General features: G+C 45.1%; 1 protein-coding gene across 2 annotated transcripts; it reads right to left on the reverse strand.

Moving 5' to 3' along the window:
• Positions 1 to 26,150: 26,150 nt before the first annotated feature.
• LOC125527022 lies at positions 26,151 to 56,464 on the reverse strand. 2 transcript variants are annotated; one of them, XM_048691603.1, is made up of 8 exons: positions 55,982 to 56,460; positions 55,808 to 55,870; positions 54,584 to 55,195; positions 53,702 to 53,836; positions 43,491 to 43,574; positions 42,846 to 42,902; positions 38,809 to 38,895; positions 26,151 to 26,537 (listed from the first exon to the last, which is right to left on the reverse strand). In XM_048691603.1, the coding sequence occupies exons 1-8, from the start codon at positions 56,375 to 56,377 to the stop codon at positions 26,472 to 26,474; spliced, it is 1,500 nt and encodes a 499-aa protein (XP_048547560.1). In that variant the 5' UTR covers positions 56,378 to 56,460; the 3' UTR covers positions 26,151 to 26,471. The 2 variants fall into 2 exon arrangements, with proteins under 2 accessions (XP_048547560.1, XP_048547561.1); XM_048691604.1 differs by lacking the exon at positions 42,846 to 42,902 and having other exon boundaries at positions 55,982 to 56,464.
• Between the last annotated feature and the right edge of the window lie 10,565 nt (positions 56,465 to 67,029).

The following is a 67,029-nucleotide window of genomic DNA, read 5'->3' on the forward strand; positions in this document are numbered from 1 at the left end:
TTTCACACAATCAATCACACAATAATCAAACAAGCAATCACAATTATTTATTTAATATAACATTACAAAATTTAGAATTTTGGGATGTTACAAACTACCACCCTTAAAATGAATCTCGTCCTCGAGATTCGGAGAGGCTAGAAAGAAGGTTAGGTTTGGGGGGTCTCCTTGAAAATCCATTCATCAACACATGGTATGGGGTGCTACCACCCTTCGAATCATGGTTACGGTTCCGACAAAACTCATGTACTCCGTCCTTTGCGTTGACGGTGCCGGTCTTCTCATATTCTCCAAGATAACTCCTTCACTTTTGCTCTTCCGATAAGGGCATGGCCTTTTCCTCAAAATTAGGAGTCCTTGCATCAAAATAGGATCCTTCTGAGACTTGACAGGTCTGGCGCCAATGCTAAACAACTATCGAAAACCTCATGGTGGTCGACAATTTTTGGTTTCTCCTGCAGGAAATGGGTCTGGGTTGAACCTCACCGCGTAACCTACGATTGGCAATAGGGCCTATACAGGGTTTCCATCGTCCTGCCATTCTATGGCCTTTGGTTTGTCGTGTCGACACTCTTCTAGGGTTTTAAGGCTCTCTGATTTTCTATCAACATATGATAGCCCATGATAGAAGTCTCCGGTATGGGGGCCAATCCATCCCGTACTTGAATCATTACCACATACGTAGATAGTGAATCACGTATTCTAACACTTGGGCATCCTCACAAGCATTGTAGAACTTCTCTTCTCCACGAACTGGGTTCGGGTAAATCCATTTGTTCTGCAAGCCAAACAAAATCTCTATCGCTTCTTCACAACTCTCGGGTTTACGTAACCTCCTATGGAACGTCTGCTGATGAAATCACAGCTTCCTTCAGAATTCTTTTCTTCAACAAGATTGTGCTTGTTTCCTTATCAAATCCTGGGTCCTGTGGGTTATGGCCCACTTCAACACTTGTATATCTTTAACTCATCCTTGGAGTTACTATTGTTCCATATTCCAACATTATATCTCCTTTAAATCTACTTCATTACTTCATACTCTTGGGGTAACCATCATAACTAAAACCAAACTCCAACTCATTTGTCCAAACTCCACTCTATGGAATACATTTCCTTTTCCATTGTTCAAGTGTTCACACAGACAAGTATCGCCAAAAATGCACTGGTTCATCCATAATTCATATTCTCTTCATATCAAATCCTTTTACATCCTTAACCACTACTCAAAACTCAAATTTCACAAGTACTCTATTACAAAAGCTGCCATCCACATAGTTTGGTATGGTCAAGCATTACTTCCATCTTTATTCATTTGCCCTCCTTGAAGATACTTCAGTCCCACTAGAATTGTGCGATGTGATCCTTCAAATCATCGATGTTTTGCTTCATCGTGGTGGCCATGAGCTTCATCTCCATCATCTGTGCATGCACCTCCCTCAGGAATTCTTGAGTGTGACGGAGTCTTGCTTCTAGTATTTCCCCAATCTGACGTATGGCTTCCATAGCAGCTTCACGAACAGAGTCGAAGAATGTTGCTCGTGGTACTTGAGAGATGAAAAAGTATTGACCCATAGTCTTTGGGCAAACTCCCTTCACACGGTGGAGGTGTACCTCCACGTACCAAAGTTCAACTCCATTCTCCATGAAAGGATAACCCTTGTAGACTGCATCTCCTTCAAGATGAATATGCTTCATCATGTCCTTCAGGATTTTTGGGTAATCCTGATCACTAGTCAGGGTCATGATCGTTTCTGGGCCCTTGAGAAAAGACTCGTAAAGGGTTGTCATCTACAGGCATAAGATAGAAGGGGTACTCAGGATACTATATGTATTTCCTTTGGTGAAATGTGGTTATTTTTCTGGGAAAGGTTTGGGGTCAGCTTGTCCATGGGTTCAAGGTTTTAGTCTGGGTGAGATGGCGAGAGAGGTACTCACAATCAACAAACAACTCATAACATTTCATATGAGATTCCAAACACTTCAACTTTTATTGCTTTACGAACTATTACAATTTCCATTTCATAACTCAACTCAACATCCCCAACGAAAATACAAGTGTGTTCCAACTTTATTACATGCTTTATTCCCATATCAAGATCTCAACTACTCTGCTCAAGCTCTCCTCGGGTCTGAACATTCTCCGGCAAAATGTCCTACTCCTTTGCAGCATAAACGAATGACTTCAGACAAATCCAGGGGCTTCCTGGTGGTTATCTTGGCTCCTTGGGTTCTTGGCTTACTTGTTGGGCATTTGCTAGCGTAATGACCTAAATCCTTGCACCTATAACAAGTGATTTGGCTCAGGTCCTTTTCTGCAGAAATTGGGTTATTCTGGGGATACATGCTCTTTCTTTTCCTCGACTTCTTCGTTCCGATCAATTCCTCTATCTCTTGTCGATCAAACTCCACTTCTTCAGTCGGGAATTTTCCCAGATACTCTTGGCTTTCCTTCGTGCAATACTGTGAAAAATGTCCTTCTTCTCCACATGAATAGCAAGCATTGGAGTAAAATCTGTTTAGGCTTTCTCCATTAGGGTCGTTAACATCTTCCTTCATCACAGGTTCTTTTAAACTTTCCCCGAGGGCTTCTTTCACTGCTTCCTTCTGCTGCTTGGTAATTTCTTGTACCTTGGGATAAATATGACATTGGGCAGGGTAGTGCGTAGTTCCTTCACACAAGAAACAAGTAACCTTCCTAGTTGGACATTCTTCACCTTGGTGATTTCCTTCACAATGAGGGCATCCATCCTTGTGTTCTTCATGGGTATGTCCTATCTCACCACAAATCTTGCATGCACAAGGTTTCTTCATTTTATTGCCATAGGGCTTTTGAATAAGACGAGACCTCAATAGAGTCATCTTGAATTCCTCCCAAGTTTTTGCTCAGTTACATCCTTGTATGGCCTGATGCATTTTCCACCAGGTTGCAGCACTTTTTGTAAAGTACTGAAGAGCGTATTAACCTCATACTTCCTCGCAACCAAATTGCTCCTGAAGTGATTCTCCATGCTTTGAATCCATAGCTCTGCCTCCAACTGAGTGATCGGTTCAGAGAATGCAAGTCCATCTTCATTCATCATCTATTGGGTCCAAGGGTTTCGGGAAGAGATACGAGAGATAGAGAGATACACACAATACACACAATATAGTTTTGAAAATAAGTTTCATTTGTGGCTGTCAGGAAAAACATCAAACAATGACAGCTCACAAACATCGCATCTAACGTAAGTATACAACAGGGGTTTGGTCCTCTAAAGTTCATATAAATCTTGGAATTCTTCAATTCTTCAGAGGCTTCGACTATTGTAGCTTCAACTCTTCTAGTGTATGGTGAAGTCTGATATCTTGTCATTCTCAGAGTGGCTTCAGTTCACCCTTCGTGTGGTCCAAAGGGAACGGGGTTTGTCTAACTAAAAAGGGAATATTTGATAAAGCTCAGAAAAGAAGAGAGATAAAGGACCTTTTTCAAAATAAAGTTTAAGAGAAATCCTTTCCTAAGGGCTTTCCAGTTTCTATGGTCACATCCTACAGTCAACATGTGCTCTGATACCATCTCTGTAGCGACCCGACCTCAAACGGTCAAGCCTCTGTGTATCCGTGCCATCCCTGGATCGGTATGCTGGCACACACAGTACATCAATGTATATATCAAAGTGCAATCACATGTATAAATAACGTAAAACTGATATATATACCTCATAAGTCTCAGCGGAAACAAACACAAGGGTGTGGAGTCCATCAACGTCAATGGCAAGTTGAGTGTAGACCGTAACCCTACAACGTAACTCTTACTCGTCGTAGAAAAGTCCCTGCAACATAAGACGTTGCAGCCCTGTAGGTCAGTACATTGAATATACTGGCAAGTCACATCATAAGAATAATGAACCTATTTGTACATGCAATCTGGTTGGTGGAAAGCTCTAAGTTTAGTTTTTGCATAAAGCTAGTTTCCCCCTAGAATAAAAGATATTATTCTACCACTACTGTATAGCATAGGATGAGTTGGTAACCCCAACTAAATCCATTCCCAAAGTTTCATTTAAAACCCAAATGTTTAATTAAGAGTGATGAGATCTCCCAGCATTTCCACTACTAGATGCTCAAGTTGTCCGTAACCGGGGACACGACTAATCGATTAGGTTTTAACACTTCCAGAGGTTTGCGCACTTTTCCCCACAAGACTCGATCGCCTCCCTTGAAATTCTTCACTGCCTGGTGTTTGAGAACAGGATGACCGAGACATAGTCTTTCGAAAGTATCTCCCCTGATAGAGGCAAAGGTGTCCCGATGTTTCGATGAGATGGTGGCTATCGTTTTCTGTGGGAGTCGACCTTGACGATCCGACTACGAACGTGCGAGACGTCGCGCCTTAGCAATCGCTAAACCAACTTCCGAGGGGTTATTGACCACGCCGGAGCACGATCAACCTGACCACGAGGACCTGTTTCCTGCGAGCAAATGAAGAACAAGCAAGAAACTGAGATTGCAATCTGGATATTGCGAATATAATAGAAAGCTTTATTGATCAAGGTGGGGTTCTGTGACGTCTTGGTCTGGTCGTTGGACACAAACGAAGTACGCGAAGTTGCAGCTATGGCGAACTTTTAATCTAAACAAAACCCAAGTCTAAACGACGCCCTAAGGGCTGTATATATGGAGGAAGAGAGGGGAATTTCGTGGCCCTTGAGGGTGGGGTCCGAAACCAACCCTAACTCTTGTTTCCCCACACATACGGACTCTAAAAATAGCCTATACTTAAGTATTTCGAAATTACATGGGCCTGGCCCATTAATAAGGTGACGCAGCACCTAGAATAGCCTATGGACGAATATTATGAAGTGGCATCTTGTATATTTCGTCCATGGCTTCATGCACTCCTTATGGCGGCTTCAAAGTCCTGAAATCATCACTTGTAACTCCGTTCTTGATCCCCTTGCGCATGCCATCAACTTCATGCGTGTTCTTGCTCCAATGTTCATCCTTCTCCAAGCTAGGCCCTTCATTTGAAAGCAAAACAAATGTATCCAATTTAGGCAGCATCATAATCTCATGAACATTAGAATCATTACCAAGAAACGAAAGTACCTGGTAATTTAATTGGCGTGCGCGAGCTCTAGTAATTGGTCCAGTATATGTAACAGTAGGGGCTGTGGGTGTAACAATGGTATTGATGTCCTCATCATCCTCCCCTTCTTGAAATGAAGTCGTCCTCGACGGAAGCTCATCTTCCTCACCCAAATAAGGCTTCAAATCTGCAATATTAAAAGTGGGACTAACCCCAAAATCTGCAGGTAGCTCAAGTTTATATGCATTATCATTTATTTTCTCTAAAACCTTAAAAGGACCATCAGCACGTGGCATTAGCTTTGATTTGCGCAGATTAGGAAATCTATCTTTACGCAAATGTAACCAAACAAGATCTCCAGGTGCAAACACAACATGTTTTCTACCCTTATCTCCAGCAAGTTTATATTTAGCATTCATACGCTCAATGTTTTCCTTAGTTAACTCATGCATTTTTAAAATCAATTCAGAACGTTCTTTAGCATCAAAATTAACCTTCTCCGAAGATGGAAGAGGCAACAAATCAATAGGTGCACGAGGTAGGAAACCATACACAATTTCAAAAGGGCACATCTTAGTAGTAGAATGCAATGAACGATTATAAGCAAATTCAATATGAGGCAAGCATTCTTCCCACATTTTCTTGTTATTCTTCAAAACAGCCCTAAGCATAGTAGACAATGTTCTATTGACTACTTCAGTTTGTCCATCAGTTTGGGGGTGACAAGTAGTACTAAAAAGCAGCTTAGTCCCCAACTTAGCCCATAAACATCTCCAAAAGTGGCTAAGAAATTTAGTATCACGATCTGAAACAATAGTATTTGGCACACCATGTAAGCGAATAATTTCACGAAAGAACAAATCAGCAACATTAACAGCATCATCGCTTTTATGACATGGTATAAAGTGTGCCATTTTCGAGAACCTATCCACGACAACAAATATGCTATCCCTCCCCTTCTTTGTTCTAGGTAAACCTAAAACAAAGTCCATAGATATATCCTCCCAAGGAACACTAGGTACAGGCAAAGGCATATATAAACCATGAGGATTGAGTCGTGACTTAGCTCTTTGACATGTAGTGCAGCGAGCAACAAAACGCTCAACATCCCGTCTCATCTTTGGCCAAAAGAAATGTGTAGCAAGTATATCCTCCGTCTTCTTGACGCCAAAGTGTCCCATTAATCCTCCTCCATGCGCCTCCTGCAACAACAAAAGACGAACGGAGCTAGCTGGAATGCATAGCTTGTTAGCACGAAACACAAATCCATCGTTAAGAACGAACTTGTTCCAAGTTCTCCCTTCCTTACAATTCTGCAATACATCTTTAAATTCAGCATCATTAACATATTGATCCTTGATGGTCTCCAAACCAAATATTTTAAAGTCAAGTTGTGAAAGCATAGTATAACGACGAGACAAGGCATCAGCAATAACATTTTCTTTACCCTTCTTGTGTTTAATCACATAAGGGAAAGTCTCAATGAATTCAACCCATTTAGCATGTCGACGGTTCAGTTTTGCTTGACTTTTAATGTGTTTCAAAGATTCATGATCAGAATGTATAACAAATTCCTTGGGCCATAAATAATGTTGCCATGTTTCTAAGGTCCGAACAAGAGCATATAATTCTTTATCATAAGTAGAATAGTTCAGACTAGGCCCACTCAATTTTTCAGAAAAGTATGCAACAGGTTTTCCATCTTGTAATAACACATTTTTTTAAGGCAGTTATTGGTGCCCTTAAACGCCTGGTTGCTACGCCTGAATAAGTGATAATAAGCGGATGAATGGCAGAAATTCGATGATAAGCTGTCAAACATGAGAATTGGTCGACGGCCCGGGCGGCCGCAAGGGGTTCGCGTTGGCCGATTCATTAATGCAGCTGGCACGACAGGTTTCCCGACTGGAAAGCGGGCAGTGAGCGCAACGCAATTAATGTGAGTTAGCTCACTCATTAGGCACCCCAGGCTTTACACTTTATGCTTCCGGCTCGTATGTTGTGTGGAATTGTGAGCGGATAACAATTTCACACAGGAAACAGCTATGACCATGATTACGCCAAGCTATTTAGGTGAGACTATAGAATACTCAAGCTTGCATGCCTGCAGGTCGACTCTAGAGGATCATCTTGAGGATAACATAATATAGTATCACCATGACCTCTTTCGATTCCATCATCTAACTTAGGTGTCTCATCTTCAGATTCTGAAATATATTCCGCATTAACAAGTAGAACCCTTCGTTGATTGGAACATTCATGCTTCATGTGTCCACGTCCTCCACACTTGTGGCAAATAATATTACGGTGATGCGATGATGTCGCACTAGATGAAACCTGAGAAACCTCCTTTGGCGCAGCCGCCACTTTGCTCTGTTCAATACATCCCGACTTATAAGAAGGGGTCGGTTTAGCACTAAACCCACCATCAATAGGAGAAGAACCACGTCACCCACTGTTGTAAGTTGGACGAGTCTCTGAAGCTTGCTTCTCCAATACCCAACGTTCAGCACGCTCCGCTTGATGAAGCAACTCATGAATATCATTATATTGCATTAAATCAACACGGTCACGAATCTTTTCTTCTAACCCCTCAAAGAAACGTACCATGGTCGCCTCCGCAGACTCACGCACAGCTGTACGGATCATCAAAACTTGCATCTCCTTATAGTACTCATCAACTGATTTCGTACCTTGCACTAGACGACGCCGTCTACTATGAAGCTGGCGAGTGTAGTAAGCAGGCACAAAACGTTCCCTCATGATTCGCTTCATGTCAGCCCATGTCACTGGTCGCTCGTGAGTATGGTTCTTATTATCCCACCATACAAGAGCATACTCTGTAAATTCCATAGATGCAACACGAACCTTCTTCTCTTCGGAGTAGTTGTGATTATTAAAAATCTGATTTACACGCACCTCCCACTCTAAATATTTCTCCGGGTCAGCACAATGTCCAGAGAATTCAGGTATGGTTATCTTGATTCAACCCAAACCATCATTCTCGTGGGCGCCATTGCCACCATAGTCATGGCGCCGCCCAGCATGGCGGTGAGCCCCAGCATCATGCCGTGGTCGGTGGGGTAATCATCCACGGGCATCAGAATCCTCAAAAAAATCACCATCAACGTCGTTGTTGTGGTCACGACGTCGTCGTGGTGAGCGGGACTATCGGGGTGCCACATCTCTCGCCTGAAGGCGCTGAATTGCTGCGGTGAGCCGATTAAGACTCTCAGTCACCACCTGTAGACTATCAGTGCGCTGTCGGTCGCTGGCAGTCAAACGCTCGTTCAACATGTCCTCACGCCTACAATATTTGCAGACAACTCCTCCACCCTTGTCCCAAGCTTCTTGTTGGCTCCAATGATCGCCATCAGATGAATACGCAAATCATCACTTATCTCCAAACCCTCCAGAAGCTCATCGACCTCCTCATGATCAGATTTGTCATGCTGCGAGTTCACCATCTTTCAAACAGTTGAATCAAATAGCAGGAAAAAATTTGTACCGTGATCAACATTGCTCTGAATACCACTTGATGTGGAGCGAACCTCGAGACGAGGGTCGATCCGTTGTTGGCCCAATCTTTCACGGCACAAAACTCCATCGTAGCAAGAACTAGATGCGGGTTTGCAAAGATGTTCACAAACCTCGCAAAAACAACACGCCAACCCCTCGATGTGAAGGAATAACGTGGACGAACTGTATAGGTTCAGCTTGTAATCTCCTACGCGTCGCGTCGCAGGAACTCACATGCCAGTAGAGACTTTTGACAAGATTTCTCAAAACTCGATAATGGCCAGCGGCCGGAACACACGTGGTGTCTAATTCATATCAAAAAAATAACCTCCCTATTACATGGCCTTACCATGGCTATTTATATTACTAGCACAACCGACTCAAACTTGGCTAATAAGTTAGCCTAACAATACCTCTCGTTATCTCTAACTCTCGACCAAATAACTAAGCAAGGAAATCCTGATCCTGTGCTTTATTTTAGCAGATAATCATTACAAAATAAATGCCAAAAATAATTAAACGTAATTTCTTTGGTGGCCCCCAGCCGATATCTCTCAAGGAAAGTAACCTCCACCATCGAAATCTTTTGACGTGTACATCCAGCTCTGGTGGTCTTGAACGTGAGTAGCAGACTAGGATTCCATCATTAGTCTCAACAAAATATATCTCCTCTGCTTGTGGGACCTGGCCTTGTTCTGTACGAGGCAACCAAGAAAAACACACAAATTGTTGTACACCTTGATGAAACGTGTTTGGGTTGGAACTCTTTTCCTTTTCATCTACATGCTCCACGTGACTTTGCTTCTTCTCATTAGCTAGTCTAACAGCTTGTAGTTTTTCTGCCTTCTCTTGGCGCTCAAAAACATCGACTTGATTCTGAGAATTGTTGGTACAAATAAAATTAGAGCTGGTCGTATCAACCTCCTAATCCAATTCCACTAGCATCACATTCAAGCTCAAAAGTCTTATTAAATCCAGGAAGTTGGAGTAAAGGAGCATGTGTCAACTTATCTTTCAATACCGTGAAGGCTTCTTCCTGTGCGGTACCCCAAACAAAAGGCACATCCTTCTTTGTAAGCTCGTTGAGAGGTGCAGCAATGGTGCTGAAATCTCTCACAAAACGCCTATAGAAACCAGTGAGGCCAAGGAAACTCCTCACTTATGTGACCGTTCTAGGCCGCGGCCAACTCTCAATAGCTTCAATCTTGGCTTTATCAACTTCAATTCCCTATGGAGTAACAACATAGCCAAGAAAAGATACTCGATCGGTGCAAAAGGTGCACTTTCCAAGGTTACCAAACAAACGTGCATCACGTAGAGCAATAAAAACAGCACGTAAATGTTCCAAATGTTCCTCCAAAGATTTACTATAAATCAGTATATCATCAAAATGTACTACCACAAATCGTCCAATGAAAGCACGTAAAACTTCGTTCATTAACCTCATGAAAGTACTAGGTGCATTAGTTAACCCAAAAGGCATGACTAACCACGCATATAAACCAAACATAGTTTAAATGCAGTTTTCCATTCATCTCCCAATTTCATACGAATTTGATGGTATCCACTATGCAAATCAACTTTGGAGAATATTGTAGAGCCACTCAATTCATCAAGTATATCATCTAGCCTAGGAATAGGATGACGATAACGAATAGTAATATTATTAATGCCTCTACAATCAACACACATACGTGATGTACCATCCTTTTTCGGTACTAGAATGATAGGAACAACACAAGGACTAAGGGATTCACAAATATAACCTTTGTCGAGCAGCTCCTGGACTTGACGCATAAACTCCTTCGTCTCCTCTAGATTGGTACGGTATGGTGCATGGTTGGGCAGCGAAGCACCGGGAATTAAGTCAATATGATGCTCAGTCCCTCGAATAGGTGGTAATCCCGGTGGCACGTCTTGTGGAAAGACGTCAGCGAACTCCTGCAAAATTTTAGTAACAGCGAGAGGCAAAGAGGAAGGCACGTCCTCGAATGGAAATAATGCGTCTTTGCACACAAAAGCATAGGAAACATATTTGCTGAAATCTAGCTCATCAATATCAAATTTTGTGGCAAGTAAACATGCACTTTTCAATTTAATTTGAGAAGCAACACTAGATGGTTTATTATTAGGTTCCATTTGTTGCTCAAATTCTTTTGCCACAATCTGATTTTCGCTCTTATTTTTCTCCGGTTTTGCTTTATTAGCTCTATTAACATCATCTTTCAAAATGGAATCAGGAGTCATAGGAAGCAAAGTAATATTTTTGTCCTTATGAACAAGAGTATACTGATTGTTTCTACCATGGTGTATAGAATTTTTATCAAATTGCCATGGCTTATCAAGTAATAAGGAACATGCTTGCATAGGTACCACATCACAATCAACATAATCAACATATGTAGAGATACTAAAATGCACACGAACAGTACGTGTTACCTTAACCTTGCCGCCGTTGTTGAACCATTGGATGTCGTAAGGATGTGGATGCGGTCTTGTGGTGAGGGAAAGCTTCTCCACCATCTCCATGCTAGCCAAGTTGTTGCAGCTCCCTCCATCTATGATGACGCGAATAGAATGTTCCTTCACAACTCCCTTTGTATGGAACAAATTATGCCTCTGATTTTGCTCAGCTTGTGTAACCTGCACACTCAAAACACGTTGAGCAACTAAACATTCATACCTGTCAGCATCTTTAGCAGCCATGTATTGCGTCTCATGATCAGAATCATCTCCACCGTGTTCTTCATGTGTAATAAGAGCCAAAGTCTCCTCATCATAGTCACTAGCGGACTCATACCCACCATCCTCAGTAGCAATCATCACATGCTGAGATTTGCATTCTCTCGCAAAATGTCCTCCTCCCTTCCAACGATGACAAATAATATCACTTGTGTGCCCAGTTGATGCCATGGAAGAAGAAGAGCTCTGTGCAGGCCCGGCAGGTGTGCTTTTGGCAGATAGTGGTGGTTGTGCCTGCTTTCTTGTATCACGGCTGGAGGTGGCACCTGATGGAGGTGCTGGTGTAGTGGAAGTAGAGGATACATAAAAGTTAGTTCGCGCCAATGCCTGTCGATCCTGCACTTCACGTTCAGCTTTACAAGCAAGATGGAATAAACAAGTGATATTATTATACTCCTTATACTCTAGAATGGTCTAAATCTCTCTATTTAATCCACCCATAAAACGTGCAAGCATAGCTTCATTCTCCTCAACAATACCACATCTAATCATGCCAGTTTGTAATTCCTGATAATATTCTTCTACAGAATTTTTTCCTTGTCTTAAATGCTGCAATTTTTGAAGTAATTCACGTTGATAATATGGTGGAACCCAACGAGTACGTATAGCAGTTTTCAAAGCAGCTGGAATAAGGTATAATCTACAATGTTCAGACCACCAAACACATGCAAAGCTAGTGAAAGCACAAATAGAAGCAGGAACACGGCTCTCCTTAGGATATTGTAGACATGTAAATCGTTGTTCAGTTTCTAAGTCCCAAGTAAGATATATATATCAGGAACATATCTACCCTCAAATGGTGGAATATTCAATTTTAGTTTAGGAAGATAGTCATGATCTCGTACCTCAGGTGGTGGTGCAGCCCTACCGTTGCGATGATATACCTGAGGACGACCTGGTGGTGGTGGTGCCGGTGGTTGCACGTAGTTCTGATTTTGATCAACCTCATCCTCGTAATGGTCCTCCACCTCTGCAGTAGCAGCAGGAGCTACTGAAGCATCAACAGCGGCACCAGAATTTTTCCCAGGGTCAATGGGAACGCGATGTGCTCGTCCCACTTGATTTGGAAGGCGACTTTGTTGTTGTTGTTGTTGTTGTTGATGATGATGTTGTTGTTGTTGTTGTTGTTGTTGTTGTTGTTGTTGTTGTTGTTGTTGTTGTTGTTGTTGTTGTTGTTGTTGTAGAGGTGCGTTAGGTGCAGCCGGTGGTGGTGGTGGAAGACGCGCGAGCAATTCATTAAACTTGTTATCGAGCTTTGTTTCGAATGTCTTCTCCATGCCGTCTATTTTCTCCATGGCCTCTTCAAATCTGTTTAACACATCTTGCACCTGTCCACTCATCATTTGCTGAAATTTATCATGCAACTCCTTATCTGTCATGTTCTCCCAGTCAGTCTCGTCGGCTTGTGATCCTGCCATGGTTAGCAGCAATAGAAACACACAAGAATATGATCCTACAGACTACTAACAAGAGGTGGTGGTGGGTGTCACAAATCCGTCAAGCAAATCTCAAATTCTTACCCGTTCTTACCCAGCAGCAGGCGGTGATCGGCAACCGTCGTAATCAAAACTCTCAAAGCTTGGATAGAGCGATTACCAGGGAGAGTCAAACGCACGACGTAGATGTATGTGGAGCTGGGAAGGCTTATAATATGGTAGCAAAAAGGGTCAGCAATAATCAATTCAGAGATGCAAAGTTGAATAAATGCTCAAGACGGTACTGTGCTGGTCCTAGGCTAGACCGTGCTAGAGACGCGAGCATAGAACACTAACAAAATCACGACACTGCACGTAAACAAGGAAAAAGCACACTCTGGAAAAAAATCGCTCTGTTTTTTTGGCGCTCCTCTTTTTTTTGCGCTCCTCTTTTTTTGCGAAAAATCACTATAATGGTGAGTGTCTCAAAACTCTTCCCTCGTCAAACTGACAGGATGGGCACAAATTTTTTTTGGGCTTTTTTCAGAAATCTGGGCAGCGACGACGAAAAAGTGCGACAAAAAATCACTATGATGGCACGTGGCTCAAAAGACTCAGAAAAGCCTAAAAATAGGATAGGGAAAAAATATTTTTGCCTGCGAAAATTTTGGCCTAAAAACTGCCCGGGGGTCTCCAGACTTTTTTTTCGAAACCTACTCAGGCAAGGAAACACGAATCGGAAAGTAGACGGATCTCGAAAACAAACCTAATATGAAAGGAACTCGGATTGGTGGTAGGATATGGCAGCGGTGGTGGTATATGCATATTGATTGGTGGTGGTATATGGATACGTATTGGTGGTGGTATATGGATACAGATTGGTGATGGTATATGGAGACGGATCGGTGGCGGATAAGTGGTGGTGGTAGATGGCAGGGGCGATGATGATGGTGCGGCGGTGGCGTGACAACTTAAGACCAGGACTCAAAACTCTAAAAGACTAGACTCTAAGACCAGCAACTAGACACGACGATGCAACCGCAAATTCAACAAAGAAAAATACTGAAAAGACTATGCAAAGGCTCAGACTGGTTCGGATATGATGAATTAACCCTATTTTTTGGCTTTTTCGTGGACTGTAGGTATGAACAACACTCAATCTAAACCACGAAAAACTGTAAAAACTCACCGAGCAACCTGAAAATCTGATACCACTTGATAGAGGCGAAGGTGTCCCGATGTTTTGATGAGATGGTGGCTATCGTTTTCGGTGGGAGTCAACGTTGACAATCCGACTACGAACGTGCGAGACGTCGCGCCTTAGCAATCGCTAAACCAACGTCCAAGGGTTATTGACCACGTCGGAGCACAATCAACCTGACCATGAGGGTCTGTTTCCTGCGAGCAAACGAAGAACAAGCAAGAAACTAATATTGCAATCTGGATATTACGAATATAAGAGGAAATCTTTATTGATCAAGGTGGGGTTCTGTGACGCCTTTGTCTGGTCGTTGAACACAAACGAAGTACGCGAAGTTGCAGCTATGGCAAACTTTAATCTAAACAAAACCCAAAGTCTAACGATGCCCTAGGGATGTATATATGGAGGAAGAGGGGGGAATTTCGTGGCCCTTGGAGGAGGCGTCCGAAACCAACCCTATCTCTTGTTTCCCCACACATACGAACTCTAAAAATAGCCTATACTTAAGTATTTTGAAAATTCATGGGTCTGGCCCAATAATAAGGTGACGCAGCACCTAGAATAGCCTCTGGACGAAATTTATGAAGTGGCATCTTGTATACTTCATCCAAGGCTTCATGCACCCCTTATGGTGGCTTCAAAGTCCTGAAATCATCACTTGTAACTCCGTTCTTGATCCCCTTGCGCATGCCATCATCTCCATGCTTGGTCTTGCTCCAGTGTTCATCCCTCTTATCCATGCCAGGACCTTCATTTGTAAGAAAAACAAATGTATCCAATTTAGGCAGCATCATATTCTCATGAACATTAGAATCATTACCAAGAAATGAAAGTACTTGATAATTTAATTGGCATGCGCGAGCTCTAGTAATTGGTCCAGTATGTATAGCAGCATGGGCTGTGGGTGTAACAATGGTATTGATGTCCTCATCACATAGGGAACGTGCCACCGCCCCCAACCGGCGCCACCAGCACCACCCCCAACTGGCGCCGCCCCCCGTCGGGAACGCGCCACCGCCCCAATTGGTGCCAGTACCGTCCTTCGTCGCAGATCGTGCCACCACCATCCCCGGCCCCAGATCGGGCCGCCTCCACCGTCCCATGATTTGGATCGCGCTGCCGAATCGTCACCAACCCACCTCCCGTCGTCGGGAACCTGCCCCCGCGCGAACTTGCTCCACCTGCCGCCTCGACCTTCCTCCAACTGCCACAACGACCTTCTTCCCTCCACAGACACCTGCCACCAGTGATGCGCCCCCACGACCCGTGCTTTTTCCCTGCTGCCTGGCTCTCGAAAAGCACCTCTCCCCCTCCCCCTGGTTCCTCTGTTCTTGGCCTGTGTGGCCTTATCATCGTCGTTCTCGCCCTTCTCCCCCAGAAGCTCAAGGATTCTTTTTTGTGCAGATGCTACAATTAGTACAATCCCCCCTGATTGTTCTGTTTATTTTGTTCATTTTATGTGACCCCGCTTTGATTTGCTATGAGCAAACAACAAAAATCTTGCGGCAAATCTCCTCAAAAAATGCGCGACCGATCTCGTCCTCTCTCTTTATGTGTGACCATTGTAGAGATCTCCGATTTTCTTTGTTCTTGTGTATGAGTTGATGTCATCTACCCGTTTGATGTTATACCTACAAGAACTGTGTGTGTGCATGTTCGCGTTCTATGTGTTTTTGTCAAACAATGGCTGGTTTTATGTTCCTTTTGTGTATATAGGAGAAAGAGGGAGAAGTTCAAATATAAGAAATGAAGAAGTTCAAAATATGTACCATGATAAAAATGTTGTGTATGAAAATCGTGTCCAGAAATAAAATGTAAATTCACAATGAGGACCATATATTAAAAGAAATTGAAGTTCACATATACAAAAAGGTGGATTTCTGAAAAAAGATGTATTGAAAAGTACATGTTCTCTAATTCGTGATGCTAATATGGTTGTCCTGTGACACTGAAATCTTTTTCATTTTAGGTGAGCCAAATTTTTGTGTGGATGCCTGTGCATGTGCTTGTGCGCATTACACTGAATAGAACAAAAAAACTATTATGGGTGCCCTCTAAATGTTTGTCCTACTGCTTATGAGAATTGACCCAAATTTTCCTATTGTTTTTGCACATTTTCATTCAAGGGAAAAATGACTGTAAAAAATATGTGATTATGAAATTTTCAAGTGTAATGAACATCGAAGTTCAAACCCATAAAATGTAAACAAAAAAATCATGCAATTCAAAGAATAAAAACTATGGAGTTTCATGAAAAATTTAATAGCACGCGAAGTTCATGTTTAAGAAATTTCAAAGTTCACGTGTACCATGTACAGAAGAAAAATGATCAAATGAAAAAAGGGACCACCTAGGCCATTTCACCGAAAAGCAAAAAATGCATAAAAATGTCACAACAAAAATCTATAAGAAGTTAAAACTTAAAAACCGAAGCAGATGAATGTTAAAAAAATGAAGTTTTTAATATCTAAAAGAAAAATTTGGAAGTTCAAAAAATTTGAGCAAGAAGTTCAAGAAAAAGTAGTTCAAAAATCTTTATGACGGATTTTCCGCGTTTGTAAAAAAAAGAGAAGTTCAAATTAAAACATGGAGTATTTCAAAAGATTGTATAAAAACTGATTTTCCCCATTCTATAAAAACTATAAGTTCAAAATAACAAAACGGCGCGGTATCATTGTTCATATAAAAAAAGAATTTCCCCTGTTACTAACCAATAAAACTAAGAAGTTCAAATTTAAAAAATGGTAAAGTTCGATGTCTATAAAAAATTCGGATTTTTCACATTATTAAAAATTAAAACTAAGAAGTTCAAAATTTTAAACAAAGAAGTTCAAAAAACTCAAATTTCCTATTTACTAAAGAATAAAACTAAGAAGTTCAAATTAAATAACAGAGAAGTTCAAAGTTTATAAAAAAACTCAGATTCTTATTCTAAAGAATAACTAATAAGTTCAAATTAACATAGGGGTACAACAAAAAAAAGTTATAAATAATATTTTCCTCGTTTTTTAAATAATTAGGATTTTCCCCAATACTAAAGATTAAACCAAGAAGTTCAATTTTAAAAAACAAAGTAATTCAATGTACATTAAAAACTCAGTTTTTCTCGTTACTCAAGAATAAAACCAAGAAGTTCAATTTAAAAACGTGGAGAAGTTTGATATTTAATTAAAAAGTCAAATTATTTTTGGTTACTAAAAAATAAAACCAATGAGTTCAATTAAAAATAACGAAGAAGTTTGATGTTTCTAACAAAACTACAATTTTCATATTTCTAAAAATACATAAAAGAAATTCAAATAAAAAAGTTAGAGCGGTTCGATATATGTAAAAAATAAGAGTTTTTCCATAACTAAAGCAAAACAGAGAGAATTTCAAATTGATAAGTGCCTGGGGTTCACGTACTGCATGGTGTGCATTTAGTATGAGAAAAAAAGAATAAAAAGATAAAGTATAAAAAAGTTGTTGCTAGAAGTTCAAGTGCTCTGTCCGGGGAAGTTCAAAAATTCTTAAGAGAGTTATATGCGCATATTTCGACGTTCGATTTTTTTCGTATAAAAATCGAGTACAATTCTTTACTCAAAATATAAAAAAGTGAAGTTCAAATTGAAATAACACAGAAGTTCGGAGTTTATTAAAACCTAGGATTTACATGTTCAAAAAAATAAAAAAACACAATGCCATTTTTTGCACTTTTAAAAACAACTCATAAACGAAAAAAATGGTTGCTAGAAGTTTCAAGTGCTCGGCGAGGAAAAGTTCAATAAATTCTTGTGAGAGAGGTTAACCGTGTATTTAGATGTCCAAAATACATAAAAAATATGTTGTTTTTTGTGTTTTAAAATAATTCTCTCAAACCAGAGGGAAGTTCAAAGTGATAACAACTAGAAGTTCACTTACTACATAGTGTGTATTTCATATAAGAAAAATACAATAAAGTGAAACAGAGTAAAGTTCAACAGGCATGCCCGAGAAGTTCAACTACTTCATGCAGTGCAAAAAATAACACGTCAAAAACATAGTGAAGTTCAAATAGACATGCCCGAGAAGTTCAACTACTTAACGCAGTGCATTTCCATTCGCGACGAAGGCAGAAATCATGATCTCGTCATTTACTAATTTACTTCAAAACACCAGGAATATCATTTGTGTAAGCTCAAGTCCTCGGTAGGAGAAAGTTAAAAAAATATGAGAGAGGTTTGTACAAAAAGAATATCATTTGTGTAACACTAACGAAATGGATGAGAAAATTACAAACGAAAATATGTCACAGAAGTTCAACGTGAAAACAGTAGGAAGTTCACCAACTACATTGAATGAATTTTAGATGAAAATCTTTTAAAATCGTCGCGAGTATGAAAAAATGATCAACACAGGAAAATTGCGTGTTTACAACAACTTTCCATCGGTATATCACTTGCTCAATTCCGGTGAGTGGATGGAGCGCTACGAGCAAAAAAACACGTGAAAAATAGAGTGAAGTTCAAATAGGCATGCCGAGAAGTTCAAGTTCTTCACGCGATGCATTTTCGAATAATCTGTTTCGCAATAAAGGCAGGACGAATGATGTCGCCATTTTCGAAATTACATGAAAATGGCTAGGAATCAGAGAAAACCATCAACATGAAAACGTTTCGCATTTTCCGTAGCTTTTCAACGGTATATTATTTGCCCCATTCCGATAAAGTTTGTAAAAATTACGACGAAAATACGTTTTTTCATTTTCAAAATTGACGGAATTGGGAGAAACAATATATAGCAAAAAGTTTCGCATTTCCTCAATCTTTCCAATGCCATATCATTTGCTGCATTTGGACTTACGGTTAAAAAATTAGATTGAAAATATGAACTCGGTGGAACTTGTATCATTTTCTAAATTACTTTTAAACCATTGAAAAATAGAAAAAACTTTCAACATGAAAAAGTAGCACATTTTCATAAGCTTTCCAATGCCATATCATTTGCCTCAATTGGATTAGCCGTTTAGAAATGTCATCAAAAATACGAACTCGGCTGTTCGGTTTGCGAAATTTTATGATTTCCCAAATTATTCTTTAATCATAGGGAATTAGAGAAAATTCTACATGTAGAAGGAGCGGTTTTGCAGCAGCTTTCCAAAGCCATAATATTTGTCTCATTCCGATAAACGGTTTAGAAATGCGATCGAAAATACGATTCACGTTTTTTGTATGAAGAAAAAACGGTTTTCAAAACTGCTCTTAAACCGCTTACATTTTGCCAAAACTTTAACTTGGGTCGTGATACTGGTGTCCATAGCTTTCCAACGATATATCGCAAGCCCAATTTGGGCAATGTTGGCGGAAGTTCAACGTAGCACACGGGGAAGTTCAGGTCAAACAACTCAGGCAGTAAATTGCAAAAAACGCAATTTCATCACGACCCGAGAGCAAAATCCGCCAACGAGTGAGATTCCTATTTAAAATTGGCATTTAGTTGCTACCCGTTTCTAGATTACACTTACATCATATAAAACACGACTAACCAGAATAAATCACGCGGGGAGACACGGTTGCGAAGATAGCCCGAAGGTCGGGTTCCTACAGAGGGAAGTTCATGCGTGTAACTCAAGAAGTTCAAGTTGTGATCAGAAAACATTCTGATCCCGTGATCAAAATAGTGTTATTCGTCACCCAAGGTGAAGAATTGTTATTCCTCACCCCAGCCGAACCACACACCAGGCGCTGAAGAAACAAAGTATGGAACATAAATTTACCTCACGCATTGGTAGATCTTACAGCATGGAAACCATGTGTGCAAAAGAAAAAAGCGAGGTAAATTTACCTCTTCTCTCTCCTACCGAACTAATCGGGATAAAACCAACTCTATAGATTATGGGAGGGCTATGCTATTGTTGATTCTTGTGTTGGGAGAGTCATGATGTTCCATTTCTATTTACATAAAACCTCTCGCCAATACATTGATGATATTTTCCTCATATCTTGCTTTCACGCTTGCGATATGTCTTGTGCATTATTCATGACGACTATTTGCACACATGACAAGCTTGCCATGATTCCTTCTAGTACGTTGCATCTTCGCACTACTAGCTTGCTTGACTTGATCACTATAATTGCTTGATTTGTCGCATCACCCATGTTCCATTCTTACTCGCTTTCTTGGGTTGATGACATATATGTTCATGCCTCTCACTTGATTTGTCTTGTTCTCTTGTCTCCATTAGTGCCATACCTCATACCTTTCTCTTGAGTGTCAACTTGCTATGCTTATTGATCATGGAGACTTGGACATATTACTTGTGATGCATGCTTGTTTGATTGAGCCTATTGTATTTGGTTGTTCTCGCATCATATGCCTCCATACTATGAAATGCTCTGTTGTCCTTTCTTATGATGAGCATGATGCATACACTTGTTGGGTATCATATGCCTCCAAAGCATTAACACATAGTGAATACGTGAACTCCTCAAACTACGGTCATCACCGGGAGTGGTATCGATTATTGTCACTTCGGGGTTGCCGGATCATAACACATAGTAGGTGACTATAGACTTGCAAGATAGGATCAAGAACTCTCATATATTGATGAAAACATAATAGGTTCAGATGTGAAATCATGGCACTCGGACCCTAGTGACAAGCATTAAGCATAGCAAAGTCATAGCAACATCAATCTCAGAACATAGTGGATACTAGGTATCAAACCCTAACAAAACTAACTCGATTACATGATAAATATCAGCCAACCCATCACCGTCCAGCAAGCCTACGATGGAATTACTCACACACGGCGGTTAGTATCATAAAATTGGTGATGGAGGAAGGTTGATGATGACGATGGCGACAGATTCCCCTCTCCGGAGCCCCGAACGGACTCCAAATCAGCCCTCCCGAGAGAGTTTAGGGCTTGGCGGCGGCTCCGTATCGTAAAACGCGATGAATCCTTCTCTTTGATTTTTTTCTTCCCGAAAGTGAATATATGGAGTCAAGGTTGAGGTCGATGGAGCATCAGGGGACCCACAAGGCAGGGGGCGCGCCCCCCCCCCACCCTCGTGGACAGGGTGTGGGCCCCCTGACGTGGATCTTTCTTCCAGTATTTTTTATATATTCCAAAATAATTCTCCGTTGATTTTCAGGTCATTCGGAGAACTTTTATTTCTGCACAAAATAACACCATGTCAATTCTGCTGAAAACAACATCAGTCCGGGTTAGTTCCATTCAAATCATGCAAGTTAGAGTCCAAAACAAGGGCAAAAGTGTTTGGAAAAGTAGATACGACGGAGATGTATCAACTCCCCAAGCTTAAACCTTTGCTTGTCCTCAAGCAATTCAGTTGATAAACTGAAAGTGATAAAGAAAAACTTTTACAAACTCTGTTTGCTCTTGTTGTTGTAAATATGTAAAGCCAACATTCAGGTTTTCGGCAAAGATTATGAACTAACCATATTCACAATAACACTTAGGTCTCATATTTACTCATATCAATAGCATAATCAACTAGCGAGCAATAATAATAAATCTCGGATGACAACACTTTTTTAAAATAATCATGATATGATATGACAAGATGGTATCTCGCTAGCCCTTTTTGAGACCGCAAAACATAAATGCAGAGCACCTTTAAAGATCAGGGACTGACTAGACACTGTAATTCATGGTAAAAGAGATCCAGTCAAGTCATACTCAATGTAAACTAACAGTAATGGATGCAAATGACAGCGGTGCTCTCCAACTGGTGCTTTTTAATAAGAGGATGATGACTCAACATAAAAGTAAATAGATAGGCCATTCGTAGAGGGAAGCGGGGATTTGTAGAGGTGCCAGAGCTCAGTTTTGAAATAGATATGAATAATATTTTGAGTGGTATACTTTCATTGTCAACATAACAACCGAGAGATCTCGATATCTTCCATGCTACGCACATTTAGGCGGTTACCAAACAGAATGGTAAAGTTTATACTCCCCCTCCACCAACAAGCATCAATCCATGGCTTGCTCGAAACAACGAGTGCCTCCAACTAACAACAATCCTGGGGGAGTTTTGTTTGCAGTTATTTTGATTTGTTTTGCATAAAGCATGGGACTGGGCATCCTGGTGACCAACCATGTTCTCGTGAGTGAGGAGTGGAGTCCACTCCTCTTGAGAATAACCCGCCTAGCATGGAACATACAAACAACCCTAGTTGATACATGAGCTATTCGAGTATACAAAACAGAATGTTTATTTGAAGGTTTAGAGTTTGACACATACAAATTTACTTGGAATAGCAGGTAGATACCGTATATAGGTAGGTATGGTGGACTCATATGGAACAACTTTGGGGTTTATGGAATTGGATGCACAAGCAGTATTCCCGCTTAGTACAAGTGAAGGCTAGAAAAAGACTGGGAAGCGACTAGCTAGAGAGCGACAACAGTCATGAATATGCATTAAAATTAATCAACACGGAATGCAAGCATGAGTAGGATATAATGCACCGTGAACATAAATATCGTAGAGGCTATGTTGATTTTGTTTCAACTACATGCGTGAACATGTGCTAAGTCAGGCCACTCGAATCGTTCAAAAGAGGATACCACCCTATCATACCACATCACAACCATTTTAATAGCATGTTGGCACGTAAGGTAAACCATTATAAGCTCCTAGCTAATTAAGCATGACATAAGCAACCACAATCTCTAATTGTCATTGCAAACATGTTTATTCATAATAGGCTGAATCAGGAACGATGAATTAATCATATTTACAAAAACAAGAGAGGTCGAGTTCATACCAGCTTTTCTCATCTCAATAAGTTCATCATATAATCATCATTATTGCCTTTCACTTGCACGACCGAATAGTGTGGATAATAATAATAGTGCACGTGCATTGGACTAAGCTGGAATCTGCAAGCATTCAATTCAAGAGAGAAGGCAAGGTAATTTGGGCTCTTTGTTAGATCAACAATAATGCATATGAGAGCCACTCAACATTTTAATCATGGTCTTCTCCTATCGACCCCCAAAGAAAAGAAAAGAAGTAAAACTATTTACATGGGAAAGCTCCCAACAAGCAAAAGAAGAACAAGAAATCTTTTTGGATTTTCTTTTAATTACTACTACAAGCAAGAAAGTAAACTAGCTAAAAGCTACAACTATTTTTTTTGGTTTTTCTTAAGGTTTATCAAACACACAAGAAGAAAGCATAAAAGGGAAAATAAACTAGCATGGATGATACACTGAAAAAGTATGAGCACCGACAACTAGCATGAGTGTGTGAACAGGAATGTAATGTCGGTGAGAAATATGTACTCCCCTAAGCTTAGGCTTTTGGCCTAAGTTGGTCTATGGCCACGGCTGGCCTGGCGGATATCCAAAGTTGTAGCTGGGGTCATACTGAGAAGGATCCCCCTGGTGCCACTGGTTGGCAATCTCTTCCGGATTCCACTGATAAACAGACTGCCGGTGAGGATCAAATTGTGGTTCCGGCTCTAGCTCTGTAGCTGGTGTGGGGTTTCGGTAGGCATGAATGGCCTCCGGCGGAACAAGGTACTTGCCTGCAGATAAGTCAAACAAAGGAGCAGGCAAGGTAATAGTCTCAGGGTTATTTTTATCAAATATCAGCTTATACTTAAGCATCTTTTCCTTATTCTTAACGATAAAATCATGTGCTACCATTCTCTTATAGTCTAGAAAAACAGGAGGCGGCAACTTCTCTTCCTTCTCATAATGCCTAATAGGTATGTTAAAGTGTGCAGCTAGGCGCGAGGCAAAGATACCTCCCAAGATGGGGCCCTTAGTACGGTTAAGATTTAACCGCTTTGCAACAATAGCACCAATACTAAATGTGTCATCACGGAACAAGGCATGGCACAAAATAACAATATCGGGGGCACTAAGGTTGCCACACATCTCACACCTGAACTATGGGATCATTTCGCTTATCCGGAAGGTTCAGGGGGGGACAAACATTAGACAGTTTCGTCCGATCATGGTCATCAATGTGATCTTTCGGATTTTGGCCAAGGGGTACGCCACTAGGGCGACCCTGATAGCCCCTCGGATACACCATCCTAATCAGACGGCATTCATCAAGGGGCGGTATATTCTAGATGGAATCCTCGTCCTCCATGAGGTGCTCCATGAAGTTAAAAGGAGACACCTCCAAGTGGTGCTCTTCAAAATCGACTTCCATAAGGCATATGATACGGTCCACTGGTCCTTCCTTGGGGAAGTTATGTCGAAGCGAGGCTTCGACACCCATTGGATTGCTCGTGTCATGCAGCTCGTATCGAGTGGATGCATGGCAATCAACATCAATGGGGAGGTAGGCCCATACTTTCCGATGGCACAAGGGGTTCGATAGGGAGACCCGCTCTCCCCCTTCCTCTCCAACCTCGTGGTCGATGCTCTAGCGGCGAGCTTGAACCTTGCCAAAAGGGTCGGTCACATTAGGGGTATTTGTCCTCACCTCATTGTCGAGGGGGGGGGGGGCTAACCCATCTGCAATATGCCGACGACACGATCCTAATGGTAGAAGGCTCGGACTAGGACACTACACATCTAAAGTTCCTCCTATGTTTTCAAGAGATGTCGGGACTGACCATAAACTTCGCAAAGAGTGAAGTAATGGTGTTGAGCTATTTTGTTGAGGAGTCTCACCGCATAGCTAATCGACTTAATTGTCGACTTGGGTCCTTCCTGACAACCTACCCCGGCATGCCGATTAGTGATTCCCAGATCCAGGAGAAGGACCTCCGTCCTACAGTGGCCAAGGTTCAGCATAGGGTTGAGCCATTGCAAGGACGGTGGCTTTAGAAGGCAGCGAGGGTTGTACTTATCAACTCCTCCATAATTAGCCTACTGATGTACCTAATGGGATTCTATAGTTTGCACGAATCCCTCCATTAGGATATTGCTAAGTACCAATCCCGGTTCTTCTGGGCGGGGAAGGGTGATAAGCAGAAGTACAATATGGTTAAGTGGCCTGAGATCTGCAAACCCAAAGACCAGGGGCTCGGGGTCATTCGTCCAAACAAATGAACATCACCCTCATGTCCAAGTGGCATTGGCGTATCGAGACCGGAGATGGGGGACTATGGCTCGACATTATCCGCGCTAAATATTTGTGTGGTCAGCTACTCGCCTTTGCCCCCAGAGCGGGCGGTTCCCAGTTCTGGCAATCAATCCCCGGCTGTTGTCGGTTCTTCGAATAGGATCTTCAGTTAATGTTGGTTCGGGCACCAGCACCTTATTCTGGCTGGACCGGTGGTCTGGCAATAGGCCTTTTGCTGGACGATTCTACTCGCTCTATAGTATATGTACCCACCCTCAACTCACGGTTGGGGCGGCCCTGGCGGACCTTGGATGTGTGACGTTCAGACATACCTTCGGTCCTCAGGAGCAAGTCCGGTGGGAGGAGATGTTGGAGTTTATCGCCCAGCACTCCCCCTCCCTAGAGCCTGACGTCGTACCTTGGCATCTCGAGCCAAGTGGCTTGTTTTCCACTAAGTCTCTCTATAAGACACTGTTGGCCACTCCAGGACCGCAGGAGCTGAATCTCCTTTGGGAGATTAAACTGCCAATGAAGATTCAGACCTTCCTTCGGCAATGGGTGTGTGGCCACCTACCGTCGGGCATGGAGGTGCTTAAACGCAATGGCCCTAGTGATGGGCAATGCCCTCTTTGCAACATGCCGGAGGATACCAACCACATCTTATTCCGTTGTCCGACCGCAATCTTCCTTTAGAGTTGCTTTCGGGATGTGGTAGGCGGGAATTGGTGCCGCGATAACCTCCCACATTTATTTCACGAGGCCCTTAGTTCTCCTTGTGAGATCCGCCCATCCATATGGGTTGCCATAGGCGCACTAGCATGGACATTATGGAATGTGCATAATAAACTTGTGGTCGAGCATGTGATTCCGCAGCGTGTGACTGACGCTATATACAAATTGTGTGGCTTCCTGCAGCTCTGTCGACCGCTTAGCAAGCGTCGACGCCGGGACTACATCGACATGATCATTGTCGACCTTCATTCCTCTGCAGGATCCCTCGCACCTTCGACTCCTCCACCACCACCTAAGCTGGATTAGCTAGTCATTTATTTCTAGGGGTTTGTTGTGTTGTGCCCCTAGCCAGAGTTGTTTTGCTTTTTATGGCACTTGCTTCTTTTTCACTTGTTTTGCTTTTTATGGCACTTGCTTCTTTTCTTTGTCCTTAAACTTACGACGCTGTTAGATACTTGGTGCGGTTGCTTTATAATATAAAGCGGTGAAAACCCTTTTTCGTCATGAATATGCAGTTGGAAGAGTTTGACACATCGAAAGATGCGCACTAGATTTTCTGGAACATCCTAGGCGCCTAACACTGATGTCATCCTACATATCCTTTCTTTTTTGTGAATGGTCATTCTACATATCACGATCCATGATTAGTTGCAGGCGCAGGGAGGGTTCATCCCGCTTCGCATGTTAGACTATGGTCTGCCTCTCCATGTAAGCCTCCGTGCTCTCATTGCGAGCATCAGTAGCAGGCTTCTTGTCTGGCTGATCGCCTGATCTCGCTAGCCATTTCTTAAGATGTCATCTCTGGACGCAAATGATGTGTATCCGCAGGAAATACATTCGACCTGAAATATTGGGCAAAGTCCGTGAGACAGCTACAGCAGAAATGTGACAGTTTCAAGTTTTATCAAACCCCTAAGCCTAAAAGCTGCTGCACTTTTTAAAATGCTGTGAACTAAACCATCTGCAGGTCGGCTCTAAACTTTAGAATGTTCAAAGAAATCTTTCAAGTAAATATAATAAAAAAAGTTATTACTAAAGATATTTTACTGAATCCCAATAGGTTAACCAAATCACTAGCCAGCCCATACACTTGCATGGGCTTTCAAAGAGAGAAAGGTTCTGAAAAAAATGTAGTGTTACAAGGAAAACTTGTATGAATTAGATATATAGAAAATACTTGCAAATACGCTTTTTGATGACTATAACCAAAACATGTACCAGATTGCCTTGGTTGGCTAGAAAGCACCTAGAAAGCAATTAGATTCTTTTGATTAATGACTGATTAAGGTATCGCTGGGTAGCTCAATGGTGGGCATACATGTTTGTTACATCTAGTACCTGAGTTCTAATTTCATCATCCACTTTAAGAATATGTTTCCTTTCCTGTTGGTCTATGTCTAATTACTGATTAGAAGGTTTACATGTAAGTGCACTCTTCCAATTCTGTTAGATACTTGCGACTATATGTATTACAATTACGTGATAGCATGATGACCTGATAGTTGTAAGAATGGTTGCAGCAAAAACTTCAGGCTTTATCATATTGCTATCTGGGGTTAGTTCGGAGACCATATACCAATTGTTATTGCTTAACTGGAATGCATTCTGTCCAGCATAAAATTTACAGAAAAACTTAAATTAAATCTGCACACATGTATCTTATCTGCAGCCATTTTTTGTGAAAATTTGTCCCACACATATTGATAGACTTAATTGAAATTGATGCACACTGTTCAACATAACATGTATCTCTATATAAGACCTAATACATCCACAATCCTTCATATGAGATCCAAAACACACATAATGCGGATAGATAACTTTCTAGATAGATCTTTTTTGATTAACACGCAAATTTGTAACTATTTTCTCATATAAGATATATAAGATAGTAGCTTTACGAGAGACCCAATTGTTAGATGGACAACACTAGTTAGCAGCACCACACGGTGGTGTTCCATGCGGTGGTTTCCTCGCACTCTCTTACATGCAACTATGACACATAAGCATGACATCAGCAAAAGATTCTTTAAAATCCAAATTTTAAAAAAGTTCTATCTAACAAAACCGTTAACCCAAATTTGTAACTATTTTCTCATATAAGATACTCCCTCTGTTCACTTTTGTAAGGCCTTAAAGACATTTCAGACAATGTGCAAAATAGCCTATTTTCAGTTGTCTAAAATGACTTATAAAAGTAAACGGAGGGAGTATATAAGATAGTAGCTTTACAAGAGACCCAATTGTTAAATGGACAACACTAGTTAGCAGCACCACACGGTGGTCTTCCCATGCGGTGGTTTCCTCCCACTCTCTTACATGCAACTACGAGGCCCACGTCCCCCCGTCGCTCCCATGCGGGCGACACGGGCGGATCGTGAACCCCTAGCGCCGCCGCCACCAAAAAATCAATCCTCCTCTCCGCCGCTGCCGGAGGAAGCTGCAGGGCGAAGCCGCTGCGGCCGACGGCGGCGGCGGGGACCTTGCTCGCGTCGTGGGGATGTCCTCAGGCACGACGGAGTCTCCCTTGGCGGTGGCGGTGGCGGCGGCGGCGATGTTTTGGGCGGCTGCTCGGTTCCGGCAGGTCAGGCCGGTGGCCAGCCTCCTCGTCTGCGCGCCGTATTGCTGCCGCTCGAGCGCAGCGCTGGAGTGCGGGGCGGGCCGGCACGGCGTGATGGCAGGCCGGTCGTTGCCGTTTTCATCAGATCTAGCGCCTGGAGCTGCGGGCTGTGGACAGCGTGGGTCGTTGTCCTCCGCCGTGACGTCGATGGCGTCGGCTTGGTGGAGGCAGCGGTGTGGTGGCGGCCTTATGCTCTTATCGCATCACGGCAACGTTCTGCTTGATCAGTCCTCCTCGATCTAGCCGTCGACGTGTTCCGGAACTACTGCCGGAGATCTTGCCCAAGGATACCTGGATCGGATAGTATCCGGTCGTTTGCGTCCATATCAGCCTATGTGGCTCCAGGAGGGCGTGGCGCGAAGCTCTGCTATTTGTTTACACCATGGGACATGTCGGCATCTCGATTTCCATGGCACAGAAAACGGCGGAGAAAGTCTTGATGGCTGAGATTGGAGGATCAGTAAGGCGGAGGGGTCCTTGACAGCGATGGAGTAAGCCAGGTGTTTGATAACTTTCAGTACCAGCAGTGTCAAGTGGGGGCGACAACACTGGAGGATTTCATTTTTTGGTGGTGCTCCTCGGGTGCCGACTCATGACTTTCAGGGTGAAAACCTAAGGTCTGGCCTTCAATGGTTGTGCCTGGCAATTGCCTTGTTGAAGGTATTGCTTTGAGAGCTCGGTCTTTCTTCAAGGTGAAAACCTATGATCTTGGATCGGGCGACGATGGCACGTGTGTACTGTTTCCTTCTTGAAGGCGTGTCGCTTTTGGAGACCTTTTATGTTTGGGCCAATTCCAGTTCTGCCCCTAACTCGAACCCACTACTCAGTTTTGCCCCTAATTTTCAGGTATGCTCAGTTTTGCCCCTCCGCCGTTAGTGTCACTTATAGAAATGCCCTTTTGCGCCGTTACCGTCCGGTCAAAGTACTTTGACCATCCAGAAAAAAATAGCAAAAAAAATCAAAAAAATATGAAATTTGGTGGGATCAAAGATAGTCATGTCCGCAAGGCGCGTGCACATTTTTGTGTTGGTTGGACACTCCGGGAGCTCGTGGCAAAGGAAAACAAAAATAATTTATGCCTATGAACAGTAAATTCGAAAAAAATAGCAAAAAAGTTCAAAAAATTTTGAATTTATTTGGCGTCAAAGAGGCTTGAGTGCACAAAGTGCTTGCAAGTTTTGGTGATCAAATGACGTACGGGGCGCTCTAGAGAAGAAAAAACAAAAATAGTGCATTTTTTCAAAGTTTTTTTAGCTAAAATTTGTTTTTTTTCTCCACGAGCTCCTACAATGTCCAAACAAAACAAAAACATGCACACATCTTGCGCACCTGAATATCTTGAGTCCCACGAAATTTCATATTTTTTTGATTTTTTTTCTTTTTTTCTTGAATTTACTGCTCGCATGCGTACAAAATTTATGTTTTCCTTTGACACGAGCTCCCGGAGTGTCCGAACGGCATGAAAATGTGCACGCGCCTTGCGGACATGACTATCTTCGATCCCACCAAATTTCATATTTTTTTGATTTTTTTTGCTATTTTTTCAGGACGGTCAAAGACCTTTGACCGGACGGTAACGGCAGAGAAGGACATTTCTATAAGTGAAACTAACGGCGGAGGGGCAAAACTGAGCATACCTAAAAATTAGGGGCAAAACTGAGTAGTGGGTTCGAGTTAAGGGCATAGATGTAAATGTCCCTTTATGTTTTTCAGGTGTCGTCTTTGGTGGTGGTTTGTGTGCTGCTGCTGAGAGGAGTTGATCACTGTGGCGAGGTCTTTTTCTCATTTCTTTTTTGTTTTCTTTTCGGGTTGTGTGCATCCTGGATGTCTTCAAGACTTCTTGTTGGTGCAGAGGCTGGGTGTAATTGGTATCTTCGCGATATTAATATATTCCCCTTTTCAAAAAAATAACACATAAGCATGACATCAGCAAAAGATTCTTTAAAATCCACATTTTTAAAAAGTTTTATCTAACAAAACCGTTAACCCGGTTGATGATCCGCTTTCATCATTAGCTTCCCCGCGGCGAGCTCTTCAAAATGGATCCCATGTCGGCATATTTCTGTAACTTTTTTTTCGTCTATACTTGTCAGATTACTATCACTTACTTGCATATTATTACCTACTTAGTTGTCAGATTGAATTAGCTTTGTTGCCAGATTGTTGAACGCAGAAAAGATATCGACTAAAAGGTGCAGTACAAGGGTCCGGCGGCGCAGATCTACCGCCGGGAGGTTGCGCAGTGAGGAGCTGCAGCTAGGGCGGCACGGTGGAGCGACTTTGCTGTGAGGATGCAGGAGTGCGCCGGAGGCCGCTCGATCTTCTCCGTTCTCCAGCGGGCGCGTGGGGGCTTGGTCATGGCTGGGAACCGAGGTGGTTCGTGGCCTCGGGTGGCATTTCTCTAGTCCATGTTGGCATGGTGCTCGACAAGTGATGAGGACATCAATACTATTGTTACACCCACAGCCCCTGCTGCTATACATACTGGACCAATTACTAGAGCTCGCGCACGCCAATTGAATTATCAGGTACTTGCGTTTCTTGGTAACGATTCTAATGCTTATGAGAATATGATGCTGCCTAAATTGGATACATTTGTTTTGCTTACAAATAAAGGGCCTGGCTTGGACAAGAAAGATGAACCTTGGAGCAAGTTCAAGCATGGAGATGATGGCATGCGAAGGGGATCAAGAACGGAGTTAGAAGTGATGATTTCAAGACTTTGAAGCCACCATAAGGAGTACATGAAGCCTTGGACGAAATATACAAGATGCCACTTCATAAATTTCGTCCAGAGACTATTCTAGGTGCTGCGTCACCTTATTATTGGGCCAGGCCCATGTATTTTCGAAATACTTAAGTATAGGCTGTTTTTAGAGTCCGTATGTGTGGGGAAACAAGAGTTAGGGTTGGTTTCGGACCCCTCCTCCAAGGACCACGAAATTCTGCCCTCTCTTCTCCATATATACAGCCCTTAGGGCATCGTTTAGACTTTGGGTTTTGTTTAGACTAAAAGTTCACCATAGCTGCAACTTCGCGTACTTCGTTTGTGTTCAACGACCAGACCAAGACGTCACAGAACCCCACCTTCATTAATAAAGCTTTCCTCTTTTATTCGCAATATCCAGATTGCAATCTCAGTTTCTTGCTTGTTCTTCGTTTGCTCGCAGGAAATAGACTCTCGTGGTCAGGTTGATCGTGCTCCGGTGTGGTCAATAACCCTCGGAAGTTGGTTTAGCGATTGCTAAGGCGCGACGTCTTCGCACGTTCGTAGCCGGATCGTCAAAGTCGACTCCCACAGAAAACGATATCTATCTCATCGAAACATCGGGACACCTTCGCCTCTATCAACTGGTATCAGATTTCCAGGTTGCTCGGTGAGATTTTACAGTTTTTCATAGTTTAGATCGAGTCTGTTTTTCATACCTACAGTCCAGAAAAAGCCAAAAAAATTAGGGTTAGGTTGAAGTGGCGCCAAGCTTCTGGCATTCTCTATGACAAGAGAGTGCCACAAAAGCTAAAAGGCAAGTTCTACAGGACGGCGGTTCGACCCGCAATGTTGTATGGCGCGGAGTGTTGGCCGACTAAAAGGCGACATGTTCAACAGTTAGGTGTGACGGAGATGCGTATGTTGAGATGGATGTGTGGCCACACGAGGAAGGATCGAGTACGGAATGATGATATACGAGATAGAGTTGGGGTAGCACCAATTGAGGAGAAGCTTGTCCAACATCGTCTGAGATGGTTTGGGCATATTCAGCGCAGGCCTGCAGAAGCTCCAGTACATAGCGGACGGCTAAAGCGTGCGGAGAATGTCAAGAGAGGGCGGGGTAGACCGAATTTGACATGGGAGGAGTCCGTTAAGAGAGACCTGAAGGATTGGAGTATCACCAAAGAGCTAGCTATGGACAGGGGTGCGTGGAAGCTTGGTATCCATGTGCCAGAGCCATGAGTTGGTTGCGAGATCTTATGGATTTCACCTCTAGCCTACCCCAACTTGTTTGGGACTAAAGGCTTTGTTGTTGTTGTTGTTTTGTTGTTGTCATCATATCCGAACCAATCTGAACCTTTGCATAATCTTTTTAGGGTTTTGCATTGTTCAATTTGCGGTTGCATCGTCGTGTCTAGTTGCTGATCTTAGCGTCTAGTTTCCTTTAGAGTTTCGAGTTCTGTTCACAAGTTGTCACACCGCCGCCGCACCATCGTCATCGTTCCTACCACATACCACCACCACCAACATATTCCTTACCGCTGCCATATACATCCGCCTGTCCACCACCAATCCGAGTCAACATATACATCCGCCTGTCCACCACCAATCCGAGTCCACATATACATCCGCCTGTCCACCACCAATCCGAGTCCACATATATATCTACCTGTCCACCACCAATCCGAGTTGTTTTCATATTAGGTTTGTTTTCAGGATCCATCTAGTTTTCATTTTGTGTTTCCTTGACTGAGTAGGTCTCGAAAAAAAAGTCTGGAGACCCCCGGGCAGTTTTTAGGCCAAAATTTCGGCGAGCAAAAATATTTTTTCCCTATCCTATTTTTAGGCTTTTCTGAGTCTTTTGAGCCACGTGCCATCAGTGATATTTTGTCGCACTTTTTCGTCGTCGCTATCCTGATTTCCGAAAAAAAAAATTCATGCCCATCCTGTCAGTTTGACGAGGGAAGAGTTTTGAGACACTCGCCATTATAGTGTTTTTTTGCAAAAAAAAGAGCGCAAAAAAAAGGAGCGCCAAAAAAACAGCGTGAAAAAAAAGTTCCAGAGTGTGCTTTTCCCTTGTTTACGTGCAGCGCCGTGATTTTGTTAGTGTTCTAGGCTCGCGTCTCTAGCACGATCTAGCCTAGGACCAGCACAGTATCGTCGTTGAGCGTTTATTCAACTTTGCATCTCTGAATTGATTATTACTGACTCTTTTTGCTACCATATTATAAGCCTTCCCAGCTCCACATACATCTACGTCATGCGTTTGATTTTCCCTGGTAATCGCTCTATCCAAGCTTTGAGAGTTTTGACTATGACGGGTGCCGATCACCGCCTGCTGCTGGGTAAGAACTGGTAAGAATTTGAGATTTGTTTGACGGATTTGTGACACCCACCACCACCTCTTGTTAGTAGTCTGTAGGATCATATTCTTGTGTGTTTCTATTGCTGCTAACCATGGCAGGATCACAAGCCGACGAGACTGACTGGGAGAACATGACGAATAAGGAGTTGCATGATAAATTTCAGCAAATGATGAGTGGACAGGGGCAAGATGTGCTAAACAGATTTGAAGAGGCCATGAAGAAGATAGATGGCATGAACAAGACGTTCGAAACAAAGCTGAATAACAAGTTTAATGAATTGCCCCTAACGCACCTCTTCAACTATTGTTTCAGATTGTTTCAGATTGTGATACTAAATTTCTTAGCCACTTTTGAAGATGTTTATGGGCTAAGTTGGGGACTAAACTGCTTTTTAGTACTACTTGTCACCCCCAAACTGATGGACAAACTGAAGTAGTCAATAGAACATTGTGTACTATGCTTAGGGCTGTTTTGAAGAATAATAAGAAATTGTAGGAAGAATGCTTGCCTCATATTGAATTTGCTTATAATCGTTCATTGCATTTTACTACTAAGATGTGCCCTTTTGAAGTTGTGTATGGTTTCCTACCTCGTGCACCTATTGATTTGTTGCCTCTTCCATCTTCGAAGAAGGTTAATTTTGATGCTAAAGAACGTGCTGAATTGATTTTAAAAATGCATGAGTTAACTAAGGAAAACATTGAGCATATGAATGCTAAATATAAACTTGCAGGAGATCTTGTTTGCACCTGAAGATCTTGTTTGGTTACATTTGCGCAAGGATAGATTTCCTAATTTGCGCAAATCAAAGTTAATGCCACGTGCTGATGGTCCTTTTAAGATGTTAGAGAAAATAAATGATAATGCATATAAACTTGAGCTGCCTGCGGATTTTGGGGTTAGTCCCACTTTTAACATTGTAGATTTGAAGTCTTATTTAGGTGAGGAAGATGAGCTTTCGTCGAGGACGACTTCATTTCAAGAAGGGGAGGATGATGAGGATATCAATACCATTGTTACACCCACAGCCCCTGCTGCTATACATACTGGACCAATTACTAGAGCTCACGCACGCCAATTGAATTATCAGGTACTAGCGTTTCTTGGTAACGATTCTAATGCTCGTGAGAATATGATGCTGCCTAAATTGGATACATTTGTTTTGCTTACAAATGAAGGGCCTAGCTTGGACAAGAAAGATGAATCTTGAAGCAAGTTCAAGCATGGAGATGATGGCATGAGTAAGGGGATCAAGAACGGAGTTACAAGTGATGATTTCAGGACTTTAAAGCCACCATAAGGAGTGCATGAAGTCTTGAACGAAATATACAAGATGCCACTTCATAAATTTCGTCCAGAAGCTATTCTAGGTGCTGTGTCACCTTATTATTGGCCCAGGCCTATATATTTTCGAAATACTTAAGTATAGGCTGTTTTTAGAGTCCGTATGTGTGGGGAAACAAGAGTTAGGGTTAGTTTTGGACCCCTCCTCCAAGGGCCACGAAATTCCCCCCTTTCTCCTCCATATATACAGCCCTTAGGGCATCGTTTAGACTAAAAGTTCGCCATAGCTGCAACTTCACGTACTTCGTTTGTGTCCAACGACCAGACCAAGACGTCACAGAACCCCACCTTCATTAATAAAGCTTTCCTCTTTTATTCGCAATATCCAGATTGCAATCTCAGTTTCTTGCTTGTTCTTCGTTTGCTCGCAGGAAATAGACCCTCGTGGTCAGGTTGATCGTGCTCCGGCGTGGTCAATAACCCTCGGAAGTTGGTTTAGCGATTGCTAAGGCGCGACGTCTTCGCACGTTCGTAGTCGGATCGTCAAAGTCGACTCTCACAGAAAACGATATCTATCTCATCGAAACATCGGGACACCTTCGTCTCTATCAACAAGGATTGGTATTCATGTTGCGTCCGATGATCCAGCTTTCGGTCGGCGGTTGGCAGATCCAGCAGCTGGTGCTGGTCGGTGGCCTTCGCAAGGTGCGGTTGGCTACTTCGACGATGGGTTTCTTTGACTGCGAGCTGGCTCTGGTGGTGCTAGGTGGGCGCCGCCATGAGATGTGCGGATGAGGTGGTGTTGGGTGCTTGGGTGAAAACCCTGTCTCGGTCATGGCCGTGAGTAGCGATGGGGGCGGTCGTGGCCATCGCTTACATTCTTGTAGGCATCGATGTTTTGCTGCCATACCCCTCCTGTGTGGATCGATGCAGCTCCTGGGACAACCGTTGATCTTGTTTGATCGGGACGAGGATGGCACCTTGGTGTTGTATTCCCCCATGGGGGCTTCGTCTTTGGAGTTGTGTACTGGCATGCGGGACCAGTGGAAGACGGCAGTCTTGGTGTCGAGGCTTCTGTGGCAACGATGATGAGGGAGCAATGTTGGAGACATGGCTATGGTTGAGGTAGTCGGCTCTTTGCCAGTGTGTTCGCACGATTGCCTCGGCCGGTTTGTTGTTGCGAAGTCGAAGCTGTGGTGGCGGATCTTGATGGCTATGGTTGAGGTAACGGGCAGCAGGTGGTTCGTTTGATGATCTTCTACAGTGCCAGTCATGCCTAGTTCTTTGTGGTCTCCTTCAGAGTCGGAGTTGTGTTGTCTGGTCGCAGGTGGCCGAGTTCTGGCGCGGATCTTCATGCATCTTCACACAGCTTCTACAATGTGGGTTGGGTCGACGATCACCTAAGGTGAAGTTGGAGTCTTTTGCTCAGGGTTTATGGATGGCGATGACGCTTCTAGGGGAGGGATGATGACGATGACGCCTACATGCTGTCTCGACGAGGCCCCGTTGGAGTGGTGTGCGTGGGGTATCTTATGCGTGTCGCTCAGCGGTGGTGATGGTTTTTACCCGGTTCTCCATAATTAACTCGGCAATCTAGTTTTCACTCGGTTTTCCCCAATTAACCGAACAATTCTTTTCTTCCTAGTGAATGTTGCCATTTCGAAAGAAAAAAAGAACATGCCCAGAGCTTCCGACCCCGCTAGTGTGTAGTGACTTTGGGCCCATGGCCAATGTATCTTCCCTGCCCACTTACCCCTTCATGGGTGGACCTATATATACCTTTCCCCCTCCTCCAATCTTGGGCTAGCAAAGTAGAACTAGACATTAGAGCCTTGTGGGATTCCTCCATTGTGGAGATAACTCCTCTCATGGAGAAGAAGGCCTTCTCTTGAGGGGAAGACTCCATAGGAGTATCAAGACCTCCGCTTGAGGAGAAGTCCGTTGAAACGTCAAGTTCTCTTTGTCCTCGGACTTGGGGAAGCACCCTAGCTTTGTTCCATCTCTCTCTAGTGGATGTATTTATCCTAATGTATCTTGTGTTGCAACATGTGTGTTGATTTGTGCTTCTTTCCCTTGTGATTCCTCTCGTTTTCCCTCGTGTTCTTCACGTCCTTCCTCAAATCTACCTCCAATTCATGAAGATCGAGCCACCCTAAGGTCTGCCCTACATCATTTGGTATCATGAGCAAGGTTGCCACGATTTGGAGCACCCCCCCCCCCCCACACACACACACTATTCTAGCCTATTTTTTGTTTCGTTCTTGCCTAATTAGAAAAATCCCCACCCAAAACTAGCCATACCCAATTTCTTGTGATTTGCTTGGTTTTGATCCATGGATCTCTTGCAAAACTTGTTGATCGGCCTTCCATTGCATTCCTATGGCCCATTTTTTTCCTTTACCCTATCAATTTTGAACTGGAAATCGAGTTTTCCCGCCCCCGTGTTTCGATCTGGAATTTTCAGGTCAAACCCACACCTTCTCTGCGAAGACCGGAACTTTCGAACAATCTGGAACTTCCACCCCCTACCCCAGAACTTTTGGAATTTCCAGAGAGCACGCTAGAAATTTCAGCATCTTCACCGTTTTGGCCATAACTTTCACTACGGACTCCTATTTGAGTGTTCTTGGTCTTGTTTGGCCGAGAAAAATTTGGAGGAACTTCATCGACACCGTACACCTCCACCAACCATCGTGATCGAGTCATCGCTTCATCACTCATGCATCAACGGAGTGACCATTTCGAACCATCTACATCAATAACCACCAAGTACATCATCACCAACAACCAGTTCATCCTTTGACACCTTCAACCGGAAGCAAAGCTGGTCATCCCCGACTTCATGAAAGGTTAAAGCCCCGTTCAGAAGCTCTCTGGCTTAACCAGGTTCACACGGGAGCTGCGAAGCGTTCGGCAGCAGCACTGCACCGTCGGCATGGGCCAGAGAGGAGAGGCGCAGGCTGGTCTGACTATGGGGTCGCGCGGTCGCTGGTTCGCTCGAGAGGGCTTCTTCAGATCGAAATTGTACCCAGGCCACTTCGGAATGGCATTCTCCTGTAAATTCAACCAACTCCGGCTTCATCATTTGGAGAAGCTACGCTTCCACGGCTCCACGAAATTGCACGCAAGGAGGGATGGCTTCGCGAAGCGGACTTCTTGGAACTGCGGCATTCAGGCCGGCTCCGCGCGCGGAGCCGGTGAAGTTGGGAGCCGGCAAGCTTCTGAATGGGGCCTAAGTGTGACGAAGGTATCCATTTCGTCACAAACTTTGCCTTCCCTTGACATTACCTTTGTGAGCAATACCCTTTGCAATATCCTTTGCAACAATTGAGCTTTAGGGAAGTCTCTAATTCCTAAATATAAGGGAACAAAATTCTATGTTTGCAACAAAGAACATGAAACAATTCAATTAGCAACGACTATAACAACAAACAGGTGGGTGCAACTCAGCACATGCAAATGGAGATTTGAAAGCCCAGAGTTGCATCAATCAAGCAAGCATTCAAAAGGAGGATAGACTCCTGATAGCTAGGAATCATAACTTCAAGCCTCAACTGCAGTGGTTGTGGCATGAGTTGCGCATCAATTTGTCTATTCAGTGAAAATATGTTACACATGTATGAATCTTGGGGATTCTTTTGAAGTGCATAACAGCTCATTATCTCTACTACTTAAAAAGAACGTAAGGTTCCCATTTCACCTTTCTTCCCACCACCCCTTCGTCCAACCTTCCATGTACATGATAATCAATCACCTTAATTTACTTACCTTCTGAACCAATTCCACTTTAATTTACTTACCAAACTTCTAATCAAAATATAAGGTAATTCACGGGCAGAATTTGATGAACATTTATTTACACAATCGCATAATTATTGACAGGTAAATCACAAGCTAACGTACTAGAATATTTATATCCCAATTGCAACGCACGGGCATTGTTCTAGTGAATTTTTAAAACCCTTTGAACCCACCTTACAACAAGAACATTAATCATCCCTAAAAGCAAATAGTATTTGATTTAAATTAAAACGACCAGATGGCACAAGTAATGTGGAAAGCACCACAGCATACAACCATGAATAAAAATAAAGTAAGCGCTTCATAAACGCGGAAAAAGAACATGGAAATACCTGATAGCGATCTCCACAGCTGGCATGAATGATATCAAGTATGCCTACTTTCTTTTCTGTGCATCTTCTACACCGGGCCTCAGTCATCTAGTTAAAACGAACAGAAACACAAATTAAACTTTGGCTGAAAACTCGGTTACTGTACTGGATATTCTTCATTATCTGGCTGTGACGCCCGGGTAATTAAGCTACAGTGATCCTCTGCTAGTGATGCCACGTCACCTCGATTATAGTTGCTAATCTCAAGTTAGTTCGAAAACGATTCAAATTCAAATTCAAAATCAGTCAAACAATAAAAGTTTTCAATTATTAAAACTAAAATGTTCGGAGTGAGCCAAATATTGCCTAGGTAATTATAGTGGAGAAGCCACATTTCTATAAAATAATTAAAAGCACTAAACAAAATAAAATAGTGGCTTAAACAAATAATTAAATGCATTTTTAAATATTAAAACATTAAACTATTTTATTAGGTATGAGAAATTAATGTGGCAGTAGAGTATTTATAAATACTAATTTAGGGGCTAGTGGTATATTTAGTAAAACTAAAAATAAAGTAAAACTAAAATAGGAAAGAACCCCCCCCTCCCACTAGGCTCCGGCCCAGCAAGCCACCGGCCCAACTGGGCCATCCCCAGTCAGGCCGGCCCACCTCGGCCTACACATACCCCCCGTAACCCTAGCCATAACCACCCATCGTCCCACTCTCCCGTCGCCCCCACGCCCCCACTCGTTCCCCCACGTTCCCCCACTCCCCTCGCTACCTGCTCCTCTGCCCGATCTGGATCGGGGCAGACCCCCGATCCCATCGGCCCGACGCCGCCGCCGATTCCCGTCGCCACCGCACTGGCACCCCTCGCCGGACCGCTCCGCCGTCGCCCCTCCTGCTGCCTCGGCCCGTCACTCTCCTCCCCAATTCCCCCCCCCACCGGTCTCCAACGCGCCTCGCCGCTCCCTGGATGTCGACGTCGCCGTCGCCGGAGGCCACCTCGCCGTCCACCTCCTCGACACCTTGTCGGAGCTGCCGTGCCGCTGCACCTCGTCACCGACGCCGTCTTCTCCGTCTCCTCCCCGCGAACCGCTGCCTCAGTCCCTACAATCCCCTGTGAGCTCCTCCTCTCCTCGCACTCCCTCCTCTCACGGTCACCGCGCGCCCGCGCCGCCCGGCACGCCGTTCGCACTCCGCGCTCCTGGCCACGCTCCCACGAGCCCTTGCCACATCCGTCCGCGCCCCTGCGGCACCCCTGAACGCCCGCCCGCACTTGTTGCCGCCCCGGGACGCGGCCTCCTCTCCGCCCGCCCGCCTTGGCCGCCTCTTGCCACGCCGTGGATGCGCCCAGCCGCGTGTGCTTGGCCCGGCGACCGCGACCCCCTACCACCGACATCCCCCCTGCTCCGGCGCCCGGCATCGGACGCCCGCGCCAACACCCTGGGGGCTCCATCGCCCGTTCGGGCTGTGCCCTGCATCCGGCGCCCGATAAGCCCCTGTGGGCCAATGACAAGTGGGCCTAGCCCCAGAACGGTTTAAAAAAATAATGAAATTAATTAATTAATTAATTAACTAATTAATTAACTCAATTAATTCTTATTAAATTAACCAATTAAGATTAATTAATTTAAAGATTAATTAACTTATTTAACTACTGTTAATTAGCTAAATAATTAGTATGACAGTGGGGCCCACCCCCCTAATTAATTGTGATTAGTTTAATTAACCTGTTTAATTAATATGTGTCACTGACCAGTGGGACCCACTGGTCAGGTTGACCAGTCAACTCTGTTAACTGCTGACGTTAGCATGACATCATGCTGATGTCATTAATTCATTTTCGAATTAAATTAGATAATTAATTAAATTCCAGAAATTAATAAAATCCTTAGAAAATCATAACTTTTAATCCGTAACTCGGATTAAATTATTTTCAACATGAAAATTGCTCAGAACGACGAGACGAACCCGGATACGCAGCCCGTTCGTTCGCCACGCACCCCTAACATATCAAACTCGCAACTTTTCCCCTCCGGCTCCTCTGCCCGAATCCTCTGCCCGAAAACGCGAAACGCCGGGGATACTTTCCCGGATGTGTCCTCCCTTCACCGGTATCATCACATACCGTGTTAGGGCACCTCTAGCACCACTACTTGTCATGTCATGCATCGCTATGCATCTGCTTGCTTAAATATTTATTGTTTCTCCCCCCTTCTCTCGATAGACACCGAAACCGACGCTGCCGGTGACCCCCAGTTCGACTACGGTGTTGACGACCCCTCCTTGTCTGAGCAACCAGGCAAGCCCCCCCTTTGATCACCAGATATCGCCTACTCTTCTCTATACTGCTTGCATTAGAGTAGTATAGCATGTTACTGCTTTCAGTTAATCCTATACTGCTGCATAGCCTATCCTTGCTACTACTGTTGTTACCTTACCTGCTATCCTACTGCTTAGTATAAGATGCTAGTGTTCCATCAGTGGCCCTACACTCTTGTCCGTCTGCCATGCTATACTACTGGGCCGTGATCGCTCGGGGGTGATCACGGGCTTATACTATATACTATACACTGTTACATTGCCTGTGATACTGTTCGGAGATGGGGGCTGAAGGGGCAAGTGGCTCCATCCCGATAGAGGTGGGCCTGGGTTCCCGACGGCCCCCGACTGTTACTTTGTGGCGGAGCGACAGGGCAGGTTCAGACCACCTAGGAGAGAGGTGGGCCTGGCCCTGGTCGGCGTTCGCGGATACTTAACACGCTAAACGAGATCTGGATATTTGATCTGAGTCTGGCCATCTGGCTTATACGCACTAACCATCTACGCGGGAGTAGTTATGGGTATCCCGGCGTCGTGGTATCAGCCGAAGCCTTCGTGACGTCAGCGACTGAGCGGCGCGCGCCGGATTGGAACGTAAGCCTGCTCTTGTATTAAGGGGGCTAGTTCTGCTTCCGGCCGCGTTCGCAACGTGCAAGGGTGCTAAGGGCGATGAGCCCAGACCCCTGTGCGCTTAGGTTTAGACCGGCGTGCTGACCTCTCTGTTGTGCCTAGGTGGGGCTGCGACGTGTTGATCTTTCGCGGCCGGGCATGACCCCGAAAAGTGTGTCCGGCCAAATGGGATCAAGCGTGTTGGGGTATGTGGTGCACCCCTGCAGGGAAGTTAATCTATTCGAATAGCCGTGATCTTCGGTAACAGGACAACTTGGAGTTATACCTTGACCTTATGACATTAGAACCGGATACTTAATAAAACACACCCTTCCAAGTGCCAGATACAACCGGTGATCGCTCTCTAACTGGGCGACGAGGGGAGGATCATCGGTTAGGATTATGCTATGCGATGCGATGCTACTTGGTGGATTTACCTTCTGCTCTCTTCTACATGCTGCAAGATGGAGGTGGCCAGAAGCATACTCTTCGATAGGACTAGCTATCCCCCTCTTATTCCGGCTTTCTGCAATACAGTCCACATATGATACCCTTATTCCATTTGATACCAGTGCATACATATGTAGTGTAGCTCCTTGCTTGCGAGTACTTTGGATGAGTACTCACGGTTGGTTTCTCCTTTTTCCTCTATCCTTCTACCTGGTTGTCGCAATCAGATGTTGGAGCCTAGGAGCCAGACGCCACCTTCGACAACGACTCCTACTACACCGGAGGTGCCTACTACTGCGTGCTGCCCGTTGATGACGACCAGGAGTAGTTTAGGAGGATCCCAGGCAGGAGGCCTGCGCCTCTTTCGATCTGTATCCCAGTTTGTGCTAGCCTTCTTAAGGCAAACTTGTTTAACTTATGTCTGTACTCAGATATTGTTGCTTCCGCTGACTTGTCTATGATCGAGCTCTTGTATTCGAACCCTCGAGGCCCCTGGCTTGTAATATGATGCTTGTATGACTTATTTTATTTATAGAGTTGTGTTGTGATATCTTCCCGTAAGTCCCTGATCTTGATCGTACATGTTTGCGTGTATGATTAGTGTACGGTCAAATCGGGGGCGTCACAAGTCCTAGCAGATTGTGAACTTAATGCATATGATGTATAATACCTGCAGCTGCCTTGATTCTTCTGATTCAGACGCTATCTCTGCTGGTGTCAACCCAGCCTGAAATGATTAGGAAGCGAGTAATTCTAGAATTTAGAGAAAATACGCACTCAAAAGGGAGTAATCAAACTGAATCAAGAGAAAATTATAATGACAGCAAGAATTTGTCGAAGTGGTCTCCTGACTCAATAGGTGGTTTCAGAAAAGAGGGGACATATCTAGTCTGAAACACTCACTAGGTGCAATTCTGGACAATTGTGCAAGTGCAACTGACTAGTATCCTTCACAATTTGAGGTTGAAAACTCAATTAGTAAGGGGAAACAAAGAAAATAAATTCCCAGAAACAGTAACGTCTGAAGCTCTTCAATTTTTCTAAACATTGCTCGAATAAATTTTAGACTAACTTCCGAAATATGAAGGACTTCTGATATTTAATAATGCAGGTGCTTGAACCAAATCAGTCCAGTACATGCCCCGGTTCAGATTTAATAGTTAAATGCCTTCAACTAAACAGAACCATTTCGGTCTCAGCAACCATGATTAGATTATAAGAGTACTAACGCACCACAAAAACTAATCTAATCACTAATGTGAAGAGATGGAAAATGGTCACTGTGAAGACCAAGATGAAAATAAGATGATTAGACCTTTAGTTCGTCAGGGGTCATCGTTAACAGAACCGGAGGATCAAGCGCCTTGTCCATTAGTCGCTTGCACAGTACAGAACTTTTCTGCATATCCAGAAAATCAATGATCTGTCAGTTTCTCGAATAATAAGACTATACAAGTGTAGAACATGTGACTTAAAAATGGCTAAGGACGCATCATAAACTGCTGAATAGTACATATGACATTGTCATTATGGAACAGCAGTACTGTAATTATAACAACAATATAATAACAATAAAAGACGCCATAGAATTACATTATACAGTTTCAAACTACTAAAATCTACCAGGTTTGTAGCCTGAAGAACTATGGTTAGCAGTAAAAACTTAGTTCGAGAAAAAATGCCTAGTCTCACCCAAATAAAAAAAGGTAGTTATAGAAAAGCCTAATATTGATGTAAGATCATTATATCTTTGGAAGGGTGAACAGGCAAAACAAAGACTCCTGCCATGAACTGTGCCTTGCCACACTTCCTTAGCATTGTTATAGTAGCAACTAGCAAGAGCACAGCTAATTCTGATTTGGGACTCTTGTTTCTGGGCTATGATGGATGCAGCTGGCTAGGCTTCACCTCTTATTTACAGCTGAAAGCAACTAGGTCAGAAGCACCTCAGTAGCTTTCTTACATCCTAAGATATCTTGACTTGACCCACTGACATGTAGCCTAAGACACGGACTCGACTCACTAGCTTACAACCTAAGGAAAAGACTTGACTGATTGACTGACTGCTGCAAGTTCTTCCCCTAACCCTTGCAAATCAGACATGAATTGATTTGGACAATCCCAATCCTAGCACGCAGCTCATGGAATTTCACCCGCCCTAATGCTTTCGTTTTGGCGTTGACACTCCCATCCACCAAGCAATCCTGGATGAAATGGTACCGTACGTCGATATGTTTGCTGCATTAGTGGAAGACTGAGTTCTTGGCCAGCGCCAAGGCGGACTTGTCGTCCACCATAGCTGATGCGGAGCATCCCTTGACCATCCCCATGGACATCCTGTCACCACCGCAAGCACGAAGAGGACCAATGACGAGAGCTCGCGCACGTGCCATCGAAACCGAGGTTAACTCCTTCCTCTTCGAACTCCATTCGAATTCACACGAGAGTTGGGTCCTACCTCAAACGAAAGTGTTGTGCATTCTTAGGTACCAAGGAGAAACCCATGAAGAAGTTAGGAGGGAGACCCAAGCACACATGGAGAAGAAGGAAGAAGGACGCGAAGGAACGGAACCTCTGGACACCCGGGGTGCCCGGACAAGAGGACCCCGGGTGCCCGGACACGAGGCCGTGGGGTGGGCAAACCCCCTTGGACACCCCGGGTGCCCGGCCATCGCCACCTGGGCGCCGCCCCTGCCTGCTCCGGGTGCCCAGCCCTTTGGCCCCTGGTGCCCGGGTCCCTCTCCAGCCGCCAGCCGCCGCGCCCCGGGTGCTCGGGCTCCTCTCCAGCCGCCAACCGCGGCCCCGGGTGCCCGAGCCCTCAACCCCCGAGTGCCCGGTCCCCCTCCAGCCGGCCCTCTGCCCGGTCCGGGTGCGCCTGGCCCTCTTCGTCCCGATTGCCCGAGCTCCCTTAGGCGCCAGCCCCTGTCCCCTTTTCCCCGGGTGCCTAGACTCCACCGTTTTGCCTGCACGCAATTAAGGCTAAAAGACCCTTGTACCCCTCTTCCTCTTATTTCGTCCCTAGACTTTAAGTACCCATCACCTAGCTTGTTCTAGAGGTTAGCAAAGTATTTGATACACTAGAGAGCTTTGCTCCTTGTATCCCCTCCTCTTGGAGAGCAAGACCCCTCATTGGGAAGAATCCTTGTGGATTATCAAGGCCTCCTCTTGGAGAAGATCAACATCAAGACGTCATCTCCTTGCAGTGGGAAGAACTTTACCCTAATGCTATTTTCCTTGAATTGTTCTTGTATACTTGTGGATCTCATGTACGCTACTCTAGTGGATGTGTGATTTGGGTTTGTTTGAGTGATTTCTCCCTTGTGTTCTTGTGTGTTCATCACTTTTTCCCCCCTCCAAGTGTGAAAAGATTCCTTCTAGGGTTTCACCCTACAACAATAGCTCGACTGCCTCAGCTTCTTCCCCATGAAGTTAACTAAGGAGCCGAGCCAACCAAAGTCCTTGTGTTGTGGCTGCTACCTCACAGGAAAACAGAGCCACCACTACTCGCTGCTTGAGCGACTCCAACTCACCAAACAACTACCAAGGAAGAACACCGTGCCACTCGTGCTCTTCCGGGTGCCAATATCACCGTCAAGGTCACTGTCGCTATAGTCAATCCTCCGCGCGTGGCGTAGACCGTAGTGGCTGGTGCCAGCAACATAGCGAAGGATGAGCTTCACTACCATCATGTGCTCCTATGCAGGTTGCTCCATGAAGTGACTCACGAATGCGATGGCAAACGCTAGGTCCGGCCGTGTGGGGAGAAGGTAGCGGAGGCTGTTAACGATCCTCATATACTCTGCGGCATCCGCCTTTTCCGTCGTGCTCTCACGCCTCAGTTTGAGTCACTCCTCCATCGGAGTGTGAGCTGGGTTGCAGCCTTCCATTCCTCCAAGCTGAAGTATGTGTGAAGCATAGTGTGCCTGACATAGGCTGATGCCATCGCCATCTTGCTAGACTTCGATTCCGAGATAGAATGACAACAGTCCAAAGTCACTCATCTGGAATTTTGCTTTCATCTCGTCATTAAAGCTCTCCACTGGTCCCTTGGATGAACCAGTCATGATCAAATCATCTAACTCCAATGAGCAGGATTTCGTCGCCAGTGATGCACCGGTTGATCACGTGCTCATGCTCGCTCGGTTTGAAGCAAATTTCATTGAGCGTGCAATCTAGTTTTGTATTCCATGCTCGTGGTGCCTACGTAAGGCCATAGAGGGCCTTACGCAGCCGCGGACTTTTCCTTCTTCTCCAGCGATGATGAAACCAGGCGGCTGCTTCATGTAGACCACCTCCTTCAATTCTCCATTAAATATGGTGGACGGGCCACCTCTTGTGGGCAGCCAAAGCAAGCAGCAGCCGAAATCAGTGCCAGCTTGCTGGACGTAACCTCGTGCGACCAACCGTGCTTTTTGCTTGATCACCTTGCCAGCTTCAATTTTTCTTCAATTTGTAGACCCATTTGCCCATGTGGTAGATCGGTGAGCTCCCATGTCATGTTTTGCTCCATCGGGTCCATTTCCTCACGCATGGCTGGTTGCCATGCCTTGTCTCTCTCAGCTTCTGCAAACAAGCACGGCTACAAGTGTAGCTCGGCGTCGAGGTTGCGCGGTGCAAGTCCTGGCAGTAGTTCTCCTCCATTCAGATTCTTGACTGTGTGATAGCGAACTGGTGTGTCCCAGTGAGCAGCATCGAGTCGATCATCATCGTTTGCTGGTGGTGTGACAAATTCTGGAGTTGCTGGAGCTAGTACGACAGGTGAAGTACTCCGTCCCATGTCCTGTTGACGCAGGCTCAGCTCCCCCTGCGCTGGACGCATAGTTGAGTGCCTTCACTCCGTGACAACAGATGTACTGGACATCGAAGTCGCTGTCCGAGTGTGCACTGCCATCGGCTGCCGAATCCCAGCCACGTTCTTCGTTGAAGATGACGGGCATGCGGATGCGCCGCGTCACAGGGTCCAGCAGCTGGTACGCCTTCACACCATCTTCATAGCCGATGAACACAACGGGGGAGCTGTGCTCGTCAAGCTTACACAGGTTCCCCTGCTCCTTGACATACGCTAAGCACCCAAAGGTGCGAAGGTAGTGGACAGCCGGATTGCGGCCGTGCCACGAGTCGTAAGGCGTCATTCCAGCAAGGGATTTGGTGGGAGCATGGTTGAGCAGGAAGACAGCAGTGCTCACAGACTCCCCCCAAAATTCAGCCAGCATGCTCCTCTGTTTCAGAGGAGCACATGCCATTGCCACCACTGTCTGGTTCCGCTGCTCGACGACACCATTCTGTTGCGGCGCTTAAGGTGCGGAGAAGTGGCGTTGGCTGCCTTCATCGGCAGAATAGGCAGCAAACTCCGTTGAGGTAAACTCGCCGCCATTGTCCGTGCGGAACAGTTTACATCCGCTCTGAGCTTCTGTCGCTACCTGAATTCTTTTGATGGATCAGGTGCACTATTCTTGGCAGCCAGGAGCATCACCCACATGCAGCGAGTGGCATCGTCCACCAGCAGCAAGAAATAGCGTCCTCCAGGTGTGGCCGGCGAAACAGGACCACAGAGGTCACCATGGACGAATTCAAGTAGTTCATGCGCATGGTACCTTGCTTGCCAAGGAAATGTGCCGCGACAATGCTTGGCGATGACACACATGTCGCAAAGCTGCTCCACATGATCCAACCATGGCAGCCCACGTATCATGCGAGGCATCCCATCTTCTCCAACGCGTCGAAATTGAGTTGTCCATATCTCTCACCAAGCGATGTCATCATGGCATGCAGAGAGACATATTGGCTGGGCCACCTAAAGATGTAGGAGGTAAAGGTAATTCCGCCCACGCCCAACCCAAACAAGGAATTGACCTTGCTGGTCCAGATTCGAAGCACACCTCTTCTGATCAGCACACATGAGTCGCTCTCATCGAGCTGAGCAATGCTGATGATCAAATTCTTCAACCGTGGGATGTGGTAGATGATGTTATGGATGCAACTTATCTCCATTGCATAGCCCATGGGCCGTATATAGATTACATAAGACTTGGAGTACAAGGAAAGGAAACATAGCCTAATAGGACTCCTAGATGTAATACTCCTTAACACCCCCCCCCCCTTTCAAATGCAAAGCGCATGCGATGACATTGCATTTGAAGAAGTGTAACACTAGAAAAACAAAAATAATAATCCAAAATCCACGTCTTGAGAGTGTCGTCGTAGCATGAAGAGTCTTCAAAACCTGTCCAGTCAAGCCAAAGGAGACAACAAGAAGATGGCGCATCGAAGAAAGACACCGCATCAGTAGACGATACAAGAGAAGTATCAAGAGAAGATGGATTGTCAAAAGATGGCATGTCAAGAGAATGAAGCATTGAGCAAAAAATCATAGCCCAAGATATAAGCATGGATTTCATACTTGGTTTGCCTAGGACTACAAATGGCAAAGACTCAATATTTGTCGTTGTGATCGCTTTTCTAAAATGGCACATTTCATTCCAAGCAACAAGGTAGATGATGCTTCACATGTTGCAAATCTCTTTTGTAGAAAAACTTTGCGTCTTCATGGAGTGTCAAAGACGATTGTCTCCCACCACGACGTCAAGTTCTTGAGCTATTTTTGGAAGACCCTATGCGCCAAGCTCAGAATCAAGCTCGTGTTCTCTTCGCCCTATAATCCTCAAACAGATGGCCAAACCAAGGTGGTCAACCGAACTCGTGTTCTCTTCGACCTGTAATCCTCAAACAGATGGCCAAACCGAGGTGGTCAACCGAACACTATCTACATATCTTCGTGTGCTCATCAAAAAGAATATCAAGGGAGGAGTGCTTGCCCTGCCGAGTTCGCCTACAACCGCGCACGACACTCAACTACAAATAGGTCTCCATTTGAAATGGTGTACGGCTTCCACCCTTTGTCCTCATTGGACATTCTCCCACTTCCACTCCAAGAGTGCACGAACATGGATGCAAGTGTCTATGCCATATGCATCAAGAAGATGCACGAAGACACAAGACTCGCTATAGAGCGTCAAGTGAACTGGCACGCCTCCAAGATCAACACCAACCAGAAGCCCATGGTATTCAACCCTGGAGATCTCATATGGCTTCACCTTTGAAAGGATTCGCTTCCCCAGCGAACGCAAGTCCAAGCTCCTACCTCGAGCGGACAGTCCATTCAAGGTGTTACAACGCATCAACAACAATGCCTACAAGATTGACATACCACTCGACAAGCATTACGCGAGCGACACGTTCAACGTCGCCGACTTGGCCCCTTACCATGGTGATAAAGGTCACGATCCAAGAGCGGATCTTTCCCATGGGAGGGAGGGGGGAGATGGTGCGGAGCACTCTACGGTCCTCCCCGTGGACACTACACCAACTCCCCAAGTACGAGGTGGACCTATGACAAGAGCTCGCGCACGCGCCATTGAACATGAGGTGAACTCGCTCGTATGTGACTTCCCTTTCCTTTCTCGTGAGACATGGCTACTACCTCAAACGGAGACATTTTGCGTGCTTAGGTACCAAGCGAACATCCATGAAGAAGCTCAGAGCGAAGGACAAGTCCTCACAGAAGTGGAGCCGCGACATTGCTACATCGGCCAGACATTCGGCCAAGGCCTGGATATCTAGCGCCCCTAGACGAGGAAGATCCCGGAGGAATCGACGGCCAACGACTCTACAGCACCCGGACATCCAGCCAAGTCCTGGACATATGTCACCCCATCCACGAGTCGGACATCCGGCAAGGTCCTGGAAATCCAGCCAAGAGACACCAGAAGCCAAACCCAGTTTGGCCGGGCATCCGAAACCCCAATCTCGGGCCAGACATCCAGCCCCGAGCCGAACATCCGTAGCCTGTCTGCGACAGCTCGGGCCAAGGGCCGTGTAACCCTTCTCTCACCCCCTTATCTAGTCCTAGACTATAAATAGACGACCCCTCTTCCTTCCTAGGGTTAGCAAAGTATATTGAACTAAATTGAGAGAGCTTTGCTCTTTATACCTCCTAGAGGATCAAGCCCTCCTAAGGGAGAAGAATCCTCAAGATGACCAAGCCCTCCTAAGGGAGAAGGATCCCCATCATGGGATCACCAAGACCTCCCATGGGAGAAGGATCTCTTGAGAACATCAAGCCCCCATCTCCATAGGCTTGGAGTACAGTGGAAGGAAACATAGCCTAATAGGACTCCTAGACCTAATACTAATACTCCTTAACAGTAGACGCCACGGAGGGCCTTGTGTTCGCTGTTCTTGCCAGCAAAGATGATGATGCCGATGACCCTGATTTCAACGACAGAAAATCGCCATTTGATTGTGTCAGTGACCATTCGATCAATTTCAACGAAGATGTCGCTGAGGCCCGTCATATAATTTGTGGCGCCGGTGTCGAGGTACCAGCCCTCTATTCGCTCATCGTCGCTTCTTGTACCGAGGTAGGCTTTCGCCTTCAGCTCATCTATGTGAAGAGGAGGGTGCTCTGGAGCTGGAGTGGTGTTGTTCTGCACCACTATGACCTGGCTGTGGCTGGAACAATGTTGTCCTTACCACCATGGCTGGGGCTGGAGTGATGCTGTCTTGGACCTTCATGGCTGGGGCTGGAGTGATGCTGTCCTGCACCTCTGTTGCTGGGGCTGGAGTGGCGCAGACCTGCACCATGAGGAGTGAAGGCTCCTCATCGTCTTCCTCTGTTTGGGCCAGGAGAGCCATGTTTCTCGTAGGCTGCCTTCGCCCCTTGGCCCAATGGCCATGACGCCCACAATTGTGGCATGTGTTATCGCGTGGGCCACCCCTGGGTGCCGCGCGATCATCACCACTTTCTCCACCCCTCGTCCGTTGTGGTCGTCTTCGTCGATGTCCACTGCCGTGCGCAGGCCAGGAGGAGCTGCTCCCTTGGCGCACCTTCATCTTCTCCAGCCACTGATAGTCGGTGAGAAGTCTGCCATGCTCACGGGGAGGCTCCTGCGACTCGAGACGGTCTACTGCCGCCTTCAGCCAACCGGTGAGCTCTTCCAACACGACACACTCAACGACAATCTCATGCCTTCCAGCATCACGGTGGCACGGTCATCTTGGTGGCGGTGAAGGGGAATGGCGCCGCGGTTGGGATGTTGAGACTGCGGACAGCGCCCTGACCTGAAGTTGACATCTCTCGGTATACTTACCTCAACCAGCTCTGATGCCAATTGTTAGTAGCAACTAGCAAGAGCACAGGTAAGTCTGATTTGGGACTCTTGTTTCTGGGCTACGATGGATGTAGCTTGGCTAGGCTTCACCCCTTATTTATAGCTGAAAGCAACTAGTACAGAACCACCTCAGTGGCTTTCTTACATCCTAAGAAATCTTGACTTGACCCACTGACTTGTATCCTAAGACAGACTTAACTCACTAGCTTACAACCTAAGGAAAAGACTTTTACTCATTGACTGGCTGCAGCAAGGATTACTCTAACAAGCATCATGGCCCATGTGCCATACACACATTTTTAAGCTATGCTTAGCCACATTTGAGGCTCCATTTTAATTGGCCACAAGTTAGCCGTGTTAGCCAAAAAGTTTGGCGTGCTTAGGCATTCAGACTGGTGGCAATTTATGTGGTGAACAAATCATCCACTACAAGTGTGGCAAGCTTTGGCAAGAAACTATATTTCTGAAGCGGGGGCTAGGAAATCATGCCCCGCTCAAATTATGTAACAAATCAATCAAACTGAGGTAGTAAGCAAACAGCACCATAAAATGGGAAAAGGTTCTTAATTGATAGAGTGGCATGGTAGCACTGCAAAGATCAAGGAGATGCCAGTTGTTTTTGTATTTATGCTTCACGAGGGTTTATCCAACGAAGTCTTTATAGAATGCATGTTTAGATATGCAACTTCGTAGAGGCTTCGAGAGCGCCCCTGTTGAGAGTCGAGCGAGAGAAGCGGGTCCCGGCCCGACCCCCAATCTTCCCCGGCGGCGATGCCGACTAGAGAAGAGAAGGGAGAGGAGCACGGAGGAACTCTGTACATATTAGGTCTAGGTTGAGTCTTGCCCCTGTGGCATATGGCGTTATGCCGAGGTGGAGCGTCCCGCCGCCGCGTTCGAGCAGTGGCTGGTGGTTAGCGGTGGCTGCAGTCCTGGCTGCACTGGTATGCCAGTTGCTGGCAAGGAGTGGGTTGCCGGCGACTCCACGAATAAGCTCGTTTGGTCCTCTGATCGGGAGGAGGTCCTCTGCTTCCAAGGTTGCCATGGTGGTGAAGGAGGAAGAGAGGGAAGATAGAGATCCAGTTTGGGTTCAAGCTCATCACCAACGGAGACCATGGATGGCCTATGGCTCACGCTGTTGCGGTCGATGCCGGCCATCGCCGTCAAATCCTCTGACCGAATGGCGGTCTTTCTTCTTCCTCTCAGCCAAGAGCCAGATGGAAGGCACTGCAGCTTCATCCTGGAGTTCATGGCATGGTGCCATGGAGGGCTCGCGGCACCAAGTGGTGCCGTCCCCGGTGAAGACGAGTCAAGTTTCAGGCTGGAGATGCGAGGGACCCGATTGCTTTCTTCATCAATTTTCTGCGGTCCTCTTTGTAATAGTCAGGGACCAGTTAGTGTTCTGCCTTTTCGTTCAGGGTCCTGTTGTAAAATCGCTGTGTACTACTACTTCTTTCTAGTCAATGCAGCTTCGGGGTCCTTCTGGACCCCTAGTTTGTTCAAAAAAAAAATGGAACTTTGTAGTACAGGAAATGCAAATGTTATGGATGTGGTGAACGCAAGTGGTGGATGGAACAACCATGGCTTGATAACCTAGGGGCTAAGGTCAACAAAAAGTTAGCTCTACACAGTCTACGGTTGCTCGAACCATAGCAAGGTATGACAGTAAAAAAGAGAATAACAGAAAAGCATATAGATTTGAGACATGTAACGAACCAATAAAAACATAGGCGTCGTTACTTGTAAATTAATATAATACTACCTCTGTATCATAATGTAAGACGTTTTTTGATACTGTGATAAAAAAAATGTCTTATATTATGATAAGGAGGGAACAGATTTCAAAAAAAAGGCAGCCCGGTGCATATAGCTCCCGCTTGCGCGACCACTTTGGGTCTACTGTATGCAGCCTTTCCCTACATTTCTGTAAGAGGCTGTTTCCACGACTTGAACCCGTGACCTCATGGTCACAAGACAGCAGCTTTACCACTGCGCCGAGGAATCAGAGGACGGTCCAAAATAAACAATAATGTTCAGTGGGACAAGATTCTAACTTGAATAACCTGATATTTATTTATATTTTTTGTTTTCCAATATATAACCATCTTGGCTCTTAGGTGATATCAATATATGTTGAAGCATGCTTAGTGCCATGCTTGAGCATATATAAGATGCTCGTGCACATTGATATGCATATCGATACCAGCAAACTATCAATGCTCATGGGCTGATCACAACTAATACTCGAGTTCCATTATGCAGTATAACCTAATGAGTTAACATTACAATTATCCAAAGGCATATGATTCAGATGTTCCCAAGAACATAAGCCCAAAAGTGGCTATGGATAAAACCATACCTTGATATTGAACAATAATGTTCTCATTTTCTGGTTATACTTATGATAGTCTGCATGAAGAGCTTCAAACGTTGATCTTTCTAAGGAGGCTACTATTGGAACAACCTCATTAGGTGCATAAGAATTTTCATTATCCTGGAAATAGAAGATTGTCACAAGGCAAATCATCTAAGTAAGGAAGGCAAGAGAACAGAACGAATCAAAGAACCTAGAAGGCTTTGGAAACATATATATCTTTTCATAAGGCAATATATATACAAATATGCACTACTTCCTCAACAATGAAGTGTAGACTAAAGCATGCACGTATGTTTAGCATGCCAAAATGAATCAAAGCAAGACGTGTGGAACTAACAGTTCATATTTTAACACAGATTACTTTGTTTTATGCCTAGCGCATCAGGTGTCTCAATCTAGTTAACCCAAGTTTCTAATCCATGACCATGTAATTTGTGAACACCGCTGCTAAAAGGGACTAAAGGGCCTATGATCCAACAATAACCATTTAATGTAGAGGCTTGACTTACATTCAGAGTACCAACACGAAGGCTACTGAGGAGTGAGGACGTACCCGCCCCTTCGGTTTTAGTTGTATAGCTTAGCTGGACATGCTAGGTATTTATATGCAGTTACTAATATCCATAGTAAAAGAAGGAAGTCATACTGCACAGTTATTGACCAATGAAAATATAACAGAGTATAACATGACAGACTATTTACACTGCATGCTTCAGAGGCCAAGGCCTCAAACCTTGTTCAAACATGTACAATTTGTTCATCAAAGTAATTATCATGGGGGTGTAACAGGGAGAATTGAGCAAAAATGTACCCAAAGAAAGGAATTACGTTTGGAGACAAATTCAGATGGCAAGTACAACTTACATTTCTTGAATGAGGGAGTGCCAGAATAGTGTCTACAAATTTATCAAGCCACCAATCACGATACTGGTTACCAGTAATCACTTCATATCTGACAAGGATGGCAAAATACTTCAGATTATCATTCACGGGTGTATCTTCTTTTCTGAATTGCTCAGATATGCCTGTAGAAGTATCTCTTGGAACATCTTTAGGCTTCAGAGGTCTCTTCCGCAAGCCTCGTCTTGATAATTTATCAGTGTTGTCACCAGGTATATCTTCAGGATCACGATCTGGAAGCCTCCCAATACGGTCTATTGTTTTCATAATAAGGAGATCAATCTGATGCTGCTTGTCATCCTCATAGTCCTTATCCGTTATTTTATACATCTTCTCCTCTCTGTGGTCATACACCTGTTGGACAATGAATCCAGGGTGTTCCTTTTTACTTGGCACCTGCTTGTGCTCAGGAATGAAATGGACCACACACATGTGCATAACTGACTCTGCTGGCACTTCATCAATATGAAAACTATAAAATAACTCCCTTGGGTCACCACCCTCTTTCTCGGCTTCTTCTGGTCTATAAAACCACTGAGCACTTATGGATAAGCTCCCATCAATTTCAATTATACCCTGTCGCAAGACAATAATATAATTTGCTATTGAGAAATAAATACTATAGCAAGTAGGCCAAGATAACGGAATTAAGTGAAACAAATAAGGAACATTAGAACAGGAACACATTCATGCAGCTCAAAATAGATGGGAACTTTGGCTCAGCAAGTACTCAAAATAGACAATGACTCCAGCCATAGAACGTAAGATAGGCTTCACAAGAAGCTGCTTGATAAAAATCATGGCATACACTGTTGAACTATGGAAACAACTTTACAAGTAAATAGTGCAGCCAGCCAGCGAGCCAACAATATGTCTAGAAGGCTAGAGGCCAAGAACCAAGGGCCTAGACCAAAACTGAGCCTAGACGGATGGAATCAAGGTTAACCTATCACTCTATCAGCAAGGAACGATTGCTCAACTATAATTAAGAAAAATAGTTCAGCAATCTATGCAAAACTGAACAATTTTATCACACACAATTTTCTGTCATTTCATTATGCGGAAAACATCGTACATAATTTGTGTGTGTAAACTAAGCTGTGACCAGAAATATTTTATAAGACACATGCCAAAGTACTAATATCCTCAAGGGTCACAAGTCGTAACATTGGTTCCGTAATCACATACCTTGATGATGCCGACATAGGGCTTGTCGGTCTCCAGATCAGGCGAGAACATCGCCGAATCCTCCTGCACAAGCCACCACAATCACCCACCGGAAAGCATAAAAGTTGAGTGCCTCCAAAACCCTAAAACCCCTAAAGCTCAAAGGAGGAGAAAAGTAGCAGGGTGGCAGCTTACGAGCTTGTAGATGTTGCCCTCGTATTCGAAGGAGTAGTAGTGCTTCCCCTCGCCAGGAACCTCCACGGGATTGCCCAAGGGCACCGCATCCGAACCATTTCCGTCGTCCCCCTCCTCATCCGCTTCCGCCTTGTGGCCCAGCTCCCCGTCGCTGTTCTCAGCAGGGCGCGCGGGCTTGCGGGCCTGCGTCTCCTCCTCCTCGTTGCTCCTCATCTCTTGCTCTTCCTCCTCCGCGAGCTCCAGGTCCGCCTCGTCGTCATCGTCGTCGCGGTAGCGGCGCTGCTGCTTCTTGTGGCGCGAGGAGTCGGGGACTATGATTTTGGGCGCCTCGGGTGCAGCATTGTCGTCGTCGTCGTCGCTGGTGTACTGCAAAGCGAACCGGCGGCGCCTTCCCATTTCTTATGCCGACCGATTCGGGAGGTTGTGGCGGAGCAGGGTGGCAAAGGAGTGGAGTTGGATCGAGTCTTATAAAAGGAAGCAAGGAAAATAATCGCCCTTCACGATTGTACCAAAGTTTAACTTCTACTAATAGGAAATGTCTCCAAATCAAGCTAGCTGTTGCCAAACTTTGGAACCTGAAAAAATGGAGAGGAAAACAAAATCAGGTAAGGCAAGAGAAAGAAATTCACATAGGATAAAATTACCTCATTGCTCCAAACATATGCAGTACTCCTAGGAAATCTTCTTATTATTAGTTGAATTAGTATATTGATGGGATCTGTTGGTGCAACAAACCCTGAGTCTATTGTCTAAACTGTGCATAGGCACGGGAACATGATTGAGGCACCAACTCAAGTCAGAGTGCAAGGGACCAAGAGCTCCGGAGGATCAACATGCAGATCAAGAGGATCAAGATCAAGCCAGAGAAGTAAGATGCCATCAGGAGAAAAGCCTCCCTTGGCGGACAGACGAGCTCGAGGGTCGCCCCCGGAAGAAGACGTCCAGGACATCCCGGCAGGGCTTGCCGGGACTCGCGGAGGCAAAACCACCTCACCCAACCACTCCGCCACGACCCACGTCGTCAATCAGTGCGGTGTCAAGCCGCAAAGTAACTAAGTGGCAGCCATTCGCCACATGGCGGCCTCTTTCTACAGGAAATGCCTATAGATGACACCCGTCCTACGACGTGTCAAGCGAGCAGGCGTGGAGCTAGCGAGATAGCCCGGCAAGGCTTGCCGGGCACCCAATGATGTGACGTTAATCGGTGCATTTAATGCACCCTGTCAGCCTGCAGAGTTAGGTATGATAGCACTGTTTGCTATCTTATCAGTGCATAATGACCACTTTACCATTGTGGTAACCCCTTAATCTATAAAGGCCATGTTTGGTTCAGCTGTGGATTTCTAAAAGCAGCTGTGAAAAATCTGCTGTGGAAAAATAGCTGTGGAAAATTTGATGTGAAAAAGATGTTGGTCATTTGGCAAACCAGCTGATACAGTTTTTTCAGATTTTGGCCCGCAGCGGAATCAGATTTTGGAAAGCACGTCCTGGCCTGCTTCCGCTTTTGATTCAGATTTTGGCAGCGGATTTCTGAAATTGGATTCTGCTGGGTTCTCTCTTTGGTTCAGATTCTGCTGCGCGGCAGCAAAATCCGTCGATAAAAGCTGAACCAAACAGGGCCAAAATGAGGCGCATGGCAACCGTAGAAAGGGTTAGGAGGTTGGACAATAAACATGCCCATACAAGCTATTGCCATCCCTGTCGGGCAAGTGTATTGATGCGGAGCATCCCACGGTCATCTCCATGTACACCGTCATAGCAGCTCGAGTTCCAAGTAGACCTACCGGAATTAAGGTGAACCCGTTCTTCTTCAAGAATATCATGAATATCCATTGGACTTGCTTGCTACCTCACCAAAGTGCTCTATGTGTCCTTAGATACGAAGACCGACAACCATAAGCTGGTGAGGAACACCCCAAAGTAGTAGGAGAAGCACCACAAGGCCACGAGGAAGAAGGAGAAGCACAACAGGAGCTGGACAAGAAGTCCCAGGCGACCCCGTGCCCACGGGCTACACAAGGAGCTGGCGCTGGAGCACCCCGTGCGCACGGGCATGTACCGTGCCCATGGGACCCCCGTGCGCACGGGCCCATCAGGATGGACGGCTGTGAGCTGCTGTTGGGCCTCCTCTTCGTCCCCTCCATGCACCTACCTATATATTCCGTACCTAGACCATATGTTAGGGTTAGCAAAGTATATGTGAGACATTTGTGAGCTTTGCTCCTTGTATCCCCTCCTCTTGGAGATCTAGACCCCTTTTGGGAAGAATCCTTGGGATTATCAAGCCCTCCTCTTGGAGAAGATCAAGATCAAGACCTCACCTAGTGGGAAGAACTTACCTAGCGCTATTTTCCTTGAATTATTCATGTAATCTTGTGGATCTCATGTGTGCTACTCTAGTGGATGTGATATTTGGGTTTGTTTGAGTGTTTTGTGTCTTGTGCTCTTGAGTGTTCTTCCTCTTTTCCCCCTCCAAGTGTGAAAAGATCCCCTCTAGGGTTTTGCCCTACAACATCTTGGTATCATGAGCAAGGTTGATTCACATCTTGGAGTCCCATCCCCCACTTGCTAGCTTGATTTTGTTATTTTTCGTCCAAATTCGAAAATCTCCACCAAAAATAGCTCCAAAAATTTTTCTTGCAATTTGTTGGATCTTGTGAGATTTGGTTGTTTTGGTCCACGAATTTGGTGTTTGGCAAGTGGATCTACCCAGCTTCCTACTTCCCCACCTTTCCTTCCTTCGAAATTGGCCAAAAATTTGAAGATTCTCTCGGATCAGGAGCAGTTCATCCGCTCGTAGAGCACCCCGTGCACACGGGCCATCGGGACCCCGTGCACACGGGCCTCACTTACCCCGTGCGCACGGACCCTCCAGAAACTTTTGGCCATTCCTGTTTTGCATAGTTCTGATTCCAAACCACCATTCGTGTTCTTCCGCACTATTTCTCGTGGTTGTTTGAGTTTCGGGTTGCGGTTTCTCGTGTGTCCTAAGGTGTTTCGACTACTTAGGCACATTTGGACATCATCATCACCGCTTCTCGACCATCAACTCGGACTCCACACTGGTTTCGACAAATTCATCTCCATCCCAACCGTAAGCAAGGACGGTAAACTCGACGACGCTCACCTTTGCTTTTGCATTGATAACCCGAGCCTTTTGCGTCACTTACCCATCGAGACTAGCAAGTTGAGTATTGTCGGGCCACACTTTTGTGCACCATAGTGATCGTGTTATCATCGTTGTGCATTAAGTCTCTCCCGTGCATATCTTACAATACTTGTCTCATATCATCCTTGGCTCGAGCATCAAGCATAGAAAAAAAGCTTTTAAGCAAAAGAGGAGACACGTAGAGCTTGTAAGCAATAGCCTTGAGCCTTGTTGCATAGTCACATCATCTTGGTCACCACATACATAGCATAGTTGGGATTGAAGACGACACGTTTCTCTCATAGGTTGGTGCACAAGCGTATCTTGCCCATTTGAGCAATCGAGCTAGCGTCTCTCTAGTATTCGCACAACAAGAGCATTTTCCGTGGTTGCACATTTGAGCTCACCCCTTGGTTGTGCAGATCCCATCTATCTTCCGTGTGTGTGTTCCTAGTGATACCCTTGGGTTTGATCTATTTGCTTTACTTGCATCTTTGTGAACCTTCTCAACCTTATTGATATCTTGTCTAACATTTTCTTGAAAAATTTTTTACCACCCCCCCCCCTAACCAAGCTACTCCATAAGCCTTCTACATGTAGGTGTGAGAAACAAACCCGGTTCCAATTCTACTATTGTGGCATTATATTGAGTGACACTTGTTACATCCTCAATCCTTGGAAAAGGTAACTTCGGTATTGTTCTCTCATTTTCCTACTCACTCCACTTGGTTATGATGGATAGGCCAACTTCGTCGGTGAACCCGCTTTTCGAGGAGCAAGAAGGTGATCACGACTACATCACCAAAACACCCATCTTTGGACCACAACGAGCAATGTGAGGCATTGAGCGACTCACCGTCGATATTCACCAACGCGAAGCACGGACAAGGGACTACATCGACACCAAGTTGGACGCACAATTGGATGACATTCGACACGTGTGGGCCAACTACAAGTCTTCATCCTCTGCGTCATCTTCACGGTGGAGACGCTCAAGTCGCAAGTCTTCGTTACGGCCACGCGATGCAAGTACCACGCGGCACCGTCATCATCTTCGAGGCGACCGCTAGGACCACGGACAAGACCATGAAGAGCGACCTTCGGGACAAGAGATGGCTTCTCTGTCACCCCCGTGCACACGGGCCTTGGACCTCCGTGCACACGGGACCCCATGCACACGGGACCCCGTGCACACGGCCTCCAATGCCCTCGTGCGCACGGGCCTTACAGAACCATAACATCGACAACAAAGATGTGGCCTCTTCAACAGTTGTGGCATCTTCACCAAGGGCTATCAAGGCATCTTCGCCTTTGGACGTACGACATCTTCGCCTACTTCCCATGAGTACACCTACTTCGACATCAACAAGTCCAAGGCGATCACCCACGAGCGAGGGCGACACTTCCATCTTCGGAAGCCCCTCATGGAAGACGGTCAAGCATGGGATTTTCCCTTCGTTCATGGAGGACAATGATGATGTGCCATCTTCGGCCTTCATCCATGGCCACGACCACGACATGATTGAGCATGGATACATTTGCACCAACATCTCTCCGACACCCACATATGACGAGATGCCCCATTTCCCATGTGAGGAGAGCCACCCCACCATGAGTGATGTGAGTGAATCCACCATATGTGACATTGGGAGCATTTTCTATGAGAGGATGAGTGTGAACACCACTAGTCCGACACATGAGTTTATGCCACACATCCTATGTGAGGTTGAGAGCCATTTGAGTGACTCCACCAACCATATGAGTGAGAACATCTTACCGGGAGTGAGTGAGCCACAACACTTAGTGAGTGAGGTAGTTGAGACGGCATGTGAGGCCACTATGATTTCTAACGACTTAACCTCTACTCCGAGTGTGCTTTCTTCTTTGGTGCTAGGTCTCCCACGTGACGACATGCCTACCCTCGACGAGTCCATACCTCCAACGATGACGATGATGGCCATGGTGGAATACGATGCAACCCCCCCCCCCCACATGGTTCCATCATGATGAAGATGACCACGACTCGGTCTTCGACACCTCACCTACACCACATGAGTGGAGCTCCAAAGGTAACATAGGTGATGGTGCTTCACTTTCCCCACTAGTGGACTATTCTCACAATGATTGCTTGCATGATGTTGACACACCTATTACCATACTTCATGCTAGTGCGACTTCATCATGGCATTACTTACCTATTTATGATGAATATGATGATGAGCATGTTGAGTTGCCTAGTCGTGATGCTATGCTCCATAGGATACCATGTGAAAATTCTTTTGGTCACATCATGTTTGACAATCCTTTAACCTTGTCATATGCTATGAGTGAGATATCACATATTGCATCATTTCAATCTCAACATAGTAACTATGCTTGCCCCATTAAAATAAATCCCATTTGCACTTATGGCATAGATGACGAGATGATGGCCATTGGCTTTTGTTTTTCATGTGATGATATTGACATGCTTCCTTTACATGATTTGCACAATTCATCTACTATACCATGCCATGATCACATTGTTCCACATATGCTTTGTTTTGTATGTTGTCAATATTCTCCAAGAGATGTTTCCGTTAATGCTCATGAGGAGACCCCCATAGTTTCCTCATACATATTAGGAGATTTTTATGCATTCCATACTTTGCATGATTCTCATCATTGCTTGCACCATATGCATTCCATGCATAATAATGCTCTAGATATTTCCCATGATTCATTACACAACTTGAATCTCCATTATGCTATACATAACAAAAAAACCATCAAGATGGATGACATGTTTCTCTATCATACATCTCATTTATTTGAGCATTGGATATTTTGTGCTAACCAACACAAGCACGTGTGCATCATGATGGATGATGTGTACATCTACCATGCACACACATTTTTCCCTTTGTTTTTGTTGTGTGTAGGTACTCATGTATACTCGTCAACCTCTCAATCCCAAGAGTTGACGAAACGAGCTCTTGAGAGCAACGACGATTTGGGATCCCGTGGATTGTCCTTCCTCCCATTCTCTTCGCGCAACGACTACGCGCATCTCTTCTACTTGGCTCTCACACGGCTTTGGGTTATATATCACTTGTTACATTATGCCCATTTTCTCATGTTCACTTTGCATGCCATGCCTCTTTCCATGCCTTTGCCATGCAATTGTGACCCTTGCTTGCACTTACATGTGATTCACCATTATACTACTTCTATGTGTGTTTGCATGCTTGGGGGAGATCCTTGTTGCTATTGCCATGTTTATCATGTGCCTCATGCTATTCATGCTTGTTGTGTTGGGAGAGTCATGATGTCACTTTGCTATTTACATATGGCATCTCACCAATACAATGATGATACCTTCATCATATCTTGCTTTCATGCTTGTGCTATGTCATGCACATTTTATATGCCCACTATTTGCACCTATGACATGATTGCCATGATTACCTCTAGTATGTTGCATCTTTGCACTACTAGCTTGCATAACTTGATGCATATGACTACTTGCTTGGTTGCATCACCCATGTTCCATTCTTGCTCGCTTTCTTGGGTTGATGGCATATATGTTCATGCCTCTCACGTGATTTGTCTTAATCATTGTCTCTTGTCTCCGTTAGTTGCACCATTGATATCAACTTGTAGTGAGTGCATGTAACACCCCGGATGTAACTTACCCAATTTATACTCCAACTCTTGCCGTTTCCGGGGTTAAGTTATTTTATTTTCTCGGGTTCGGGTTTTTGTCTCCATGTGTTGTTATCATTGTCATGCATCTCATATCATGTCATCATGTGCATTGCATTTGCATACGTGTTCGTCTCATGCATTCGAGCTTTTTCCCCGTTGTCCGTTTTGCATTCCGGCGCTTCGTTCTCCTCCGGTGGTCATTTCTAGCTTTCTTTCGTTTGTGGGGATTAAACATTTCCGGATTGGACCGAGACTTGCCAAGCGGCCTTGGTTTACTACTGGTAGACCGATTGTCAAGTTTCATATCATTTGGACTTCGTTTGATACTCCAACGGTTAACCGAGGGACCGAAAAGGCCTCATGTGTGTTGCAGCCCAACACCCCTCCAATTTGGCCCAAAACCCACCTAACCCTTCTCCATCATCTAGATCGTTCGATCACGATCGCGTGGCCGAAAACCGCACCTCATTTGGACTCTCCTAGCTCCCTCTATGCCTATAAATAGGTCCTCCTCGAAAATCTCGGACCCCCTCCCCGAAACCCTAAAAAATCCGTCTCCGCCGCCGCCGGACGTGTCCGGACGGAGCCGGACAACGTCCGGATCCCACCGCCGCCAACCGCCGCGTGCCACGTGGCACCTCCGCCGCCAACCGCCGCCGCGACCCGGGAGCCCAGCGCCGGCCCCCGAGGGCCCGCTCCCTCGCCCCGCCTCCTCGCGCCCGAGGCGCCGCCCGGCCGGAGCACGCCGCCCGCCGCCGCCGCCTCGACCTCCGCCGCGCCGCCTCGCCTCCACCTCGCCGGCCGAGCTCGCCCGCGCCGCCCAACGCCGCCACCGGCCGCGCCGCCCCGCCGCGCCCGTAACCCGTGCTGGCGACCACCCCGGCCGTCTCCTCCTCCACGCCAAGGCCCCGGCCGCCGCCGTCCTCGTCTTCCCCGGCGAGCAGCGCCGCCGCCTCGGTTCGTGTGCCGTGAACAGTAAACCCTAGATCCGGAGGTTGTTTTTCCTCTAAGTCCCAGAAATTCCAGATCCAAGTGCTCCTGTTCATAGCCTCGTAACTTTGCATCCGTAACTCCGTTTTTGGCATATAGCATATCAAAATGTTCATCTCAGAGAGTACATCATTTCATTCCATTGCATCATTTTCATTTGAGCTCATCTTGATGCCCGAAATGCTGTTAGAAGAGGGCTACTTGAGTTAATTGTCAGATCTGCTACTCCATTTAGGTTTTTGTCATTTTTGCCATGATTATTGTGTGCATGATATGCCCTAATGCTCTACATATGTTTTGTTAAGGGTTTTGTCATCTTTCCAGAGGTACAACCCATGTATTTTTGTGATGTGTGTGGTGCCTAGTGCAAGCTTGCAAAGTGGTGCACTTGGTAATTCTGTTTTCAGGGACTTAGCATTTCCACTAAGTCCTTGAGCTGTTTATCTCATGTTGTCATATGTTCATGTTGTTTCTGAGTGATCCGTGCCTCTTTTGAGGATGATCAGTAAGGATGTTTTGCTAATCTTGTAGTGCTCTATCCATCCTTGTCTTTGTTTGCAATTATGGAGCACCCTAGCTTGAGTCAATTGAGCTCCACTTTTGCTACTTTGTGAATCTGGGCAGATTGTCAACTTGTTTGCGATTTTGCCGATGATGTTGTAGTTGATCCGTGCATGCTATGCTATTGTTCTTGCCATGTCTAGCTTGCATTTTGTGTGTTCTTGATAGATGTATGCTTATCTTATCATGACTTGCTCCGTAGTGAGTGCATCGAGCTCGTGAACATGCCTACTTGAGTTATGTTTCGGCATGTGTCAGTTTTCACTAAGTCTGAAAACTGATTATGCTTTTGCTATGTTCACATGCTTGTTAATATATTTTCTGATCCCTTTTGGCTCAAGGTCACTAAGGGACTTTTGTTAAGCTATTTGAGTAGCTCCATGCCGTGTTTTACTTTGCCTTATTCAGATCCTGTAGCATGTTGTTTTGTTGCTCCCAAGAGTGCTACCTGATCTGAAATTTCAGACAAGTGTTAATTTCACTAAGTCTGAGATCTGTTTTCCATATGCATTTTTGCCATACTTGTTTGAACCTGTTAATGGATGAATTGGCCGTAGCTTAGTGCTAGACTTTTGTTAAGCATCTTGAATGCATCCCTGCCATGTATTTTGTTGCCATGTTTGGGTGCTGTAGCATGTTCATCTCATTGCATTTAGATGGCTACTTGCTGTAATCGCAGACCGGTGTCATATTTGAATCGCTTGCCATTTCCAAACCGCAACTCCGATTCCGACGTTCTTTATATCGTTTTCAAGCGATTTCATCTCATCTTTCCAGTGGCACACTTGGATTCCCAAGTTGAGGCCAGGTTCATGCATCCCTCGTCAAATCTTGCATATGCATCCCGCATCGCATCCCGCATAGCATATCTTCATTGCATCATATTGTTTGATCCTTGCACGTGGTTGATTGTGTCCTTGTTGCTTGTTTGTGTTGTTTGGGTAGAGCCGGGAGACGAGTTCGCTAACGAGGAGCCCATTGAGTTTGCTTTCAAGGATCCAGTCAACTCTGACAACTTTGCAGGCAAGATGATCATACCCTTGAAATCACTACTATCTTTGCTATGCTAGATTGCTCGCTCTTTTGCTATGCCAATGCTACGATGCCTACCATTTGCTTTCAAGCCTCCCAATTGCCATGTCAAACCTCTAACCCACTATGTCCTAGCAAACCGTTGATTGGCTATGTTACTGCTTTGCCCAGCCCCTCTTATAGCGTTGCTAGTTGCAGGTGAAGATTGGAGACCGTTCCTTGTTGGAACATTTATTTACTTGTTGGGATACCATTATATTGCCATGTTATCTTAATGCATCTATATACTTGGTAAAGGATGGAAGGCTCGGCCTCTCGCCTAGTGTTTTGTTCCACTCTTGCCGCCCTAGTTTCCGTCATATCGGTGTTATGTTCCCGGATTTTGCGTTCCTTACGCGGTTGGGTTATAATGGGAACCCCTTGATAGTTCGCCTTGATTAAAGCTTTTCCAGCAATGCCCAACCTTGGTTTTACCATTTGCCACCTAGACTCTTTTCCCTTGGGTTTCTGGAGCCCGAGGGTCATCTTATTTAAACCCCCCCGGGCCAGTGCTCCTCTGAGTGTTGGTCCGAACTAGAGTCCTGTGCAGCGCCCCCTCGGGGAAACTCGGGGTTTGGTTTTAGTTGTATGGAGCGCTCATCTGAGTGTGCCCTGAGAAAGAGATATGTGCAGCTCCTATCGGGATTTGTCGGCACATTCGGGCGGTGTTGCTGGTCTTGTTTTAACCTGTCGAAGTGTCTTGAAGAACCGAGGTACCGAGTCTGATCGGAACGTCTCGGGAGGAGGTCTATTCCTTCGTTGACCGTGAGAGCTTGTCATGGGCTAAGTTGGGACTCCCCTACAGGGATTTGAACTTTCGAAAGCCGTGCCCGCGGTTATGGGCAGATGGGAATTTGTTAATGTCCGATTGTAGATAACTTGAACCTTAACTTAATTAAAATGAATCAACCTGTGTGTTACCGTGATGGCCTCTTCTCGGCGGAGTCCGGGAAGTGGACACGTGATAGAGGCTAAGGTGTCCCAATGTTTCGATGAGATGGTGGCTATCGTTTTCTGTGGGAGTCGACCTTGACGATCCGACTACGAACGTGCGAGACGTCGCGCCTTAGCAATCGCTAAACCAACTTCCGAGGGTTATTGACCACACCGGAGCACGATCAACCTGACCACGAGGGTCTGTTTCCTGCGAGCAAACGAAGAACAAGCAAGAAACTGAGATTGCAATCTGGATATTGCGAATATAAGATGAAAGCTTTATTGATCAAGGTGGGGTTCTGTGACGTCTTGGTCTGGTCGTTGGACACAAACGAAGTACGAGAAGTTGCAGCTATGGCGAACTTTTAATCTAAACAAAACCCAAAGTCTAAACGACGCCCTAAGGGCTGTATATATGGAGGAAGAGGGGGGAATTTCGTGGCCCTTGAGGGTGGGGTCCGAAACCAACCCTAACTCTTATTTCCCCACACATACGGACTCTAAAAATAGCCTATACTTAAGTATTTCGAAATTACATGGGCCTGGCCCATTAATAAGGTGACGCAGCACCTAGAATAGCCTATGGACGAATATTATGAAGTGGCATCTTGTATATTTCATCCAAGGCTTCATGCACTCCTTATGGCGGCTTCAA

Source organism: Triticum urartu, unplaced genomic scaffold (genome assembly GCF_003073215.2).
Source record: "Triticum urartu cultivar G1812 unplaced genomic scaffold, Tu2.1 TuUngrouped_contig_2601, whole genome shotgun sequence".
Lineage (NCBI taxonomy): Eukaryota > Viridiplantae > Streptophyta > Magnoliopsida > Poales > Poaceae > Triticum > Triticum urartu.

Coding starts and splice junctions, on each gene's coding strand:
- LOC125527022 (XM_048691603.1), bottom strand. CDS start 56,377: ATGGGAAGGCGCCGCCGGTTCGCTTTGCAGTACACCAGCGACGACGAC. Junction 53,837..54,583: donor CACTCCCTCATTCAAGAAAT/GTAAGTTGTACT, acceptor TTCTATTTCCAG/GATAATGAAAATTCTTATGC. Junction 38,896..42,845: donor AAGAATCAAGGCAGCTGCAG/GTATTATACATC, acceptor CGTTTTAACTAG/ATGACTGAGGCCCGGTGTAG.